Genomic DNA, 72,089 nt, shown 5'->3' on the forward strand with positions numbered 1-72,089 from the left:
AGAGTTTATAATTTTAAGAGTGGAACACAGTTAGCTTAGCAGAGATATGGACAGCCATCTTGACAGTTACTGCATGCAATCTACAGCTTGTATAGTGGAGCTGAGAAATCAAATTGCAATTTATATCTAATTCTATGCTTTTAATCAATCTCTTCTTCTTGTTTGAACATATATAAAATAATTGTGCCTTGATGAAGATTATCAAAAGGAGAATTTAAGAATGACATAATGCACTTAAATATTAAAGTAAAACAAATTTTATTTTATGAAAGTAGAAGTAAATTCAAAAACCTGTTCTTCATATTAGGCATCATTAATAAAATAAATAAATAATATTATGCTTGAGAATTATTTGCAACTCTAAACACAATCAAAGTTGTCATTGGAGTCAATATATCCATATTCAATATTCTTTCCTTTTTTTCCCCTCTTCAAATATGTTAGAAGTCCATGAATAAAATATACTTGCTGCAAATACTAGTTCAGTTAGGTTGAAAGAAGAGATTACTTTTATTTAAATCAACTGAACAGTTCTTGTGCTGACATTGAAATTACTCTTCGAACATTTTAAGGTAAGCTTACCCCGCCTAGCTTATGTGCAAACTAAAAGCTGGTTACTTGTACAGCTTAATTATCCAGATCATGGCTCAAAAGATCTGAAATGGTATCATCTTGTTGCACACTTTTCTTAATCTCATAATCTAGAGAAGATGGATTCTCATTATCTGAGAATGGAAAGCTAGAGAAGCACCCCGAAACATCCACTTTGTTAAAGGGCTTAATTTGTTATTTGTATTAATTTGAATCACATGATTACATCACTATATAAAGTTGTGATAGAGTTGAAGATGTGTACAATCACTTTTGGATAGAATCTAAAGTGTCCTGATGTTGTCACATGCATGTGATTGACTAAGAGTCCTAGTGTTATCACATGTGAGTACCAAAGAGTCCAAACGTTGTCGCATGTGATCGGTAGTTCTTGGTGTTAGAGTTTGAGTCACCTTGAACCACATCAGCTTGTTTGGATAGAGTCAGTCGATGGATGAGGAATTTTATTTGGACAGGTGATATGGAGACGACTAAAGCTATCACTGTTGACTGGGACAAGATGTGCAGGCCGAAGGAGGAAGGAGGTCTTGGGATCCCGAGACTTAGAGACGTCAATAAAGCAATGTTAAGTAAATTAACCTGGAAGGTTAGAAATGAGGGCTCGAGTTCCTGCAATTTTCTCAGACATCGGTTTGTCAGTAAATGGGGCAATATCCATCCGGGCTATAGAGCTTCTTCTATTTGGCCAGGAATTACAAGAATGTGGAGCTTTGTGGCATCTAATGAAAGATGGATCTTGGGGAATGGCAAGGACATTAAATTCCGGTCGGATAGATGGGTGGGACCGGTTTCTATTCAGGACACCACTCGCCTTGATGATGCTTTCTTCCACAACGATGGGACAAAAGTGGGGGATTTTATTGAGTTTGGAGAGTGGAGGCTGCCGTTAGTCACCTCGTCTGCTCTGGCCGATGTGTTTCAAGTATTTAAAAATATTCAAATTCCTAGCTACGAAGTGAAGGATAAAGTCTGTTGGAGCCTGTTGAAGTCTGGTGAGTTCTCTTCAACTTCTGCATGGGAAGGTATTAGAGCTAAATTTCCAAAAGTTTCCTGGGCTGACCTCGTTTGGTATAAAAACCTCCAACCTCGTCACTCTCTGTTTGGATGGAGGCTGGTCCATGAAAAACTGCCTACAGATGAAGAAATTCAAAAGTGTGGAATATGCTTGGTTTCCAGGTGCCATCTTTGTAAGAAGGATATTGATTCTTTGCATCATATTTTTCTCAACTATGATTTTAGCAATGCTATTTGGAGGGATTTTCTTCTTGGTTTGGTCATGTCTGGGCTCGGCCCTCCTCTATTGTTGAGCTTTTTGGTTGGTGGAAGAGGAAGTTGAGGAGTTCGAATGTCAAGGATCCTTGGGCCACAAGTGTAGTTGTCATTTGTGTTGTTTTATGGGAAGAGCGCAATAGAAGAATTCATAAAGGTTATTCTCGTAGCTTAAATCAGATCCTAGAGTGTATCAAAGGAGAAATAAGGGACTGCAACTTTGTGATTAAGGGGATTAAAACATATCTTGATCTGAGATGTGTTAGATCTCTGGGCCTGGTATCCTCTAGCACATCTGCCAGACGTATTGGATAGAGTCATAGTCAATCAAGTAATGTGGGAGATAAGATCCACACACTTATGATGTAATCAGATAGCTAAGAGAAGATGAGTTGATCATAGTCCTTTGCATTTTCATTTTTATGAACGCTTCGACCATGTATGTCAGGAACCTTCAGTCTTTTCTATTGAAATATCAAGAATTTTCTAGACAGAAAATTAATCTTGATAAAAGTAAGTTATTTTTTGGAAAAGTTGCCCATCATAGAAGGGCTTTTATTTCGGAAGAACTAGGAGTTCCTATGTCCTCTCTCCCAACGCGTTATTTTGGTGTGAAAATTTTTAAGGGAAGGGTTTGTAAAGAACACATGAATCCTTTGATGGATAAGATCAAGTTTAGGTTGCAAGGTTGGCGTGCAAGGCTCCTATCTATGGTGGGCAGAGTGGAGCTGATCCGTTCAATGGTTTCTAGCATGCCAATTCATAAATTTGCAATTTATTGGTGGCCAGAATCGTCAATTAAAATGGTGGAGCGATGGATGCGTAATTTCTTATGGACGGGAGATGTGGACATGGTGAAGAACATTACAGTTAAATGGGAAGAGGTATGTAAGCGTAAAGAGGAAGGAGGTCTTGGCATTCGTTGGTTGAGGGAGATGAACAAGGCTTGCTTTGGTAAGTTGGTTTGGCAGATTAAACATTGTCATTCAGCCATGAGTTGATTTTTGCGAGCTAGGTTTATGAATAAAGATGGTTCGATCAAGATGGAATATAAGTCTTCTTCGGTAGGGAAAGGCATCAGAAAAGTTTGGGATTTTGTCAAGTCCAATGAAAGGTGGTCGGTGGGAAATGGTGAGAAAATTCTTTTCTGGCACGACAAATGGTTCGGTCCTTCGTCTGTGGTGGATCTTGCTCCTATCAATCCTTCATTTCAGGCTGCACCTTGAAAGTTTCAGATTTTATTTTGGATGGAAAATGGAATTTCCTATTGTTTCTTCTCAGCTTTTGAAAAGTGTTTTCGAGAAGATTAGTCTCTTGCCCATTCCGGATGTTCAGGTGGAGGATGTCTACAGCTGGTCCCTTTCTTCTTTGGGTGGATTCACCTTGAATTCTGCCTGGGAAGCTCTGAGAAAATCTAACTCAAAAGTGGGTTGGGCCAAGTTTATTTGGGGTTCCCATCTCCTTCCTCGGCAATCCATGTTGGGGTGGAGGTTGTTTCATGGAAAATTGGCTTGTGATGATAAAATTAAGAGAAAAGGAGTTTGTCTGCCAAAAAGGTGCGATCTTTGCCATTGTCATGAAGAAGGTTTGCATCTTTATGGATTGTTGCTTTGCCCATCAATTGTGGTCCTCTTTTCTTCATTTCTTTGTTGTCACTGGGCCGGTTTATGGAGATAATATTTGGCAATTTGGCAAATGGTGGATGCAGAAGTCGAGATTATTGGGATTAAAGGGAGCATGGATTCCTGGCTTCATTGTAATTCCCTATTTTTCATGGCTGGAAAGGAATTCAAGAAGATTTGATGGTTCTTCAAGAAATCCAAATCAGGTTTTCTCTATGATTTTAAGGGAGTTAAGGTACATGGCTCTGAACTTTAGAGGGCGTGTAGTTTCAACTGTAGATCTGTTATGTGCCAGAAATTTAAATATATCTGTTCCTTAAGGAAAACCAAAATTGATGATGGAGGTCTTTTGGTGTCTTCCTCAACCGGACTGGTCTAAATTAAATGTCGATGGGTGTTCTCTTGGCAATACAGGTAAGGCGGGTGCAGGGGGAATAACTAGAGCTTCTAATGCTCAGATTGTTTCCTAGTTTCGTTAGTTTCTGGGGGTCACTACAAATTTTGTGGCTGAATTTAGTGCTTTAATTATTGGCTTGGAGCAGGCGAAAGACCTTCACCTCTCAAAGATCCAGATTGAGTGTGCTTCAACGACGGTGGTGTTCATGGTTTCTAAGCTTATGATTTTGTGGTTCATTCGGCAAAGGTGGACTTCTCTTCAAAGTTATCTTGACACCTTTGAATGGAAAATCACTCATTGTTATAGAGAGGCTCATCCGGTGGCTGATTTCCTCACTAAATCAGCGGCGAAATTTGAAGTTTCATCTATTTTGTCTTCTTGACCGATTTCAATTGAAGAGGACCTTAGAATGGATGCTCAGGGAGGACCAAGGTTTCAGTCTTTTTAAGTTTTCCTGTTGTGTCTACTTTTCTTTTCTTTGTCTGCTAGTGGTGCCCCTTCTCTTAGGTTGTCAATGGTGGGGATCGCTATAGTGGTTTTGTTTTTGTTTCTGGCTTCCTAGTTTTCTTGTAAATTCTTTTGTTCTTCTAAATATATACGACCTTTTAGCAAAAAAAAAGTAATCAGATTGTTTTTCCAAGAATCAGCCTAAGCCTTAGAGTAAAGAATATTTATTATTATTACTAATAGTATCATAATAGTAGTAGTGTTAGCATTAATGTTTAAAAAAAATTATTACAAATTATTACGATTCAATAAAATATATTAAATAGCGACATAACAAAACCACTATTGCAAGCTATATATAGCGACGATTTTTTATCACCGCTGTTATATATATATCTCGAAGCTGTAATAAAAAATTTCTGCCAAATACATACTAGTCAATTAGTAGTGGTAATATCTTACCTTACAAAATATAATATTATAGTAATTCTTTAACGCCGATTATTATATACCACATTTAATTTTTAAAAATTACCAGCGGTAATAAAAGAATTGTTTCTGAAAGTTGGTAAATAGCAGCGGAAATAGTTTATCACCACTGATTATAAACAAATAACAGTGGTAGAATATTACTACTGCTATATAGGGTACGCTAGTCTCTATAGCAATGACAATTTTTTACCAATGCTGAAAGTGTTTATATAGCAACAGTGGCAAAAAATACCGCCGCTATAGGCTCTGCCTTTGTTTCATCGAGTGTCGCCGAAACACCCTTTTCATGTGGTGAGTCAATAGCAACATATATAAATGCATTTCCTTTTCATCTTTCACAGCATAGGATCCCCATGACTTATAATGGAAATAGGAGAGGTTGACTCGAAAGAACAAAGTTCGTAAGTAAATTAATAAGTTGAAACTGCACTAACATGTTTTTTTTGTTAATAAGTTTAACAAGTGACAACTTACTGTCACTTGTTTTTTTTCCTTTACAATCCCCCTCCCAAAGGGAAGGAAAAGAAAACTGAATACAACAAGATCAACAAAGGAAACTTAGAGAGGCCTGATCCGAAAACCCCAAGAGGAAACAATATGGCGACTCTTACACTATCAACAAACGACAATAAAGGGAAAGAGAGCATCTTTTCTTGACTCAAAAGAACAAAGTACGTAAGTAAATTAATAAGTTGAAACTGCACTAACATGTTTTTTTGTTACTAAGTTTACAAGTGACAACTTACTGTCACTTGTTTTTTTCCCTTTACAATCCCCCTCCCAGAGGGAAGGAAAAGAAAACTGAATACAACAAGATCAACAAAGGAAACTTAGAGAAGCCTGATCCGAAAACCCCAAGAGGAAACAATATGGCGATCCCTTACACTATCAGCAAATGACAATAAAGGGAAAGAGGGCATCTTTTCTTGATGTCTATTGAGAGAAGGATCACTGGAGATGATTCACCTTCCTTTCTCAATCTATTATCTCATGTGATTTACATGTGATATGGACTATCCTATCTATGGCAATCCAATATTGATCGGTTGTGGTGGTTATAGCTTTGTATTCCCTTGTATCACCCAATATTGGGTTTCCTTGTTTAAGAGATCTAGAATCTCATTATGTACATTGTATATATATCCCTATGGGATTCATGAATGAACTAAGGGAATATTATTCACTCTAATAATGTCTCTTGAAAGAGCATAGAAGCCAACAGGAGAACCATTCACCAAGATAGACAACTGAACAGTAGAGATGCATAAGTGAACCCAATGAACAAAAGAGGGAGTAAAGTTCATTCTGTTCAGGATACTTAAAAGAAAATCCCAACTGACAGAATCAAAAGCCATCATGATGTCAATTTTCAAAATGGTGCAAGGGAGAGTGAAATCTACCAAATCCCTAAGCAATCTCATTACAAGGCAAGGTATTATCAGTGATGTCGCTTCCAAGAATAAAGGCAGATTGATTATAACTCACAAGATTTACAATGATTGACTTCAATCTATTGGCTAACACATTAGCAATGAATTTATACAAGAGATTACTCAAGGAGACGGATTGTACTCATAGACCTTTGAAGCTACCTCATGCTTGGGAATAAGACTAATAAAAGACTGATTGATGCTTTAAACTTGACTTGGCAGATAAGAAAAGATTTTAAATGCCATACATGACAGCCTATTTATGATCAGATATGTTATATTTCATATTGATATTATTAGCCGTGATATTTTATCTCATATTTTGTTTCACTATTGTCACATGTGATAATAGAATTCCCATCTATGTAAGGATTTCTATTATCACATGTGATTAGATGTAGCACCCTATCAGGACTCTAATTTCTATTTCTATTAGGACTCTAATTTCCTCCTTTGTATCTTCATAGTTGTGCTATTTAAACAGCACTCTCTCATTGTAATCTTTTAAGTTAATGCAATTAATTCATTCCAAATCTAACATGGTATCAGAACTTGATTGTCATCTCGTTCGTGAGTGCATCCAGTCCGGCTGTCTTCAGACCTTTCATGTCTCTTCTCGGCTACAGCTAGCCGATATCTTCACCAAGGCTCTTGTCGTGACCAGTTTCTATTTCTCCTTTCCAAGTTGGGCGTTCGCAATCTTCACGCTCCACCTTGAGGGGGAGTATTAGCTATGATATTTTATCTCATATTTTGTTTATCACTATTATCACATGTGATAATAGAATTCCCATCTATGTAAGGATTTCTATTATCACATGTGATTAGATGCAGCACCCTATTAGGACTCTAATTTCCTCCTTTGTATCGTCATAGTTGTGCTATTTAAACAACACTCTCTCATTGTAATCTTTTAAGTTAATGCAATCAATTCATTCCAAACCTAACAGATATATTCCTGAAATAAGCATCTTTTGTTTTGTGGTTTTGGAGTGATGTGTAATTGGGGAAATATTTGGGAAATGATGAAGAAGGAACATGTCTGTCTACCTTAGAGAAAGGCTTGAGTTGGAAGATTAGAGAAACTGGTATCTCAGTTGAGTACCATAATCACTTTGTTAAGATAAATAGTCTTAATGTTCTTTAGCTGAGAAGAAGAATTGGAGAGAATTTGTTGGCTTGTCAAAGTGATAGAGGCCTTTATTTATTGTTAGTGGGAATGAGGGGTACAATTATGGTATGCTAGCTAAGGTTGAGTCATAGTCCTTATCTAGTCATATACAGATACAACGAATCTAGACGGGTTACATAATAATCCTTATCTTCAACATCTTATAAAAAAAGAAAGGTTTTAGGTTTTTTTTTTCTTTTTAAGAATAATGTTTGAACCAGACTTTTTCTTATCTTTTCTTTCTCATAAAAGAAATTTGGGTGGTATTCTCTGTGGGGAAGCGTGCCCTCTACGCAGGAGCGCATGCGGAGCATTAGGCGGTCAGTCATTACTGCCTTCCATGGGACAGGGCAGTCATTTCGCCTCCTCTGTGTCTGAGCGTGGGCACTACACTTCCCCACAGGAAACTTTCTTCCAAGAAATATATTCCGGGAAAGATTACTAAGAAGCATATATCAATGCTCATTGTCGATCAAAGTGCATACTGAGAGAGATCCAAACTGTGGATTGTCATGATAAGTGGAAAAAAAAACAAGAAATTTCTTGTGTCCTAATTGAAAGATAAAGAAAGATGATCCTAATAATATTTTTTGGGTACATGCAACTTCATCAACAAAGAATGAATAAAAATTTTTCAAAAACAAAAAATAATCAAAATCTTGAATTGCAAATGATACCATGAGCCACTTTTTCACTAGATAAATGTGATCTTAGTATGTGGTGTTTAGATGATCATATATTTGGGTTTACAGGTACTATATCTGTAGCCTCTAAGTACATGCAAGCATTAGAAATTAACTGGAAAAAAAAATCATGATGAAAATTTTGTAGTCACTATTTTTGGACATAAGCATCTTTTTTCCTTTATGCTAGGATGATCCAAGTCCCTCTACAAACCTCTAGGAAATTTTATTAGTATGCTTATGTTAGAAAAGAAATACAAGCCATGAGAGGGAGCTTGGGTGACCCTGCCAAATACACAAATAAGAGGCCTATATAAAAGCTTAAGAATATCATATAGAAACCTGGATAACTGAATAACTTACCTCTTCTTCTCCTTGCGATAGTGTTGTTTCTTCCTGCTACTTTTCTTCTCCTCTTCTTTTCCCTTTCTGTGATGAAATTTGTGCTTAGGATATTTCAACAATAGAGTGCAATCAATGTCATCCTAAAATATCATCCTGCAAATTTTCATTTTTTTCTCTTCTTTCTTTTTCAAGTCAATGTGTTACATGTTAGAATCTGATAAAATCTCTCACTAGGTTGTAACTGAAAGTGCATTTACTTCTCCCTTTGGTCAATTTGAATTCTCCACCCTTTAATTTTTATTTTTGGTAAATCCATTTAATTACTTTCCTAGGTTGATATTCTCTAATTTAATGAGTCATGCCAGAATCTGATAAAATTTCTCACTAAGTTATAACAGAAAGTGCATTTACATCTCCCTCTAGTCATTTTGAATTCTCCACCCTTTAATTTTTATTTTTGGTAAATCTCATTAATTACTTTCCTAGGTTGATCTTCTCTCATTTAATAAGTGTAGACACTGAATTTTGTCGCCCCCTGGCGATGATGACAACAGGACAAGGACAGACATCGATATCTCTCTCAAAAAGGACTCTTGCCCCTACTTCTAAGCCAAATCATCCTGACATCCTTAAAAATGAGAGGGTCTAGGGGGGCAGCCCGCCCCCTGCCGGGGGGAGTAGGGGGACGGAGTCCCCCGACAGAAAATTTTATGGAGAGTCAAAAGGGAGGGAAAAAAACCATAAAAGAACCTAATAGGCCCAAGCTGGCCCAGAAAAGCCCAAAAATGTCTAGTGATGTCATGCCCAGAGCACGGAACCATGGTAACCCACCACGGCACCGTGAGAAGGCATTCCACGGGGCCGTCGTAACCCACCGTGGCGCCATGGAAAAGGACAGACGTCACTAAAGTGATGTCATCCACTGCGCTGTGGAGAATCCTTCTACGGCGCTGTGAAGGCCTTCCATGGTGCCGTGGAGGACCATCACGGCGCAGTGATCAGTGAGTCACCCCCTATAAATAGGAGGTCCCCCTCCCCCATTTTCATGGGGGAATAGGGTGAGGGAGACCTTCCTAGTTCGTTTTCTTAGCCTTTTTGCCTTCTTTTAGGCCACTTTGAGTGATTTCGAGTAGTTTTCTTAAGCTATGGGTAGATCCGTCGATTACCCCACTTGAGTGACCAGTGCTCCCATTCCAGTCAAGCCGTTATTCCGTCTGCATACAGATAATGAAAACCACCTCTCTCAACCGTTATTCTGTCTGCATTCAGATAACGAGAATCCCTTATACAGTCGTTACTTTGCCCGAAGTCTGACTAACGATACACATCTCATATAGTCCTTGCTCTGTCCGACAAGAGAGAGGCAAGACGATCATCCATCTCCACCTGAGCCGAGGAACATCGCATATTTTGTATTAGGTATTTTATTTCATTTCTTTTATTTCTTGACAGGTATTTATCTCTTTTCTTCTTATTATTCTTGGCACAATGTAGACTATTAAAGTAGTTCACTTTAGTGTACATAGTAAATGATTTCGTCATCTTTAATGCATCAAAATTCAGCATTGCATGTTGGTATAGGACATATTATTAAGGGAAAATTTTTGAAATCTTGCATCTAGTAGAAAGACCGGTTTAACCGGGCGAGATGGGGTGCTAATACCTTCCCACGCTCGTAACCTGACCACTAACCCATAATCTCTTACCAGACCATATGAAATCACGTAGCCCTTTCCACTAACCTCGGATGGGGCTACATCCAATGGGTCCTAGGCCCTAATCCTAGGTGGTGATTCCATTTCTATGAAGCATGATCCCAATCCCCTATAATGATGTATCGAAATGATATGCGATAATCCATGAAAGGCAAATCTTGTCGCCATAAGGCCGAGGAAACCCCTTCACGAGGACAGCGGTACTTACAATAAGCCATGTCAAAATCTGATAAAATCTCTCACTAGGTTGTAACTGAAAGTTGTAGACACCGTTTTTTGACACCTTGGAAGATTTTCTCAGCGATGATTGATCAAAGACCGGCTGGCATGCATGATGACCAAATGGAAAAATATTACCAATTTGCCCTTACCCCAATTTTTGTAACCAGACTGTCCCAAGTAGATTCAAAACCCCTAGGATAGTCTTATTTAACCATTTTAAGCCCACATGTGAAATTTTACTGCAATCTGGCACCTTTTGTGAAAATGACTGTCTAGCCCCTGACACGGTTCTCTATCCGGACTGCCCGATTTGGCCCGAAACAATTTAGATGACTTTGTTTGGTCATATTAAGCTCCCACGTAGAGTTTTGGCCAAATCCGATAACTTTTATAAAAGGACCATTTTGCCCTTGGCATGTTTCTCGATATTTGGACCATCTGATTTGGCCCAAAACACTTTAGATGAACCTTTTCTATTATATTGAGCTCCCACATAAAGTTTTGGCTAAATTTGACAGTTTAAAAAAATGACTGTTTTACCCTTGACACGGTTCTCGGTATCCAAGCCACCCGATGTGACCCAAAACCATTTGGATAACTAATTTGCTCACATTGTGCTTGACATGAAATTTTTTGTAATACTGGTGTAATTTGTACCTTGATCAACATGAAACTCCATTTCTATACTTTCCTCAGTTTTCATGCCACTTTTCAACAAAATTCGGACACATCAACCATACAGATGGTAAGTATGCGTCGATATGTGGCACGTAAAAATCATTTGCACGGATCAAAATAAATTGTCGTTTGAATATGAACCCTTAAAATGGAATACAAAAATATTTTTAAAAAATGACTGCCTCGTGTCAGACTTGGTTGTCCTGAACCAGTTCAACCATGCTTGTCCCAAGCTAAAGTGTCGGCAGGGCATGAGGCCCCCAAAATATACAGGGGCCTTGCCCCATGTAGTGCCCATCCGCCCACCCATCTGCTGCCCCCTTTACCATCAATGCCCAGTGCCAATTAGGCCTTTTCACAAGCACCTGGATGGCTATAAATAGCCCTATTTGTGCTCATTGTAGAGAGCGACCCACAGACCCAAAATTCGTGAAAAAATATGAAGACGAATCCCCTCACTCTCCTCTGTCCATTTCCTCTGGCCACATCCCATACCTCCGTCCCAGTAGAGAATTAAATTACCGAGATACCCTTGGTTGTTAAGATTTTGCCATTTGGGTTGCACATTTTTAGCGGCGTTTTGGGTGATTTTGGAGAACTTCCCTGACTATTGGGGGTTACCTACACTAAGTCAAACACTTCCACGCTTCAAGGGTAATTTTTCCTATTTTTATATATTTTTATGGATTTTCTTTAATTTTTTTCTTTAGCGAAAGATGTTTTCAGTCAAAATTTTGTTAAAAATAGTAAAAGAGCGCTAAAATTCTGAAATTATTAGAGAAGATATTTCCCACTGTGTTTGATGAGCGCGAATCATGTCCATGTACAAGTACCGTCCAAGGCCCTCTAGGGCCAATCACATGGAATCTACTGTGGGACCCACAAGAGTGGATTCCATGTGAGTGGACATGGAGGGCCTTGGACGGTACTTGTACAAGGACATGATCCGTGCTCGTGTTTGATGTTCATTGACCAACACGGGCTCTAAATCACTTTCCTTGGGGACACTTTTGCCCCTATGAAGTTTTTGGATTTTTGCAACAGTGGGTCCACGGGATTATATTTGGGCTTAGCCACTGACATGGGGTGTAAAGAGTATGTTCAGCTTAGTATGTCGCTGCTTTTTTGTTCTGATTCGCACTTGTGATATTTATTTTGTATTTGCTTCTTTTTAATCATTATTTTTTGTATTCTAGGAAGCATGAAAAATTAAAGAAATGCAAAAAAATATATATAAAAAATTTACAGAGTGTCCTTTATATTATGTTTAATTTTTAGAGTCAGTTGTCTTTGATGCTTAAATGATTTTTCAAGTTTAAGAGGAATGACAAAAGGAGCGACAGTTTCAGAGAGCTCACGGAGGGTGACTCTGGGAGCCGCTAGGGCACCGATGGTGATGGTGGGTGGCCACTAGATAAGGATGGAAAAGATGTGGTGGATCTAGGCGGCTTCCTGGGTTTCCCAGAGATTCAGAAGCAAACTTTGGAGACTGAGTTACCACCAAGGTCCTATGCAACAGTGGTTAAACCTAGGTTGTCGGCGGTAGAGAGCCTGCCATCTCCTGTGTGTGATGGCTCTCTGACCAGAATTAAAATACCATAGTCTATGCATATTGCTCAACTGGAAAAGCACAAGTACTCCCTTCTAGGGAGGGTGAATTTCAGATTTACCATGATGGACAAGCTACAAGAGGCTTCACAGAATTGGGCCATGTATGAAGAAGTTATCATGAAGTCTCTTGGTAAGGGATTTGTAGTGTTCCGTTTCAACAATGAGGAGGATATGACTAGTTTATGGAGGCGAAGTTCGATTCGAGTGGATGGTCAAATCCTACGTTTTCGACAATGCAGGAAGGACTTCAGGGTTGATGACCAAGCTTTAACCCACAGATTAACTTGGATTCGTTTCCCAAGGTTACCGCAAGAGTACTAGCATGAAGATATTCTGTTATTAATTGCAAAGTCAGTGGGGCGTCCTGTAGCTATTGTTAGAAGAACTAAAGACTCTTTTTTTGGACACTTTGTGAGGGTGTGCGTGGATATTGATGATTAGTTACCCCATGTAGAAGAAGTTTATGTTGAGCGTGAGCAAGAAGGCTCCTCAAAGATGTATGTTTTCAAATAGGAGGTGGTTTTCAAGGACCTGCCTTCCTGTTGTTCGAGTTGTCGCCGCTATGGTCATAGAATTGATGCTTGCCCTGATCGAGAGAAAGAGAGGACAACAGATGCTGCTATTCCAAAGGCCAATTACGTGGAGAACCTCCCTCATGCGTGACATCAGCGACAGGTAGTGGCGCCCAAGAGATGAACCATTGGGGGTGGCAGCCACCTGGGATGAAGAGAATACAGCTAAGGAAAGGGAAGCGGAGATTTTGGTAGAGGTTGCTAATTCCTTGGATTCCCCTATTTTGAGGGAGGATTTTCAGGGAGAAAATAGAAACGAATTTTCCACAATCCCCTCTAATACTCCCTCATGTATTTTGAATTCTCTTCCCAAAACAACACGGCAGTTGAGCATAATATTGGAGATTCTAAGAACGTTGAGCCTAATGTTGAAGTTGAGAATTTGGGTGACGTGGTTTTGGAGCAGTGCAAGTTGAACCTTGGGGATCAAAACCAGTCTAATGTAATGGGTCAGGCTCAATTTCTGAACCATTCTGACTCAATTGAGGGAGGACGTTTGGAGGTTGTTCTCTCTCCCATTCAGTCACAAGCTGTGATAATGGGAGAACTATTGTGGTGGTTCGCACAACAACTAATCAAGGAGAGATGGTGGTTGGTGAAGTTCCTTTCACAAAGGTGACTCGACGCCGACAGATTTGCGATAAGAATGTGGAGCAAGTGAACATCATCTTTGGCTCGCATTGTCGTCGTAGATGTGATGCGAAAGTTGGTCTGGTTGAAGACAGCTTACAGGGTTCTCAACTCGAGGGCGCTTCTGAAGGGCGCATTCTAAAACCCCCAACCCATTTACCATGAAATGTATTTTTTGGAATATTCAAGGGGTAGGAAACGAGAGGGCACGTACCCATTTGAAGAAGATCGTGGTTGAAAATAAGCCAGACTTTATATGCTTAGTAGAGCCGAAAATTGGTGTTAACAGATGTCCGTTGAGGTTTCTCACTTCTCTGGGTATGCATGTTGATCTCATTGCTAACCATCGAGATGAGGGCCCTTAGAAAATTTGGTTCCTTTGGAGGGCGGGTTTGTCGCGACCAGTGGTTATTCTTAACTCTGATCAACACATCTCTCTTCAGGTGGAGGTGGATGGTGCCAAAAGCTTCATCACTTGTGTTCACACCAATTGTTTTCGGGCAAATAGGCGTCATCTCTGGTGTGATCTGGTGTCGCTTGCCGGGGTGGCTTGCCCCTGGCTAGTGATTGGGGATTTTAATGCGTGCTTATTAGCTTCTGAAAAGAGGGGTCCAAGGCAATTTAATATCGGCTCAGCAGAGGACTTTGTAGCTATGGTCGACTCCGCATCTTTATCGCCGATTCCATCCACTGGTAACAAATTCACCTGGACCAATAACAGGCGAGTGGGGAACGTTAGAGCGGTCTTGGACTATAGTTTCTACAATGATTCATGGTGGCAGAGCTACACAGACAGTGTGCAGCGGGTTCTCGTTAGGGGCTCTTCAGATCACTCTCCTCTTATGGTCGTTAGTGAAGTGGTTCCCCATCCGTCAAATATTCCTTCGTTTGCAGCATTTCTGGATGGAGCACTCAGATTTTAAGAATTTTGTGCAAAATTCTTGGGCTGTCCCAATTAGTGGCTCTCCGATTTATGTAGTAAGCCAAAAATTGAGGCGTCTAAAAGGGCCTCTCCATTTATGGGTGAAGGAGGTTTTCCCCCACATCGACCATGAGGTTTCCTACTCTAGGGTTTGCCTAGAATCAGCCCAATATGCGATTGAAGCTGAAGGTTTTTCTGATGATTTATTTGATAGGGAGTTGCAAGCTCGAATGGACTACAACAGGGTTGTTGTGCTTCAAGAGAAGCTGTGGAGAGATAAGGCCAGAGATAAATTGATTAAATGTGACGACAAGTGCACAAAATTTTTCCATTTATCATCTAAGATCAAGAGTGCTCGTAATGTCATTCGTGAAATTAAAATGGAAGATGGTTCGGTTTTGACTAATGCCAGTGCAATTGGTGCTTGTATGGCCTCCCATTTCAAAAATTTCTTCAAAGGTGGGGATTCCATAAGAAACGATATGCTTTTATCTGTTATTCAATCTCTGATTTCGGATGTTGATAATGAAATGCTTGCGAAAATTCCTACTCTTGAGGAAATTAAAGATGTTGTCTTTGATTTAGATCCCTTCAGTGCCCCTGGTCCTGACGGCTACCCAAGCACCTTTTTTAGGACCTGCTGGGACATTATGGGTTTGGATGTCTGTCATGGTATTCAAAATTTCTTCATGGAAGGGGTGATAACCAAGGGAGTAAACTGTAATTTTCTAAGCCTTATTCCAAAGGTGGAGCATGCTAATAAGGTGGGGCAATTTCAGCCGATTTGTTTGGGAAATTTCTTTTTCAAATTAATTCCGAAAATCAAGGTGACTCGCTTGTCAACTGTCCTTCATAAGTTGATCTCCGTTGAGCAGGGCGCTTTCCAAAAAGGAAAGTAATCTTTGAGAAAATAGGTATGGCCTCAGAGTTAACTAATATGATGTTCACAAAATGTAGAGGCGGTGGAATGGGTATGAAACTGGACATCCAAAAGGCCTTTGACATACTTGACTGGAGTTCTTTTTGATGTTCTCCATGCCTTTGGATTCTCTCAAATATGGGTTTCTTAGGTGCACTAGATCCTTCTATCTACAAGGATTTCTATTTTGATTAATGGGGGTCCGGTTGGTTTCTTTGGCGTGGAAAGGGGCCTGAGACAAGGCAACCCGCTTTCTCCCCTCATGTTTATTCTTTCTGAAGAAGTGCTTTGCAGAGGTCTCAGTGCTCTGCGTGAGAAGGGATGGCTCAACGCTCTTCCTGGTCCTAGGCAGGTTATTACCCCCTCCCATCTTTTGTACGTTGATGATCTTTTCATTTTTATGAAGGCTGAGCTGAAAAGTGTGAAACGGGTCAAACGTTTCCTTGATGAGTATGGGGCTAACTTGGGCCAAGTGATCAACCTTGCTAAGAGTAAAGCTTTTATAGGTCGGATTCCTGTTGTTAGAAAGCAACGTCTTCTTTCAGAGTTGCAAATCCCAATCTGCGCCTTCCTTACTCAGTATTTGGGTGTTGAGCTAATGAAAGGTAGGGTGAAGCGTGATGCGATTCTTCTGCTTGTGGATCAGTTCAAAAACAGGCTTGCTGCTTGGAAGGGGCCCCTCTTGTCTATGGCAGGACGTGCGGAGCTGGTTAGATCTGTGATGGGAAGTATCATGATTCATAATTTTTCTGTCTACCTTTGGCCGGCTGCATCAATTGATATCATGGAGAGATGGATTCATAATTTCATCTGGTCAGGGGAAGCTGACAGTTCAAAAGCTATTACAGTGCACAGGGATTGTCTTTGTAAGCCCAAAAAAGGAGGCCTTTGGATCCGTCGTTTGCGAGAAGTAAATTTGGCTTTGCTTACCAAGTTTGCATGGTTAATTAAGACGGGTAAATCAATTTTTTCAGATTTTGTGAGGAAGATTTGTTAAATCTGATGGTTCCCTTAAAAAATTTGTTGCATCGTCAACGGTCCTACCAGGTCTTCGAAAGGTCTGGGATTTTGTGCAATCTGTTGAGCACTGGGTGGTGAGTGATGGAAAGTCAATCCACTTCTGGTTTGATAAATGGATTGGTGATCACAGTATTGAGGATCTTTTGCAACCTACTCTAGTTCCTCCCTCTCTCACTACCCTAGTTTCAGATTTTTTGGAAGAAGGAAATTGGGTTCTCCCGGTGGCTCGGGTTCCTGCTCTTCAAGAAGTTTTCTCTATTATCTAGAAAGTGGATATTGCCGCTACTGGTAGGATGGATTGCAGCTTTTGGGCTCATACAAAATCAGGTATATTCTCGGTGGTGTCAGCTTGGGATCAATTGAGAGCGCAAGCTTCTCCTACGGATTGGAATTGGGCTATTGGGCATCATAATTTACATACTCGTACCCCAATTTTTGGGTGACTTCTTGCGCATGGATCATTGCCTACGGATGACAAAGTTCGGCGCAGAGCTATTAGCCTGGTGTCAAGGTGTGAACTCTGTTTTGCTGCCTGTGAATCAAGTAACCATATTTTTATGGATTGCGCTTTCTCGACTCAAGTTTGTAAGGAAATTCTCTATTTCTTTATTTTTTTTAATTTAATATATACATTGCTGACTTTTAGCAAAAAAGAAATGATTTTTGTATGTGTTTCCCATGTATGCCTTTTTCATTATGGGTATAATGGTAATTTGTAAATGAAAAAATCAGAAAAAGTTTTTGTATGCATTACATGTTGTTTTAGGATTTTTCTAGAAAGTCCATGATGCTTCATGACCCTACATAAAAAGTCATTTTTGCCCTCCGAGGGCATTCTGTTTATTAACCAAGTGCGGGCACAAAGTGTCAGTCCAGCAAACATCATTTGGCACGTTAAGTCATTTTAGGAAGTTTAACATCACTTTTTATGCCTACAATGAGTCTAAGTGTCTATTTGAAACTTTTACCATTCTACCCTTAGGGGCATTTTGGTCATTTTGTGACCAAATTTTGTTTAGGACCTCTGGGAGGATCCTGCCACTTTCTTTGCATGTTTTAACATTCATAATCATGTCTTATGAGCCTTGCATGTTGATGTAGGACATGTTGTTTAAGTAGAGTGTTCAAAGCTTAGCATCTAGTAGAAAGACTGACTCATCCGGGCGAGGTGGGGTGCTAATAACTTCTCATCCTCGTAATTTGTCCTCTTACCCAGATTCTGACCAGATCATATGGAATCATTCGTAACCTTCTCCTCTAACTAGGATTTGGGCTCCCCACACAGGGTCCTAGGCCTACAACAACCTAGGAGGTGACTCCTTTTCTTTTTTTAAATCATGCCTCCTGCACCCTCTCTCCCAACTCGCTAATAGGTGTATAGGACCAAACGCCGAGGCAGCCCCCAACTCCCAGGTGATCGACAGAAACCCAGCCCTCCGATGCTGTAGAACCCTAGAAAAGTGCATTAACTTCTCTCTAGTTAATTTGAATTCTCCACCCTTTAATTTTTATTTTGGTAAATCCCTTTAATTACTTTCCTAGGTTGACCCTCTCTCTCTCTCTCTCTCTCTCTCTCTCTCTCTCTCTCTCTCTCTCTCTCTCTCTCTAGGATTTTATCTTAAACTAATACACTATGACACACTTCCATTCTTCCATCCATGAAATATGAGAAGTGTTTTCTGAAAGTTAGGGCTAAAATGAAAGTTCGAAATACTGCAAAGCTATTAGTTTATTGATATATTGCATGTCATTTGTGAATATTATGCATGGGAAAGTTGAAAATTTTAATCCTCTCACGAGTTTGTTCTCAACAAAATTCGTTTGAGACCCATATATGGAAAACCAGGTTTTGACTAGGCCTAGTCGTCCGAGTCCACTCAAAATTTTGGAAAACTTGGTCAAGAGTCATGTAGACTTAGTCAAGATGAAAAACGACGAGACCCGCTCATAAATAGTCCGAGTCAAATAAAACTCACTATTTTTAACCAAGACAGACTTGGCGAGTTCAATCGTTTTCTAAAAGCGATAAAGCCAATTCACTTAGAAACTGAGTTGAGTAAAATAGTAAATCCGTATTCTAAAACAGTAAGAAATCCTCTACTCCTTGTCCCCTTCTCTTGTTCAATGGTATAAACTCAAACTGCATTGATATATAGTTCCTTTTTTTTTTTTCTATTTTTTCTATAGTTTTTGTATTTTCTGATTTTTTACTAATTTATGCATATTTATTGCATTAAAAATAAAAACGTGACTCATCTTGAGTGGGTTTAACAAAGTCAAGTCACCAAGTTTTTCTGAAAGACGAATTGAGTCAAAAAAAAAACACCTGGTTTCCAACTATGTTTAGACCAACTTAATTACCTATTGGTTCATTTACCCAAAAAAATTCCTGTTGGTTATATATGGTAGTTTAGTTAACACAAAGCGTTATGAGGCGGTTCAATAACTTGCTAAGTCTTGGGCTGAACTCTTTAATCATATGGCTGAACTCTTTTTGCCGTGTGATAGAGGACCCAACGCTCATTTCAATGGCTAAACAAATTGGGAAAGTACCTTAAAAGTGAATGCAAAGTAACAATGGAATCGATTCAAGCCAGTGCGCCCCATACCAATAGGAGTGGGCCCATAATATGCTTGGAATCTGAGCCATCTATCACATTACGCATGACCTCTCTATTAGCAAAAACGTGTTTAAATAAGGGAAGCAGTTTTCTGTATGGGAGTGTGGCCTACACCAGCACTCCCATGTGTCTTTCTCTCTCATCCTTAATACAAAGGGGCAGAGATGTCTGTTCACATGGGGAGGAGAGAGATAGACTCATGGGAGTGCTGGCGTAGGCCGCACTCCAGGACAGAGAACTTTTTCCCTATATCCGTTTTAAACATGTTTTGCCGTATGTTTAGAAAACAAACGGAAAAAAATGGCAAATGGAAAGCATTCTTGTTTTAAACGCGTTTAAACATGTTCCCATTTTTTTAACTCTTTTTTTTTCTTTTTTTTTCTTTTTTTTAACAATGGCTTACTTAATTGGCCATATCTCTCTCCCGAACTCTAATCGACTTGATTCTTTCACCAAGATGATTCGAAGTGCTACATTTCTCATTATATCACCTTCAACTCAAGGTCAATGCATGTACCTTGAAATTGAGCTACAAATTGATACATCTACTGAAAAGGGTTTTCAAAGCGATGACTCCCAACTCCAACTAAACATGCATCACTCCATGAGTGTGTTGTTTGTGTTGACAACAATGAGCAACACCTAGGGATGTAAATGAATAGCCGAAATCCGTTTCCGTATCCGTGTCCGTATCTGTTAGGCACTATCTGAATCCGTCTGAAAGCTAAACGGATAAGGATACGGATACGGATAGGCTATAGCTATCCGAAAAGCTATATTTACATGTAAACGGATAAAATATCCGATCCGTATCCATTTCTGTATCCGTTTAGCACTATCCGAATCCTTCCGAAAGCTAATCGGATGCAGATGCGGATATAGCACTCTCCGAGCCGAATCCGATCCGTCTACATCCCTAGCAACACCATAGCAAAACCATATTGCTCAACTTTGGAAATAAGGGTGTATGAATTGGGAACTAATATTGGATGATATTAGATGACATGTCTTGGAGCTTACAATGGGTTGTAGAATATATATGGATTAATTTTGGATGTTACAGTTGTTTTGAGCATTAGAAGCATATATTTCAAGTAAAAATTCTTCAATTTATATGAGAATAGTGTCATTTTTTTTTTTTTGGTTTCATTTTTTTGAAATATAAACGTTTAAAACACTTATCATCCATTTTCCATTTTTTACAGTTCTCTGCTTTTTTATCATTCTATTTGATTGTCCATTTGTAATTTTTTACCGTTTAAAACCCGTACCGTTAGATTCCGATTTTTTTTTTGGCCGTTTCCGTTTTTGCTAACTATGCGCATGAACAGTTTTACTCTAAAGTGAAATGCTATTTTTGTAATTTAATCAAACTATAAATGTGGCTAAACCTTGGCCAATGGAATTTCATGGGTCTTTTGTAATGTTGGGGGTATGACGTCTTGTATTTTGTCACTTACATTTTTGGGCTGATTCTGAAGGAGTTCGGTTCCTCTAGACGTACCAACAGGTGAACGTACATGTGAGAGACACCCACTTATACTATGTTTACCATTTACAAGGGGAGGAGGGGTATTTATGGAAAAAAAATTAAAATGTGATTGGCTCTTACATGTACGTACACATGTTGGTATGTGTAGATGATCCATTCTCATTCTGAAGGGCCGTTAAGAGGCTGAGGACCTGAAGAGCCACTATGGCTGAATCCATTCCACTTTTTAAGGTTATTTGGGTATGTTGGTAAATTGTACTAATATAATGTTGTTATGAATTTGTAGCAAGAGTAACTCTCTGAATGTGAGTCAGGTGTGAGAACAAGTGGCTGTAAACTGATTCCAGTTGATAGTGAAAACATATCTTATCTCGTTGCGGACGTAGGCAATCTTGCTAAACCACATAAATCGTTGTGTTGCATTGTATGAGCATTTGTTGTGATTTCCATTCGTTTCCTGCATCGTTTTTGGTTTCAATTACTACATGAACATGAACTGACTAAAGCCTATCAAGTCTCTACCACGTGGCGACAGTGTGAAAATATGACTCACACGGTGACATTTAGTTTTTCCTTTATTTAAAATTTATTTGATTGGCAACAACCACAAGTAACGATGTTGAAAATTATCCTACCTACTAATTAAAAATAGAATGATTAAATCCAAATAATTGCTTAACTAATAAAGAACAAAAGAAAATTTATTATAAGGAAAGGTTTCCTAGCATTTAGGAACACTTTATTATACAACCATGAAATCTGCAAAGTGGCAAGTCTAGTGAGAACCAAGTTTTGTACATAAGGAGAAAAGTTTTGTGGGGGAGTGTACCGCCCACGCCCAAACAGAATAGGGGGGAAATAACTACCCCATCCCATATAAAAGACAGAAATCCCACCCCCATGATACTTCCGCATGCATTTTCATTTAGCCCCATGTGCACGTAGGGGTCATGCTCCCCACATGATGCTTCCGCGTGTATTTGCATTAGTCCCATGTGCGCATAGAGGCCATGCTCCCCCATAGAAAACACTCCTCTGCATAATTAGCTCTCTTTTTTTTTTGTACAAAGAACGCTATTCATTCATGCGCGCTCAACGCCAAGCACAAAAAATCAAGATACATCAAACAAATAGAGAACATGATAAACACAATGTGTGGATATATAATATCCAAAACCAAGGAATGGAAATTGATCCGGTCTCACATGCCATTGACTGGGTCATCCAGACTAGGGGATAGGTCACAACCACTTCCTTAGATAAAAGGTTGTCGACACAGCTAAAGTTAAACGCATGCACATGCATGCCAATAGAGGGGGGGGCCATACATGCTAAAAAGTCCAATGCCACACTACTCACACGTGCTGACACGCTGCCACAACCTACTTTTAAACAGACTTGCCGAATCGGCAAAAGTCTACTGGATCGATGAGTGGAACTTCGACCGACGGCATGAAAACCACAAGAATCGCTGCCGCAGCCTACTTTCGAACAGATCTACAAGGATCTGCTAGATCGACGAGTGGAGCTTCGTCCGGCGACAAGGGAGGGTTGGTGAAGATTGAAAGGCGACTGGAGCTTCGGAGCCGACGATAACCTCGGTGCCAGCAGCACCTATCGACATCACCGTCAAATACAGAAACAAAGAAAAAAGAAAGACCTCCCTTGTTTGAGAGCCCCTCGACGTTGTCCACAAAGAGCCCAAAAACTGAATCGGCGACAAAGATGACCTGAAAGATGCGGATCTTCTGGGCAAGCCATCTGAAGATGAAGCCAAAACCACGGATCAAAGAGACAATAGCCATAAGGGGGAGATAGAGGGTGGAATTGGACGGGATGAAGATTTGAGATGGTTTACGAGGAAGAAGGAAAGAAAGAGAAAGAGGAACAGAGGGAAGCACGCCATTGGGGCAGCATTCGACACGCAACTGTGGCGGAGAAATTCCACGCCACAGAGGCGGAAGGATTACATTTTGGATCGACAACCATGAAAGGTGAGGCAGCAGAGTTGAAGTTGAAGTTGAAGTTGAAGATGCAAAACGATGAACTAAGGTTTTCTTTCGAGAAACCCTAAGCGCCGCTCAAGCCCTCCTTTTAATGTCCATGATAGATACATAATTAGCTAGGGTCTAAGATTAGTTGCTCACATGTAACGTTTAATGAAGGATGGAGTTTTCCATGAGGTAAAAACTTTTTCTTAAATTTATGGAAACAAATAGAGATGATAAGAGAACAAAAAATGCCAATACGAGCATTGATAAATGATTAAATTCAGCTCCACATATATGACACATAAGAATCCAAACAATTCCCAATCTATCCAATGAGCAAAATTATCATCTCACCTTTCAATTGGTTTAGTTTGGTGGACTACTTAAACAAGCCCTAACAAAAACAAAAATAAAGAGAAAAATCAATTCGATTAACTTCCTCCTGTTGTGTGCAGTGTCGGAGAAAGGGTTTGGGCGAGAAAAGGAGGGCTTGGCTGTCCGGGAAGGAGGTGGAGGTGAAAGGGGGGTTGGGCCTGGGGCTGTAGGCATTGCTGGTCTACCGTATAAGCTGGCGACTACCATCTCTCTGGCTGTGAGGGAGAACCTCTCGGTTGGTGATGGTGCTACAGCTGATATTTTTTTTTTTTTTTTGGCAGAACATTGTTGTGGATAATTCATTAACCTTCTTGGGTTAAAAAAAATTGTGGGAGTATTTTGTATCATCTTACAGATGCCTCTTTTAACAATTAAAGCTAAGCCCATTCAGAATATGGTTTAAGAATCAGTAAAATTTGGAATCAGATAGGCCAAGCCAATCAAGATTCCGGCCATTCCTTATCCAAAATCTAGGGTTAAAGCAATTTGAAGCCAATTCCGATCTGATCCGGATCGTAGTCAGCTGGGACTGATCTGGATCCCAATTTCGAATTTTTGAATCCTGATATAGAATGATGCTGAATAACACTGAGCTTTAAGGACCAATGTCTAAACCTTTCATCATCAGATGTTATGACCAGCATACCTGTATCTTCTCATCTACTTGTCATCACTGATGGCAGCTTTCATTCAGCCTCTTAGGAAGCAGGATCGATATTAATTCAAAATGGTTCTTTGGTTTCATCTCATATGGAATGTGGTTTCACAGAAACAGACCAAGAAGCAGAGGCAAGAGCCATCCTACAAGGACTCAGTAGGAGCAGTGACACTGGGAGAGGACCCTGTAGAAGTATGATCAGATAAAGAGTCAATCATCCAGCTCGTTTATAAGGAGACAAAGCCTTGGCAATGGGAGATCTTTAGAATCCTACATGCCATATTCTCTGTTCTAATACAGTTTACTTCTGTGTGGTTGGTTTCTTAAGATAAATAGAATCGATGTCCTATTAGCACATACATGAGCACGCAGACAAGCACAATAACAGTTGGTTGGTGCCTTGCCAGTAGAGTGCAGGCTCCAAGAGGTCATGGTTCGAATTTCCTGTCTTCACCTTGTACCTTTAAGGCACCCAAAATCCATTCCAGATCAGCTCAGGCTAATATGGTTAAAGAGTTGGAGCTTCAGCTCAATCGAAACTCGGGTTCAACTAATTCCCTAGATATCCAATGATTGAAATTATCACATCCCCTTTGCAAGCGACTCAAATAAGTACACAAGACTAGAAGTTTCTCCTAGACCCCTTGGAACAGGAAACCTTTTGCCTAATCACAGAACAGAATAATGATTACCTAGATGTAATGTATCACTAATTCTTTTCTGAGAAGTATTTTCAATATTTAATTAAAACAAAGCCTAGAGTCTAATGCTGCTTAGGGTTCTAGAAAGAATCTAGAATTTGGAAGCAAGAACTACAATCATAATCAGGATCACTTTAGATATCGATAGAACTAAAACAGGACAACAATTAGTAGCAAACAAGAGAAGAAAAAAATACATTTCAAATCACTGATCAGATTTAGATAAAATTCTGGTGGAGTGAGAAGGGCGCTCTTATCTATCAATTGATATCAAAATCTTGAAAGTCAGCCAAGGATTTATAGATGCTTCCTAAGCTGCTTATATCTAGAGCTAACTTCAAGAACTAGATATATCGTAGTACTCACTACCCAATGATCAGATTTAAGATACAGATCTAGAATGAATCTAGTAAGTCTCAGATATACAGGTTTGCAACTCAGACTTAATACCCAGCATGAATAATTGAAGAAGAATGAAATCGGTTTGAAGAACAGGAGAAGAAGAATAAGAAGAAATCAGAGAAAAGTAGAAGAATTAAAAGAAATGACGGAAGACTTAGCACCTGATTGCAGTAGAATTAGAACTAGAAGAAGAATAAGTAAGAGAGGAAGAGCAATGGGCCAGATACTTGTCTCAAATGAATAGTTCAAAACTCTTAACAAAACTCAATTCTATCACTCAGACTGAATAGCTTAATGGACTCAAAAAAAAAAACAAAAAACAAAAAACAAAAAACTCTGACAACTATTAAACATCCTAATCTGACTCGAAACACTTGTAACACTATTCTCGTCTGCAAACTTAATCCCCCAAATATAGGCTCAAAGATTAGGCCCATGACAGTGAACTTATGAAAAGAAAAGGCTCAACCTATATTATAACTACGCACAGCAAATTTTCAGCCCATTGGACTGCCGCCAGCACCTTGTGGGCCTCCCAAGCTTGCACTTAGGCCTTTATACACGATCATATTTATCCAACCAGTCTAAAGCAACTGCATCAGTGTCTCTATATCAAATAATTAACAGAGTTTCTAGTGATATTACTAGATACTACATGAACCTTTCATTTTCATTAATTCATGTCATCAATATCCATGCTTTTATTTCAGTTTTCTACCACTCGTCTGACCATAATCTTCATCTATATTTTTGGCAGACACATTACACAGTTCATGATTTTTCACCTTGACTTTATATCCCCTATGACAGTTACCAATTTTGATTTTAGACTTGGAGATCAATGACAACATGTCTACCTTACCAACATCTAAACAGGTTTTGTCATCTTGCAGTTGTTGTGCCATTATGATCCCTTAAAACTTTTTCCGTTCCCTCATTGATGAAATATGCTACTCAGATCCAATATAAAAGATGTAGAGTTTTTCCCCTTATCTATTAAAACTGAATGCAATATTCACTTTTCCCAAGATTAGAAATCTTTGACTAAAGTAAGATCAAGTAAACTTATTCTCAAAGGCAACAAAACCTGATAACGAGGCATCTCTCCTAAAAATCTTCCATGTACACATCTTCTCAAGCAGAGGAAACAAGTCATTGAAGCTCCTTTAGATGTTATCGATGAAGAACAAGCCTGGAATGGCAATGATAATGTGCTTATGAAGCAGGCTGCCAATTTCTCACCCATTCTGTCAATATGGTAACATTTCTACTTATGTCATCAACACAGTCGTTCTGCATTGCCACCACAATGTCCTCTGGGTAGCATGCTTTTGCTTCCTCCAGCAACACTTGAAAAATTTCGCATTCAATATTGTTTGTGAGCTTTGTCCCCATGTAACCCCTGCAGTGCAAATAATATATCAACTATAAATGTGGGAAGAACAACAATTGAAAAAAAAAAAGGAATAAAGTCACCACCCACCTGCTACTCAATCGATCGTACAACACAGAATTGTCAGTCTGAAGGACGACAACATGATCGAACCAACGCTCGGGGAAAAATTCACAACCATGGTAATCTACAATGTTGCCCCCTTCTTCCATCATGTCCTCAAGTTCGTCACAAACCTGCAAAAAGCATTCATCGTAATCATGCAAGTTCAAATTATGCCATGACATAATATACGAAGATGCAGTTTAATACATCAATTCACTAGGTCATCTCAATGGGTTTTATTCAGTGATTAATCTGTTTGGTTTTGGTTTGAGTCCATACAGCTGAAACCGATTAGAAACCGAACCGAATTACACCCTTAATGCTGGTATTGGCTAATTAGCACACAATGAATCTAACCTACACCTACCACAGTCGTCAAATTTTAATTTTACTGAATTTTGCAAGGAAGTCATCTATAGAGGCAATAAGTAACTTAGGAAACAAAGGAACTCCCTCTCTCTCCCCCTCCCTTTCAGTGGCCTATTCCATTGGTGGAATAGACCTGCAGAATCTGACAGAATTCTGATAACAAAATAGGGATTGTAGCAGAATTAGAACAGCAATATTGATCAGAATTCTACAAGAAACAGATTCAGAACTTCAGAGAGTGAAATCAGAAACTATTATGTGAAATTTGAAGTGAAACCAATCAGCAACTAGAGAGATATTGAAGAGGAATGCAATCTAAGGTGGTTCCTGACAAGGTGTAGAGTTGGATGCTAAGTTGTCAAGGTGCCTAGACAACAAGACGCCCACTTAGGCATTTCCTAGGTGCTCTAGGCGTGTACTATATATTATATATATTTTTCAGTATTAACACACAAGCCATATCAATGCAATATGATATAATTATGGCCAATAAAGATCTAATAGGGGAACCAACATATAATAAAACATGCAATAGGATACAATATAAGCATATTCACACTAAAAAATACACAAAACAGAAATCAATGTGAAGTGTCAAAAACTCATATAATGTAAGCATACTCATTATATGTTCCTCTGTGAATTGGCATACACAATAACACCAGAAAATGGGCAGTTGAACAATAGTAGTGGTAATCATCTATATACTCAAGAATTTTATATTATGTATTTGAACAATATTGGCATACATGGACGAATAAGAGGGCTAAAAAAAGAATCTATTGCATACAATAGGGAAAAAAAATAAACTATACACTAAGGCACCTGCCCAAGCCACAAGGCCTCCAAGACGACACTGTTAGCCACTTAGGGTACGGTTAATAGAATCTTTCAAAAGTAAGGGAGGGCATTATCATTATTCAAAACCCAGGGGAGGGGTTTGATATTATTGATACTTAGAGGGGAGGGGGATGATATTTACTCAAATATTTATTTATAAAACAGGCAAGTGGTCACGGTTTCAAGTCTGGAAACAGCCTCTCTACAAAAGCAGGGGTAAGGCTGCGTACAATATGACCCTACCCAGACCCCGCAGTGGCGGGAGCATCATGCACTGGGTACACCCTTTAAAAGCAGGCAAAAAACCCTAGATTAACTCATCTATTGACTAATGATAAGACATAAAATACTTAACTGAAAAGGACTCTTTCAAGACTAAACTAATTTTTTACTACTTAACAACACATGGGACCCACACAATCTTATTCATATACTTAAGCCCGTATACCGAATTAAGACACCAAATATGGGCTTAATAAAGAGGCTCCTTATATCAATAAAACCAAAAATAAAAGGTCGAAGAGCTTTAAAACCAGTTATAGGCCAAAATAAAGTCTTCCTAGGCCGAACTAAACAATCTTAACTACATCAGAAAAATAACTTGAAGAATTTAACATTGCTATAACTAGGGCTGCAACAGGGTCGGGGTTGGGCCGGGCTTTATAGAACCCTAGCCCAACCCTAAGTCCCCTTAGCTAGGCCCAGGCCCAACCCGACCCTGACTCAGGGCCAGAAAAATCCAACCCTGACCCACCCTCAGGGTCGGGCCGGGCCGGCCTGGCCATGATTGGCCCTCATCATGGGGAGGGGAAGGAAATGCATGGGTTGGAATGGGTCGGGGGAAAAATTATCAATTTTAAGTAAAATAACACTGTAATAAAATGTATTATATCACTTATTCTCTACATATATAATAAATTATGTAACAAAATGTGGGTGACATTTAAAGTTTATAATATATATATTATATCAATATATATTTTATAGTATAACTTAAAACAAGGTTGGGCCAGGCCGGGCCAGGCTTAGCCCAAGGCCTCAACCCCAACCCAACCCGACCCTAACTCAGGGCCAGAAATTTTCAGCCCTGACCCGCCCTCAGGGCCAAATATCTCAGCCCAAGCCCTGTTCGGGCTCAGGGCGGGTTCGGGCCGACAGGGCCAAACTTGCACCCCTAGCTATAACTATAAAGGGAAAAAGGTGGGCACGCCGCCGGGGTGCCCACCCTGTGTCTGTCTCTCTCCCACCCCCCATGGAAAGGACCACCCTACCCCTCCCATCCCACCCAGTCCATTGGTCAAGGCCGTCCGCATACCTGGAGTAGGCAGTGTACCCAACCTCTGCTAAACTACAAAATACAAAAATTTAAGTGCATTCTTGCACATAAAGAGTTTTTTATCTCTTTGATAACTTCCACAAAAAACATAATATAACATTACATAGTTTTTATAAATACTGCATACACCCTGTGCTCCAGGATCTTATTCTTTGGGGTTTGCTGAGCTTCAACAGCTTTGTGCTAACACTGACACGCTTATCTACATACATAAAGCAGCCACTCTCTTTTAAAATGGTACAGATTTTAGTATAGCATCGCCTAAATATTTAACCCATTAGCAGATGGTACATTGATTTATTCCCTTTTTCTGTTTCCCCTATCTTCTCTCAGCAACAAAAGGCCTGTAGCATGGGAGTTTAAATTCTTTATCCCTCCTCATTCTTCTTCGTGGAACTTCAAGGTTATGATGAGATTCCAAGCTTGAATCTTCTTCTTTTCTTGTTCAGGTATTCAATGACCAAAGCCTTGTTACAACAATGTGGAGTTGGCTCACAAATCTTGCTTCGCCATTCAACTCTACCTAGGACATCTTTGACACCAAGTCATCAGCCTTTGGAGGAAGTATGTCGTGGTAGACCAGATACAATTCAACTCAACTCAAATCAGCCTTATCCCAACTAAATGGGGTCGGCAACATGGATCATTTTTCTTCAATCAGCTCTATTCAAAGCTATAATTGATACTAATCCTACGCTATGCATGTCTTTCCTCATAGACCTCACTACTTCTCTTAGAAGCATCTTATGTGATTATGCCTACCCATAGCTCTTTTAGCACTTTCAATCTTTAATCAAATCACCCCTCTATAGTAGAGCACTCAAAGGCCTCCATTGCACATGTCCATGCCACCTCAAACAACTTCCTCGCAACTTATCATGAATAAGAGCTACTCCTAAATTAGCTCTTATTTGTTCGTTCCTTTTTTTGTCTTTTTTAGGTTTACCAGTCATCCATCTCAACATCCTCATTTCAGCTAACAACAACAACAACAAACTCAGCCTTATCCAAACTTAATGGGATCGGCTACGTGGATCCAAACAAAACAATGTAAGGAAAACTAAGTTCTAACCAAAAAAGGGAAAAAGAAGAGAAATGAAAGATAGTGAGAGAAAACAGGCACAACCCAACTCGTCAGGAGAATCTCAGCTAAATGGGTTGCTCTCCAATACGCTCTATCCGAGGTTTGTACGAAACCTAGACTATGCATGTCCTTCCTCACCACTTCACCTATGGTCATTTTAGGCCTGCCACTAGCTCTTTTAGCTCCTTCGATCAGAATCATATCACTCCTCCTTTCAATACGTTTGTTTATATGTTGTTTCTTCACTGCCCAACATTCAACTCCATAATGCGTCCCAGTGCACGAAGCTCCCGCTACTGCAGGATCGAGGAGGGGCAAATGTAGTAGCCTTACCTGGTTGTATAACTGCCTATAAAATTTTCCTTTGAGTTCTAAAAGAATACATTGATCACATAACACTCCGGATGCATTCCTCCACTTCATCCAACTTATTTTAATTCTGTGTAATATCATCCTCTATTTCTCCTCCTTTAGGTACCTAAAATTTCCACTTTGCGGAATCTCCCTATCATTAATTTCACCACCCTACTATCAATTTTGTAGTTAAGTTACACATCATATACTCTGTTTTTGTTCTAAAGGGCATACCCAGTGCACAAGGCTCCCGCCACTACAGGGTCTGGGGAGGGTCATAATGTACACAGCCTTACCCCTGCTTTCGCAGAGAGGCCGAACCCGTGACCTCTTGGTCACAATGGAGCAACCTTAACCGTTGCACCAATGCTCGCCCTCTGTTTTTAACTCTATTTTTGTTCTACTTATCTTAAAACTTTTTTATTCCAAGCAGGGTCTGGAGAGGGTCATAATGTACATAGCCTTACCCCTGCTGTCGCAAAGAGGCCGAACCCGTGACCTCTTGGTCACAATAGAGCAACCTTAACCGTTGCACCAATGCTCGCCCTTTGTTTTTAACTCTGTTTTTGTTCTAGTTATCTTAAAACTTTTTATTCCAAGCTTGATCTCCATAATTCCAACTTTGCATTTTTAACTCTGCTTTTGGTTAATCCACCAAAACAACACCATCAACAAAAAAACATACACCAAGGGATCTGGTCTTGAATGTCTCGACTCAACTCAACTATGATTAGCACAAACAAATACAAGCTTGAAGCCGATCCTGGATGTAATTCAATTATAATTGGGAATTCACTACTATACCCCCCCCCCCACAATTTTACACTAGTCACTACACCATTACACATATCTTTAACTGAATCCCCATATTTACTCGAACCACCATTCTTCTTTAACACTTGCCAAATTAACTCTCTAGGGACTCTATCATAAGCTTTTTCTAAGTCAATAAAGATCATATGGAGGTCCTATTTACATTCTCTAAATCTTCCCATTAATCTCCAAAGCCAATAAATAGCTTTTGTGGTTGATCTTCCTGACATAAAACCAAATTGACTATCCGAAATATTAGTTTCTTGTCTCAGGCAAGTTTCATTTACTCTCTCCCATAATTTTGTAGTATGGCTCATAAATTTTATTCCTCTATAGTAATTACAACTTTGAATATCACTTTTATTTTTATAAATCGGAACCACAATGCTTCTCCTCCATTCATCTAGCATTTTTCTTATACTCATAATCTTATTAAACAACTTAGCTAGGCAAGATATTTCACAAATTCCTAAGCTCTTCCACACCTCTATCGGGATACCATTTCAACCTACTGCTTTACCGATATTCGTCTTCTTTAAAGCATTCTTTACTTTAGACCAGACAACCCCATCAGATATGCTCACCAAGGCATTCTAACAAAACTAACTGATATTTCTATATAGGACGCAAAAATATTGTCATCAAACACTAATTTATTCAACAACAACAACAACTCAGCCTTATCCATACAAACCAACTTATTATCTCAATCAAAATCATCCAAACCAGTGCCAATGAACCGTAGCCATCCTACCTTAACAGTTTCATGTACAATAGTCATTCCACCTCTTTCTCATCTGACTAACCACTTTTGTTAAGAAGAAGAGGACAGCAACCAATACAAAGCCCAAAAAAGAGAAGAACTATAATCATAAGGACAAGGACCTAATTCTTCATTTTCTTATGGGCTCCATTTTTTTTTTTGTCCATTTATGATGAAGACAGGATTTACAAGCCAATGACCTCACTACTTGGCAAGCAACTATACTATCAAAGGTTATCCATAAATCATGAACTCCCACCGAATGCACATCAGTTTGCAAGATTAGGGCCAAAAACATCTTCAAAGCATTTATACTGCATTTGGTTGCTTTACCTTACAACATGGTAAAGGAAAATCAAGAGAAAAGCAGGAAATAAGATCATTTGGTTGCATTAGTTGGAGAGAAGCTAAGGAAAAATAAAATTACTTTTTCATCCTTAATTTTGTCTCTCACTCATTACGTGGAAGAACACAAGGGAAAAAAATAAAAGGAAAGCTGCCTATACTAAACTTCTCCTCTTCCTCTCACAAGATGGGGAAAGCTAACAAAAACCCTTGGACAACTAAACAACGATGATGAATTGCAATATGTCATCTCCTGATTTGAATCTTATTCTTTTCCTTTCATTTCATCCGACAAAACAACCAAAGCAGCCACAAGTGACATCAACACCTAGGCCAGCCAAGGTACTGGCTGGCAGCTATCTGGGACTCTGAATACTCAATTATGTTAGCAATGGATGTTTAATTAAATATACTAATTTTCAAACATTCTTTATATTGAACAGGGCATAGGAAATGATGGATATTGTAGTTGTTTTTTCAAATCAAAAAATTACATGGAAATATTTTTCAAACATCGATCAAGCACAACCACAGTCAATTAACACAGGTGTAATACAACTGCTAGCGCCTAGCGCAGTTGGTAGGTACACCTGCCAGTAGAGTGCAGGAGTCCATGAGGGCAAAAGGGAAGTACGTGGAAGTAAAACAACTAGCAAAATGATGCACGCATCATTTGAGGGAGAGATGAAATAAGTACATAGAAGAAGCCAATGAGTTTAGTTTAATGTAAACCCATAGGAGCATAATCCTGTCCTTACCCCAAGTTAACCAACACCACCTCCCTAACCCATATTTCCCTCTTTGGAGTTTTCCATCATAGCGCCATCACTTCAAAAAATTTCAACATGTAAAGAATGCTCGTAAACGACAAATGTAATAACCAAGCAATTTCAGGAAGGCTCCAAAAGCCCATGTAACCAACGAATTCCTACAACTTGTAAAGGGTTCATGATTCATGATGAGCATTTGGGTGTAAGCAACGTAAAAATTAGCCAGAGCAAAGAATTTAACTCTCTTAGATCGATCTTTAGAGCTCAGCGATGGATGTTTTACATGATTTTCTAATCTGGAAATTTTGAGGGATGCATAGTTTAAATTCAAAACCAAGAGGAAACTAAGGAAAAGAAGAAAAAGAAGAAGGATAACAAGGGAGGATAAGAGTACCAAATCTTCGTTGATGATGTGACACTCGAATTCATCGTCCCAACCATCGTGTAAGTTCTTCTGCTTGACAAGGTCGCCGACGTTTGTATGGCGAAGCTGAGTGGCGTCGGCCAGCAGAGACGCTAAGGTCGTCTTGCCCGTCCCTGGGGTTCCCGTCACCAGTATGTTTGGCTTCTTCCTGCTACTTTGCGCCATCCTCTCTCTCTCTCTCTCTCTCTCTCTCTCTCTCTCTCTCTCCACTTAATTCTCTTTCTCAGAATTATTTTTTGGTCTTCTGGGACTCTAGGGTTGGGGCTTTTTCAGTCAAACGCGCCTTCGGGAAGGTGGGAGAGAGAAGAGGAGACAAAAGCGAAGTACTACTACCAGCGCCCAGACGCCACTAGATCTTTTCTTTTCTTTTAGGGATAAAGAACGCTATCAGGTCTTGCGGCAACCTGCGCCTACACACATCTATGTGCGAAATGACCGGCACAAAACCTTAACAGGTAGAAAGAACCAGGCACACGGCAAGACGTGGGTGCGTTGATCATTTTGCGTGTAGCTGTATCTGGGTGCAGGTACACGCGCCGCGCGACCGGTTAAACGTTCTTTATTCCTTTAGGGAAAAGGAACGCTAGGACTCCTCTTATTCCAATTCAGTCCGATAAGTGAGGGTGTCCATCGTTTCGGTTTTTCAATTTCGGTTTGGTTAGCATGACCAAATAAGCGCCTATTTTCTAATCAGAAACGAATTTATTTGGTTTCTTATTTGGTTCACTGGTCGGTTTATGGTTGGGCCTATATTTTACATCTTCAACAATCCCATTTTTTTCTTTTCTATTTTTTTTAAAAAAACTCATTTGTTAAGGTCCAAATTCACAATTTTTTTCAAACATTAAAGGAGATGTCATTCAACTATTCCACATTGATTAAAACGTTTAACAAAAATAAGATTTATTCACCGCTTTCAATAATGAAATTAAAATCAAACAAAAGAAATTCACTTAAACCCAAACCGAACCAATTTATTCTGATTCAGTTCGATAAACATCTAGTTTCGATTTCAATTTAAATTCTAAATCAACACCCTTAATAAGATGAAGGTTATAAAGTACCAGGATCAGCTCTGATTTATTCCAATCCGATTTTGATTCAAACCTGTTGAAATCAACTGATTCTGATAATCAATTCTTAAACATTGAATCGGATTAAAAAATAAGATAAAAAAAAACGTTGTCCGATCATGTAACTCCTGCACCCAAACACATGAACATGCAAAATTATCACCCTACCTCTTTTGAAACCTAAAATCCCATTCATGCATGTGCAATAAGACAAAGGTTGAAGTACCTAGATCAACTCTGATTGATTCCAATCCAATTTTGATTCAAATCTGTTGAAATCGATCGATTCTGATAATCAATTTCTAAATATTGAATCAGATTAAAAAATGAGGTAAAAAGAATATTGTCCGATCATATAGACGACTCATGAGCATGCAAAATTATCACCCTACCCCTTTTGAAACTGAAAATCCCATTCATGCATGTGCTCAGATTGCAAAACACGACCTATTGGCTATTAATTCACCCATTCGGTGGAGTTCTGGAGTCGCCGTAGTTCTAGACTAATAATATTGACAAAGTTAAGTAGCAACAACTGGGTATATTTAGTGATAGTTGAGACGAAGAAGTTTGAAAAATCCCAGTACTGTACGTTAAGATTTAGTCACCATTCCATTATTGTTTCCATCCTAACTCGTACAGAAATAAAAGTATATTCCCGCTGAAATGCTGCCTTCATCGCCAAAGCACTTTAGTTTGAAGTTTGAACCACCACATGTGGCAGCAGTGAACACCCTCATGGCCTCATTCTATCTGTATGGATCACAAAGCCAGCCTCACAGCACTCGTCTACAAAAGTTTCCTCACCTTACACGGCAAGACCTTGAGGAGGTGCAGACGCAGGTGTCTTTGGCTTAGGCTTCTCCACTACAATTGCCTGAGTAGTGAGGACCATTCCTGCCACAGAAGCTGCATTCTGTAATGCACACCTAGCCACCTTAGCAGGGTCAATCACACCAGTTTTAATCAAGTTCTCGAACTTGTCTGTCATGGCATTGTACCCAACTTCCCACTCACTTGCCTTGATCTTCTCTACAACAACCTCACCTTCCACACCAGCATTCTGAGCAATCAAGGCTGCCGGTGCTACCAAAGCCTGCAAGATGAACAGAAAATGATGATTCATTCAATATAGGTCGTTGTTTGTTTCATTATAAAATTTTCCGTGCAAATGATATTATACCTGAATTTTTCTCCATGTAAAATTTCCTAAGTCAATGCCTAACTTTTTGTATATTACATAAGAACATTCAGAAGATTTTATTTTTCCACCTTTTTACATGGAAACAAACGAGCTATAATAACACATCATTACTGGGGAAAAAAAATATATGTTTTGCAAGTGGGTATAGTAGAACATAATAGAGCTTCGCCAATGAAATGAGAAAAATACTACCAAAGGAGGGGAATAAAAGGAGATTAGGTAAAGGGGTTTCTTAACAGACACCCCTCTCCCAAGTCTCGGAAAACCAACCCTTTTCACAGCAAAGAAAAGGTATCCCACAATCACCCAAGGTTCATCAATTCAGAAAGGCCAAACAGGACCGAGATTGGGCAAAGGGGTTTCTTAACAGACACAACCCGTGCAAGCCTTATCCCTTGCCCAAATAGACTCCTTGGTTGACCCATCATGGGTCATGGCTAGAGGAAATTCTGAAGAGTGCATTCGCAGTCCTCCCATGACCCATTCTGTACCACTGCTTAGTTTGTTTCTGAACCAATTATACAGTCATTTAATATTCTTCTTATATTCATTCTATACTTCTTTTTTTTCCAAGACAATTTGACCTTCCACTCAGTTTTACAATGGGTGTTAAGTCTTCTTACCTTCTGCACAATGTCAGCCCCAAGCCTTTCATCCGCATCTTCAAGCTTGTCCTTAATCGCAGGGACATAACTGGCTAGGTGAACCAGAGCTGTCCCACCACCGGGTACAATCCCTTCCTCAATGGCAGCAAAAGTGGCATTCTTGGCATCCTCAATTCGAAGTTTACGATCCTCAAGCTCAGTCTCTGTTGCAGCTCCTACTTTTATAACAGCAACTCCACCCGAAAGCTTGGCAATTCTCTCAGCCAGCTTCTCAGAATCGTAGACGGAATCTGTCTCAGCCAACTCCTTTTTTATCTGTGCAATTCTAGCTTGGATCTCATCCTTAGTTGCAGCATCAGCAATAATTGTGGTTGAGTCCTTAGTAATTGTCACCTTTCTTGCCACACCAAGTTGCTCAACTGAGGTGTTCTCTATCAGCAACCCCAGATCACTAGCTTGATACTCAGCTCCTGTACGAAGAAGATATTAAGAATTAAAAAACATAAACCAACGAAACTGCACGAGTTCCTTCATCAAAACCTTAAAAAAAACTAGCAAGAGATTTGAAGCTTAACGATGGAAGTAAATTTTAGGATGAAGTGAATGACATGGGCAGAATCTAGATTATACATTTATGCAGCACTTAAAGCCAGCCAAAAAAATTTTGGGGCGGGGGAGGGTTTGGGGGGAGGGGGAGAGAAAAAAAAGATGTGAAAACCCAAGAAAAAAAAACTATATTCCAGGAGGAGGGAGAATGAACAGAGTACCAGTCAAAATTGCAATGTCTTGAAGCAAAGCCTTTCGCCTTTCACCAAAACCAGGTGCTTTGATAGCAGCAACATTGACAATACCACGTAACTTGTTCACAACTAGAGTAGCCAAAGCCTCCCCAGCAACATCTTCAGCAATAATAAGCAAAGGAGACCTCAGTTGTGTGGTCTTCTCTAACAGCGGGATTATATCCTTTATCACTGAAATTTTTTGATCAGTCACCAGGACCCTGGCATTTTCAAATTCAGCTACCATTTTCTCTGGGTTAGTTACAAATTGTGGGGAGATATAACCACGGTCAATCTGCAAACCAAGCACAAAGAGGTACATCATCAGACATCAAATAAGAAACAGGTAGGACATAAAGAGAGTAAGACTAAACTGCTACCAGAGATATGATGAGAAACACTGACCTCCATTCCTTCTTCAACATCAACAGTTGTCTCAAAAGATGATGAAGACTCAATGGACAAAACCCCATCAGGGCCAACCTTGTCGATTGCATCAGCAATCATGGTCCCAATAACCTCATCATTGCCGGCAGAAATTGTGGCAACAGCTGAAATATGTTCAATGAAAATTAGAGAAATAATGAAGGAAAAAAAATTCATTTTCCATGTAATCATAAGAAGTCACTTTGGTACCACACCAGGCATTACATTTATATAAAATTTAGATCTAAGACATTAACCAAGCTCAATACCTTTAACATCATCACGGCCTTTAACAGGCATAGCTTTCTTCTCCAACTCTTCCACTAGCCCCTGTACAGTTTTATCAATCCCTTTCTTAATTGAGACCGGATTTGCACCAGAAGTAACACTCAATAAGCCTAATTTGATGATTTCACGTGCAAGAACTGATGCCGTCGTTGTCCCATCACCAGCAGAATCATTCGTTTTACTCGCGACCTTCATCCACAATGCAGATCATTAAAGTTCAAAATTTATGAGCATCAGCCATCAGGCTGGGTTCCTTCCATTTCCATGTTTCACTCTAATAAGGACACAACCAGATAAAATGAGTGATGCAATTAAGCGTAGGGATAACTAGAGATATTTATGTAATTTGTTTTCTGTTTATCTTTAGTTTGTTAGATTCGTTAATAGCAAGTAGGACATAGAGTTTTAGTTTCATTCAAATTTGTTTTCAGTTTGAGTCCAGTGAGGAGAATTTGATTTCTTTATAAACTGGCAAGTAACCTACGATTGAAGATGGAATTTAATGGAATTTAAATTGAAGGAACTAAAAGAGCCATGGGCAGACCTAAAATGACCCTAGGAGAAGTGGTGAAGAAGACAATCATAGCTTAGGACTTGTATTAAGTGTGACCTCGAATAGAGCTAATTGGAGGGCAAGGATCGATGTAGCCAACCCCATTTTGTTGTAGTTGTTATTGTTTGAGCAGACAGAATCCTTCATGAACAAGGATCTGAATCAGACCCCCCAAAAAAATAATATTGCTGCAATATGATGTACTTGGGTAAAGATTTTGGAGAATGTCTGCTTATTCAAGATATCTAAAGCTCAGTGTAGGATGGCTTTTCACTGGATTTCATTACAGTGGTCAGCAGAATTGGAATTGTTTACAGACAGACTGACTGGTTTTCAGGGTTGTGCTCTTTGTAGGGTCTCTCCAGTTCAGATTCGCACCTTACCTCTCAGCTCTACTCTGTGGCTTTGTTAAGCCTACTATTGATGATAACCGAGTAGGTTCCATTATGCAAACGGATGGCAATGTAATGTAGAACTGAAATGAAAGTTCAACCAGTCCCAACACAGGATCTGAATCAGGGGAAAAGAGGTTCAATTCGATGGGGTTAAGACTGGAATGGTCTAATAGGATGTGGTATAGTTCAAGGGTAAGGGTAATGTAATTAGAGGGAAATAAATATAAGGACAATAGGGAAGTCAAGGGGTGATGCAACAGATCTACAACAAGTAGTAATAATGAGTTTCGACTGAAAAGGTGATGTCTCTAATGGCTAGAATGCTTGAAAAGAATGAGAACAATGATTGAAGAGTAACCTCCTGGGTTTCCCACCGCAAGGAGTCAGCTTGGATCACACTCCAGCTCCATCACCAAGGATCAACCACCATGGATTTACTTCAAAAGAAAGCAACTGCTTACAACAATATTCAATTATCTAAGTTCTCCCTTTTGGCTGAAAAACAACCTTACATATAAATAGAAGCAAAGGCTTCCAAGAAAAGACATCAAAATCCAACTTTCATAATACTTGACTTTAGGAAACCTCCTACCAAACATTGATTTATTACCACCAACCCCTACCTAACTTTGACATTGGAGCCTCCTTTGACAATGGAGCCTTCCTTTGACAATAAGTCCCCCTTTATAAACAATACCTACCACCCACACATAACACATGTTAAAAAACATAGATTGACCAAACCCAACTTGCATGGGTTGGGCCTAGGCCAAAGCCCATTAGGACTAATAAAAGTTGGGCCTATGATGTTGGATTTGATCCACATCAATAGTCCTAGCTCATTATGGGTCAATATGCCTAGTGCATTAAGGTTGGGCTGATCTTCATCACACAAGCAACAAACTTCTTCTTTTTCTTCCTTGAGTACACCATTGGTTCTGCATCAACTATCCCTGGCTTGAAAACATTAGTCTCCGACGAATGGGTGAAGGCCATATAACGTTCGTACAAGTCCGGATCAAGCTTCTTGAAGTCATTGGCGTGTATCCAAGTGCTATCATGTCGTGGGCGACCCTTCCATTTGACGAGAAAGGCATGGTAACCGGTGCCACGACGAGTGGTTTTGTACATGTCGTCCAAAACTTCTTTAATGATAGTTGTGGGTGGGGACTGAAGTTGGGGCAATCTTAGCATCTGCTCCGTATCACCATCGTCAGAATGATGTCCCAATTACACATGGAGATCAACAACGTTGAAAATGTTGCTAATGTTCATATCTTCAGGCAGCTCTAACATGTAGGCGTTAGGTCCAATGCGTTTCAGCACCTTGTATGGACCCATTTTCTTAGGATGAAGCTTGGTATTGAAGCCTGGCTGGAACCTCTCTGGCTGAATACGCACCATCACCATATCTCCTAACTGGAACTCGACAAAACGGCGATGGTGATCAGCTATGGCTTTGTATACTTCATTGTTGAGGGCGATGCGTCGCCTAACATCAGCATGCACCTCAATGATGTGCCTAATGAACTCATCAGCTTCAAGACTGAGGCATGCTTGATCTCCATGTGTACGTGGGGCATCATTCTAACGATGGTGATACGGAGCAGATGCTAAGACTGCCCCAACTTCAATCCCCACCTACAGATATCATTGAAGAGGTTTTGGACATGTACAAAACCACTCGTCGTGGCACTGGTTACCATGCCTTTCTCGTCAAATGGAAGGGTCGCCCACGACATGAAAGCACTTGGATACACGCCGATGACTTCAAGAAGCTTGATCCGGACTTGTACGAACGTTATATGGCCTTCACCCATTCGTCGAAGACGAATGTTTTCAAGCCAGGGAGAGTTGATGCAGAACCAAGGGTGTACTCAAGGAAGAAAAAGAAGACGGTTGTTGCTTGTGTGATGAAGATCAGCCCAACCTTAATGGGCTAGGCCTATTGACCCATAATGGGCTAGGACTATTGCTGTGGACCAAATCCAACATCATAGACCCAACTTTTATTAGTCCAAATGGGCTTTGGCCTAGGCCCAAGACTAAGGCCCAACCCATGCAAGTTGGGTTTGGTCAATCTATGTTTTTTAACATGTGTTATGTGTGGGTGGTAGGTATTGTCAATAAAGTAGGCCTTATTGTCAATAAAGTAGGCCTTATTGTCAAAAGAAGGCTCCATTGTCAAAGGAGGCTCCAATGTCAAAGTTAAATAGGGGTTGGTGGTAATAAGTCAATAGTTAGTGGTAATAAGTCAATGTTTGGTAGGAGGTTTCCTAAAGTCAAGTATTAGGAAAGTTGGATTTTTATGTCCTTTCTTGGAAGCCTTTGCTTCTATTTATATGTAAGGTTGTTTTCAACCAAAAGGGAAAACTTGGATAATTGAATATTATTGATAGCAATTGTTTTCTTTTAAAATAAATCCATGGTGTTTGATCCTTGGTAATGGAGCTGGTGTGTGATCCAAGCTGACTCCTTGCGGTGGGAAACCCAGGAGGTTACTCTTCAATCATTGTTTTCATTCTTCTCAAGCATTCCAGCCATTAGAGACATCACCTTTTCAGTCGAAACTCATTATTACTACTTGTTGTAGATCTGTTACATCACCCCTTAACTTCCCTATTGTCCTTATACTTATTTCCCTCTAATTACATTACCCTTCCCCTTGAACTATACCACATCCTATTAGACCATCCCAGTCTTAACCCCATCGAAAAGTTAATGCAGAACCAAGGATGTACTCAAGGAAGAAAAAGAAGAAAGGTGTTGCTTGTGTGATGAAGATCAGCCCAACCTTAATGGGCTAGGCCTATTGACCCATAATGGGCTAGGACTATTAATGTGGATCAAATCCAACATCATAGGCCCAACTTTTATTAGTCCTAATGGGCTTTGGCCTAGGCCCAAGACTAAGGCCCAACCCATGCAAGTTGGGTTTGGTCAATCTATGTTTTTTAACATGTGTTGTGTGGGTGGTAGGTATTGTCAATAAAAGGGGCCTTATTGTCAAAGGAAGGCTCCATTGTCAAAGGAGGCTCCAATGTCAAAGTTAGGTAGGGGTTGGTGGTAATAAGTCGATGTTTGGTAGGAGGTTTCCTAAAGTCAAGTATTAGAAAAGTTGGATTTTGATGTCCTTTCTCGGAAGCCTTTGCTTCTATTTATATGTAAGGTTGTTTTCAGCCAAAAGGGGGAACTTGGATAATTGACTATTGTTGTAAACAGTTGCTTTCTTTTGAAGTAAATCCATGGTATTTGATCATTGGTGATGGAGCTGGTGGGTGATCCAAGCTGACTCCTTGCGGTGGGAAACCCAGGAGGTTACTATTCAATCATTGTTCTCATTCTTCTCAAGCATTCCAGCAATTAGAGACATCACCTTTTCAATCGAAACTCATTTTTACTACTTGTTGTAGATTTGTTGCATCACCCCTTGACTTCCTTATTGTCCTTATATTTATTTCCCTCTAATTACATTACCCTTACCCTTGAACTATACCACATCCTATTAGACCATCCCAGTCTTAACCCCATCAAATTGAACCTCTTTTCCCCTGATTCAGATCCTGTGTTGGGACTGGTTGATCTTTCATTCCAGTTCTACATTATTTGGTGTCAGAGCCATGACTCTAAAAGACAACAATCAAACCCTTCCACCTGCTCCAGATCCTATGGCAACAGTGATCGCCATGTTTCAGCAACTCAGAGAACAATAGAAGACTATAAGTGATTGACTGCTGGCCTTGGAAGAACGGCAACGCACTTCTCCTCCTCAGGATTATTCAACCAATCACCCTTTTGAGGAAGAGAGATATCAGATGAGGTCCGAAGTTCATCGCAATAATCGACGGACACCTGAAGGCAACCAACAAAGAGGATCCCCTCAATGACCTACTTTTGAAGAATATATGAGGTCTTACTTTGATGGAGAAACTGAAGCACCCCGTCGACGAGACGACTCCCATAAAGTCAGCTTGGATCACACACCAACTCCATCACCAAGGATCAAACACCATGCATTTACTTCAAAAGAAAGCAACTACTTACAACAATATTCAATTATCCAAGTTCCCCCTTTTGGCTGAAAACAACCTTACATATAAATAGAAGCAAAGGCTTCCAAGAAAGGACATCAAAATCCAACTTTCTTAATACTTGACTTTAGGAAACCTCCTACCAAACATTGACTTATTACCACCAACTATTGACTTATTACCACCAACTATTGACTTATTACCACCAACCCCTACCTAACTTTGACATTGGAGCCTCCTTTGACAATGGAGCCTTCCTTTGACAATAAGGCCCCCTTTATTGACAATACCTACCACCCACACATAACACATGTTAAAAAACATAGATTGACCAAACCCAACTTGCATGTGTTGGGCCTTAGTCTTAGGCCTAAGCCAAAGCCCATTAGGACTAATAAAAGTTGGGCCTATAATGTTGGATTTGATCCACATCAATAGTCCTAGCCCATTTTAGGTCAATAGGCCTAACCCATTAAGGTTGGGCTGATCTTCATCACACAAGCAACAACCTTCTTCTTTTTCTTCTTTGAGTACACCCTTGGTTCTGCATCACAATGTCATTGAGGCCTATTCTGAACCCATAGAATGGAGATTCTACTATAACTAATATCTCATCTCCAACTTTAAGTTGGATGTTGGATTCTGTAAGATTGCACGATATAGTCATGTTGCAGTCAAATGAGACTCTAAAGAGATCAACAGACAGAAGCAGAAGCTAGAAGGAGAACCCTGGAGATCTTCCCAGTTCATTAGGCACATACACTCCATAGCCTAATAGAAACCCATTTTCTGGGAGGCAAACGAGTTGCCAATGAACTTGGTAGCAATAAGTTGTTAACTTGTCAATACTAGAGTGTGTTGTTCACCATCTGTTCTTACCAATACTCCTCACTATTTAAGGTCCTTAATTTTTATTAATTCCTTTATTTTTCCCTTCACTAAATGGACCTTCAAAATCTAATCTCCTGTCCAAATCTACCAAACTTTTATTACTGATTGATGATTAAAAATTTGAGATTGATAATGGTTTTCGCAAGTGGCTTGGGGGGCCAGATGTCCCAAGGGCTATAGCAATGATGTTGATGTACATAAGAAGACATTTTTTGTTCTTTTGAAGAATGGGGAAATCAAGTGTCACTATGAGCAGACTAACTTCTTACCTCTCTTATAAGGGCTGCACCAGCATTCTCCATAGCATCTGCAAGTTCAATAGCTCGAGCAATTGTTACCCCATCATTAACCACTTTGGGGTTCCCAAATTCATCCAAGACTACATTCCTCCCTGCAAAAGACAAGTCAGGCTGCTCAATTCAATCAACAGAAGCTATATTAATAAGCTGGATACAGCATTACAAAGAGTGACACATCATCATCCCTTCGTACCAAAAGCCCAACATATTCAGAACAAGAAGCAGCAGACCAACCCTTTACAAACACTATCATTTCCCAGAAATGTAAAAATTACTAAATTAACAAGTCTTTTCCAGTGAGAATCATCAAGGAAATAACATAAACACGGCAGGGAAAACGATAAAATGACTCGAGGAGAAAATAAATATCAACAATACAGAATGTTGAACAGATAGTACACATCACTAGTTGTTTTAAGACAACGAAATTATGGCAAATAAATAACCACCAAATGGGTCTGCTTGCCTCCTGGGTCTTTAGAGTCTAGAGAGCATGTCACGATTAAGACAATTCAAATAACACTACTATAAGAGAAAGAATACCTCTAGGACCCAGAGTAACTCCTACAGCATCAGCCAGCTTATCAATGCCAGCCTGTAGTGCCGACCTAGAACTCTGATCAAAGGCAATGTCCTTTGCCCTTGCTTGCACAACAAACCTCCTGCTTGAAGGCCTGTAATTCAGCTTTTGCCCCTGATTCACCCTCCGTCTCAAGCTCTCCTGCATCAACAAATCATGAACTCATTGACAAGTTCTAATTATTCAAACAGAAGTGTACAAAAACTTCAAACCAAAAATACAAAATTAAAGCCCGAGTGGTTTTGGAGAACCAAGACAATGCTTTCCAGCAGGACAAATAACAAACTGGAAAAGCTACAGATGAAAGGGGAAAAGTTGTAATGGATACTTAGAAGAAAAAGATAGCAAAATGACCCTACAGAAAAGGGAATAAGAAGCTGAAAACATAGATTCGTAAAAACGGACAAAATCCAACTATGACTTTGGGTAGATAAATAAGTAGTTGAACAAAAAGGCAACAAATAATGATAATTCACTTCAAACAGAAAAAAAACAAAACAAAACAAAACAAAAAACCACAATCTGAACTGTACGAATTCCAAATAGAATGCAAAAGCATATAATGAAAGCATACAATCCATTCTAGAAACACTTCTAAAACCCTCAAATGAAACCCATACACATCGTATACACCATATCTAATCACCAACAGATGAAATGCCACAAACAGTACATGTTATAGCTTGAAAAACATGAAGATGCCAACATCTACCTCCAGTAGTAAGTAAAGGAACACAATCTAACGGAAAATCGAATTGCTTTCAGAAACTGTGAATTTCAAGTTTCCACTATAGAAATAAACACGAAACACAAAATTAAAGCTACTTCGGAAATGACGTAAAATGAAATGAGAGGAAGAGAAGAGATAGAGAATACCTGTCTGGGAGAACGAATGATAGATGCAGTCGATATGGCATTTGCTGACGCCATTTCCACCGAGAAATGAAAGGAATTAGGGTTTTGAAGGTCGTCTCAAACTCTCAGCTCAGCTACTCTGCGAGCAATACTACGATGCACACGGTGGATAAGGAGTCAGGCTTTGTAAAATGGACTTTGTAATGGGCTTTTGCATTCGGGGCGGAGTTTCCAGAAGATTCCTCCCCCGCGACTTCGAGAACCGTTCGGGGCTTAATTACGTTCACTGGAGCGATCATTATCTACTCTATTTCCCCACGTCCCTCTAAGGGTGAAAATTACCACCTTACCCCTGCCCGAACATACTGCCTAGGTGGGGTCCACCCCCTACTAGGGGATTATGATCTTCTCCAATTCCTAAAGTGTGGCAGTGCGGCAGTGCTAGGTGGAGATGTTGACACCGGGCAGCCACCGCATCCAACGGTCCGAGCTCATTAATATAGACGGTTGGATGCAGCAACTGTCAGGTGTCGACATCTCCACCTAGCACTGTCGCACTGCCACACTTTAAGGAATTGGAGAGGATAATTTTCCTATACTAGAGGGACTTGGGGAATTGGACTGCTCAGGAAATAGAGCAAATAATTTTCCTCACTGGAGGCAGATGTGCCCTAGCATGTCACATAAGATTTTTGTTTCATAGTTAAGTTATAGTGCGCATATATCAAGGATGGCCAATATGTGGAAAAATAGACTTCTTATTTCCTCCCAAAAAGAAGGGGACAGTTTTCATACACACTGAGTAAACCATGCATGTGAGAGGGTGGGAGTTTCGAGGCATTACTAGGGGTGGAGGGTTTATGACTTTTCCAACTCCATGTGAGAGGGGACACAATCGTGCATGCTTGTACGAAATCTTTGGCTAAAAAAGAAACAAGAAGGATATGTGTATTTCTAATTTTTGGGAAATAGTTTTTCTTACGGGAGTATGGCCTACGCCAGCACTCCCATGTGTCTACCTTTCTCCTCAAAACAAGAAGGCAAAGGTGTCTTTTCATACGGGGAGGAGAGAGATAGAATCGTGGGAGTGCTGGCGTAAGCCACACTCTGGGACAAAGTTCTTTTTCCCTTATATTTTTAAGTATATAGGTCTAGGACTGAATGATGTGTGATAAACCCAAAATCACACTGGCCAATCGTGAGCCACCACGTGTCCCAGCCTAAGGGGGAAGGCCATCCCAAGCCCGGCTACCTTACGTTTCACTTGATTGGTCTGGATGGGAAACTACCATCAAGGTCCAAGTCCAGGTACTACGGGCTACAACCACCACCAAGGAAGTCCAAGTACTATAGGCTACTACCACCGCCAACAACGAGATATACATCATCTCATGGGCACTAGGCACCGCCTACCAGCCACATAGTCCCAAATGGACTCAAGCACCAAGGATCTTATCCAACATGTATAGATGTCTATCTACTAGGGACATCCACCCTACCGGGACTCTACCTCCCGTAGGGAGACAACCAACCAAGGAAGAACCCTACTACCTAGGAACTCTATCAACTACGAGGATTACTCGTCATCAACTGGGACTCTCCACACTGTCACACTCCACTATAAATGCGAAGGTACTCTACCCCATCAACCCATCTTGAATTTTAACTATTCATCTGTTTGCTCAGAGAGATCTAACTTAGGCATCGGAGAGTCTTAGGACGGAACCACACCGGTTCTCCTTTGTCACCCAGGTCCATTTGCAGGTTACGGCACTCGAAGGGACCACCAGACGATTTCTTGACGCAACAATGTGTATTTCTATTTTTAAGGTAAAATCCACTTTAAACATACAATGGATCAGGTAGTTCTTGCGTGGTAAGAAGCTTAACTCAGCTGTCATTCTTAAAAAATGTTTCAAGGTTGATTCCCTAATCTCCATTTGACCCCTTCGATTTTACCTTCTATAGACTGTGATTGTCCAATTGAATTTTTAAACACCATTGACATACCATCAATGGAATCTCTAATGCTTATTTCAGCTCACAACTTTATAGGGTGGCCCAATCTTATTGTGTACAAGAGCAAATTTATTGGTTGGATCTTAACTTTAGTATGGTAGGAGTTGAGGGTGAGGCAAATGCAAGAGGGGATGTACAAGGGTTTGATAATTGTTGGAAAATAGGCTTCAGATCAGTAGAGTTTGGACTTCATCAAAACAGTTAATCGAGTACCTCCCGAAGAAGGATTAGGTGATGTTAGCATGGAAGTATTTTCCTCTTCTTTCAGACTTTTATAATGTGTGTATTTTATTTTTATTTTTTTTGATGAAAGTGTAATCACACAAATCACACACCAATTCCAAAAGGTTAACCGACTTTTAGGATCGTGGAATGGCGGATATACACAACACACATCGGATGTGTGAGTATGGCTTGTGTTATAATGTGTGTATTGAAATTAACAATTTCTCCTTAAGAATATTGCGACAAGGCTATAATGGGGATTATGGGATAACTAGCCAAGAAGGGAAGGCTCAAGAGGTGGAGGGTGAACGTGCAAACGGATGTACAAGATCAATTGTTATCTCTTTTAGTTTAATTGTCCTTTTGTTTCTTTCATTTTAAAAAAAGAAAGTTCCCCCTTCTCCTCTCCAACAATTGTTAAAAAACTAGGTTTTTCGACTCTATTCGTCCTTCTCAAAATGTAGTGATTCGGGTGGATCAAGATGTTGTAAGGGCCAATCGTGGTTAGTTATTTTTTACTGACCTCCTTTGTTGTAGACATCTTCTTGAAATAGTGAATGGAGAGGAGAGAAACGGAGAGTTGAACTTAGTCCTCTCTCTTTCTCTCTCTCTCCAATCAATTTTTTTTTTAATTAAGAATTCCTTTTTCCTTCATTTCTTAATTTGTTTTCAACACTATGCTTTATTTCCTCTCTTTTTTCCTTCTAATTTCCAACTCTATTCTTTTATCGCCTCTAGCTGTCTGGCCAAGAGGTAAGGGAGTCAGAGATCTATGGGCAAACAAAAAATGGAAAAGTTCAAAACCTATGGCCCAAAGGCCTAAATCCCATGAATGAAAATCGGTTCCAAACTGTGCCCGAACTATTTCAAGCCTTGCTATAGGGGTAGCCCGACACGAGGAAGACTATTTAAGAACCAAAGATCAACAATCCAATCAATTATTGGGCTTGGTTTTGATTTTAGAGACTGATTAGTTAATCAACTGTTTTTGTTCTGAGGGTGTGTGACATTGCCAAACCCGATCGAAACTGACCGAACCAAATTGACATGTAGAAATGTTGCGTTACTTTTTGAAGCTTAGAAAAACCATTTGAACTCTTCTTAACCATAAAAGAAACGAAAGTACTTTTTTTGGATGAATACAAAATTCATTACCAAAGAAGAGAAAAAAAAGAACAGATACAACAAGAATGAAGCCCAATCTTTACATAAGAAGGGAGGAGGAGGAATGGTCTTGTAAGATAGAACAAGGGAGACCCCAACAATTTAAAATAAGCTTATTTCTAGGGGAATCAATATATTGACTACGAGACCCTGAAATCTTGGCTTTGACATCAAAGAGAATAAAATACCAGTTACCCTACTAAGTGAAATCAGAGTTCATATCCAATCTGCTGAAACTAGAGCTGTAAATAGCTATATCTCCTACTGAGTGACGGAGAACTCCATTGGGGTGCCAGAAGTCGAGTCAGAATTTAGTAGAAGATCAATTATCAATATGAGATATAATGGTTCCATAAGCAAGAGGTCTGAGCTTAAAGATTTTCCTCTAAACCCACGAAGCATTAGATGAAGGAGAATCGTCCAGATTGAGTCCTTGCACAAGAGGCGCAAATAGACTTAATCAACCCAAACACTCTTCTTCTTAGTTGCAATCTTCCAAATCAATTTGAGAATACTGGAATGGTTGATATCTTTGATTCTTCTCAAGCCAAGACACCATTTTTCTTTGGGGAGACAAACAGAAGCCCAACTGATGGGGTTAAGGAATTCGGCCGAATCACAACTCTTCCAAAGAAATATACACATGAGAGATTATGGCTTTGAAATAGTAGGCTGAGGGAGACCAAATATAGTAGACCAATAAATTTATGAAGTCTGAAGGATAGATCTTATCAACTCAAGGTAGCCTATATTGGATAAGAGTTTGCCTTTCCAAAACCGAAGCTTCTTGTAAACGCGGTCCAAGATGGGGGAACAATGGTGAATTGATAGTGAGGGGATCAAAAGTAAATCCAAGTACTTAACTGGAAGTCGTCCCAAGGAGAACTCAATCTCACTAAGCACAACAAAGAACATGAAGCTTTTAGAGCGATTGATGTAGAGGTCTGGCAAGCAATAGAACTAGGGTAGCAGTAACGATGCAGGGGGAGAGAGCAGCCCTAGAGGATGCCTCTTTGTAGTCTGTTGATAGAAGAAGCCATCATCTTCGGATATACAATGACCAAGGTTCCAAAGGTTGACTTGCTTTTATCACAACTTTTGTTCCCTTTTGGGTCCGTGGATGGACTCTTCGAACTTTCGTTTTTAAGCTTAGAAAGATGCCCTTAAAGACCACTTGTCAAGCTATCTCAATTTGACATGCTTGTTTCTGTCTCCATCAATAGGGTCCTCCCTGGTTACTTTACTAGTTATGGAGGCTTGAGGCAAGGATTTTTTTTTCATACCTCTTTATGTTAATTATGCAAGCTCTAAATGGTAGGTAGCAATGGTTCAAAGAAAGACTTGGATGTAAGGTAGCGGTAGCCTTAGTCTCGGATAGATGATCGTCCCCTGATAAAGTTTCTATGGATGGTTTCATCTCGTGTGTTAAAAACTTAGGAGTTGTAGATGTTGCTTTCTCTGGTTCCAATTTTACATGGTGTAATAACCAAGCTAGCCTAAGTTGTATTTGGAAGAGAATGGATAGAGTCTTCATTAATTATAAATTCTCATTTGGCAAACTAGATACTTTTCACTTGAGTGGAATGTTTTTGGACCACTACTCTTTCGAGTAATTTTAGATCTTTGGTCAGGCAAGCATGTTTTTCTTAGATTTCATTACATGGGTGGACAGTCACTTCAGTCTCAGCCTTTAAGATCGTCTTATCGGTGCCTTTCCATTCTTCTTTCTCTTATTCGCGATCTCTACCCAAAGACATGTTACGTTTACAGGCCGAAATAGCTCGATTGCCAAGTAAAAGTCAAAAGTTGTAGGACCATAGGGATTTAGCTGAGCAGCTATAGTGGCTAAGGTGAGTCTTCCTACACGGTTGGACACCAATTCTAGATGAGGATGTGGGGGTTACCACCACAGCCTCTCCCGATTCGAACGGGCACTTGCAAATGCAGTCCTAGCCTTGGAGCCCATTCCCTTGATAATACTCATCCACGTGTCTACCAAAATTCATCTTGGTGCAAAACTTGGTGCATTTGATATCAGTGCACTTATAATATTAAAACACCCAAAAAGCAACCTTGTTGGCCCTATCCAATTATGTTCCTTGTAACATATAAAGACAAGATTCAATATCTACTAAAAAGAAGACTTTAAGAGGAAAAAGAAAGAAAATCAATATTTAAAAATCAGAATCGGATTGGTCAAATCTGTCATGATTGATCCAATCGATTCAACCTTTTTTTTTATCAGATTTCAGTTGATTTTGATTGATTCTGACCAATTCAGGTCTGAATCAAAATTGATCGATTCAATCCCCGATTCTATTTTTCATAACCATGTTGAAGATCATTAAGAAGAAAAGTTAAAAGGAAAGAATGAAAGATTGTTTACCTTCAAAGAAGAGAAGGAGAAGAACAAAGATACAAAGAAGGGATAGAGAGAACCTCATGCTTATAGTCTTTAGGTATTTCTTACATACTATAACGTGAATAAGATTTGCTTGTTATTTATAATAAAATTGCACCATTCTATATGAAAATTCATTTATTCTTCTTTCCAAAATGGTTTGGAGGATCAAATTTGTTATATTTGATTGGATCAGCCGAGTACTAATATATGGTAACTTGGTTTGGATAACTTGGACACTTTTAGTTATGAGTTGTACCCAACACAAATCCTACTTAAAATAAGGAAATTCATTTATTCTTCTTTCCAAAATGATTTGGAAAATTAGATTTGTCATATTTGTTTGAATTGACCTAGTCTTAATATATGATAATTTGGGTTGGAAATGACACATACAATTATAATAAATATATGTGACTGTCAAGTTACTCACTGTACAACTTGGACACATTTTGTTATGAGCTACTAGGGCTGCATATGGGCCTGGATGGGCTTTTAAAAGCCCTACTCCAATCCTATGTGCTCTTAGCTCAAATCAGGTCTACCCCTTACCAGGCTCAACCCAACCAAGCCGGCTATGATCGACTCCAATTGGGCTGAACTGAGTTGGATTAGCCATGATTGACCCTGGAAATCCCAATTTTTTTTGTCATTTTAGGGCTACCTACGGTTGGGCTAGCCCTATTTTTTTTTTTTTATCATATATATGATGTTATTATTATGTGTATATGGCGGGTGGGGAAAAGAAACCAGCATGGCTACTTACCATTGACCAAAACTGAAAAACGGAGGGAAGTAAATATATTGGAAGATCCAGTTGATGAGATGGGGATGGGATTTTCTGGTGAAGCCTTTGGAAAGTTAAGAACAAAGAAGGATGTTGAATGAGATGGATCTGCCATGGATGAAAGTTGATTAGTTGGCACTGATAAGAAAGTTAACCATCAGTTTGAGGTGATTAGCAAGAATTTTGGCGATGAACTTGTACAAAAGATTGCAGAGGGCATTAGGGTGGAGTCAAACTGAGAGGAAGCACATTCTTTCTTAGGGATAAGACAGAAGAAGGTTTGATTGATAACTTTAATTTGGTTGGGGTTATAAAAGAAGCTCCGAAGGCTAAGATGAGGTCAGATTTAATGATATCCCAAGAAGAAGAGAAGAAGCCCATATTAAACCCATCCAGGCTAGAAGATTTGCTTTGTGAGAGAGGATAACATAAATGATTTCCTCTTAAAGAGGGTAGATTGCAGGGAGGAAAGGAGGGAGAGATTTGACGAGAAGGCCACCGGAGATGGCAGAGGAGGGATTGAGGATAAAGCTGAAAAAGTTAATCGATACAAACTTAATGTCCTGAATAGTGGAGAGAGGAGAGACATCGCTTGAAAGAAAGGAGGTGGAGTTACGATTTATTTTGGACTTGTGAATATAAGCAGAGTTGAAATCACAAAGCTCTAACCACTTAACCCTGGATTTTTGACAGAATAATCTCTCCTCTTGAGCCATTAGGCAAAGGAGCTCGAAGGAGGCAGTGTAGTCCTCAGAGACCACAGAGGCGTTGATGATGTCCAATTGAAGATGCCTGTGGATGTCAGAGAGTCTCGACAGATGAAAATAAGATAGGAGATATTTACATAAGAGGAGAAATTATAAGCTTTAAGAGCACATTTGGCATTACGGAGCTTCCTAGGGAAGGAGATGGAGGGGGGAGTAAGCTTGAAGTAGCATGTTCCAAGCATCTTGAACAATAGAGAGAAAACCAAGGTAGGAAGACCATGTGTTGAAGCATTTGAAGGGTTTAAGACCAATGGAGATGTAAGGCTAAATAAGGATAGAGATGGGCTATAATCGAATATACCATGAACATCAATGATGGCATTGGAAGAGGGGAAGGAGGTCAATCAAGCTTAATTAACAATACACCTGTTGAACTTACAAATGATTTTGAACTCTCCACTACGCTTATTATGCTAAGTAAACTTAAGACTAGACCATCTTAGGTTGTCCATGCCAATGTCTTTTTGTACAGTCATTGAATGCATCCACAAAAAGATCATCCAAATGTCTGCCAACTTATTTTTTGTGAACAAATCTTATAACATTGAAATCATCTCCCACACCGAGGACTGAGAATCCACTTAGAGAGCAATATTACAAATGTCTACCTAAAGACCTTTTGGAGGGACTATTTGCTACATAGATGACTGAAAAGAGAAACCTAAAATTGCTAGATTGGTTATAAACTTTAAAAGGCATGAATTGAGAGGAGGACTGCAAAATTACCACTTGAATGACATTGGAGTTTCAGAAACACCAAATACGATCATTTGGCTGATGAGAGTAGTTCTAACAAAATCCCTAAAAGGGAAAACTAGGGATACAATGTTGGAGACATTATGATCTTTAATGTAGGTTTCAATGAGGCAAACCATAGATGTATAAGAGGATTTGATCCGTTTTAGCGTGCTTCCCCAGAGAATTGAGGCCCCAAGGGTTCTGGATGAAGTAGCGAGTCATTTGGAAGGAGGGGATAAGTGTAACAAAGACACTTCATAACGGGTCCTAACAAAGGTAACTTGGTGGGTAGAGTCTGAACCTGAGAGAGGATATGAGACATTTTGCTCCATGCTAGCATGACATTTCTTGTGATATTCACAAATGAGGGACTACAAGAAGATAACTGCCCATGGTGAGAGGTAGAAGTCTAGGAGAGTAGTCTGGTTGTCAGGTGAAGAAGATGGGAGAAGAGGGTTGGTGGGTAAAGGAGGGATCCATGTTCAATTGGCTAGGCATCATGGGGGTGTGGGCGAAAGTTTTGGGATGGGCTTCTTTCGGATGAGAGGGGTCGTGGTGATGGACTTCAGGATAGGACCCAATAGTAGAGGGGATGGGTAGGTGGCCCATGAAGATGGACCCAAAATGAAGCTGGTGGGTGGTAATAAGGATGGAGGGTGGCCCAAATGAAGAAGTCCCATGGCACCGAAGAAAGGTGCTATCATTGATGATAGCTAACCGGGGGGCCATAAGAGGGCTTATTTGGGAGAGGAAGGAGTGGGGTAAGGGAAGGGTTGGAGACATGCACAAGGCAAATGGTCCAGGGATGAGAATGTTGGGGGCATAAGCGATCCACAACAAGGTGGAAAGCAACACCATAGAAGAGGGCTTCGCAGAAAGGACAGTCGGGTGAGAGGGATGCGATGGCGAGGAAGACAATTGGACAGTAAGGGAAAAGTCGATAGCTTGAGCAAGGAAAGCAAAAAGGCTATCAAAGTTAGAGGCAAGGCAGGTGATAGGGTTTTGTTCCCTGAGTAATGGGGAGAGAGGGACCAGCACCAAGGAGGATTCCTAATGGTCATGGTCTCAAGTGGATCCGATAGGAGCATCACGAGGTAGCTAAAGATGCAAGTGAGGGTGCTCTTCTTACCATGCCTCGGGGGGGCGATGATATTCAAGAGGTTAAGGTTAGGGTGGACAGAGGGGGGCAGAGAGGGATAGAGGGAGGTGATATGGTGATAAGGGCATAAGGTAGTAGCACCTGTATGAGACGAAAGGGGCTCATGGACGACTTCAAGAACTAAAATAGAATGAGAATCAACAGAGGAAGTAGCAAAGGTAGCAAGAACAGGTTTGGAGGGGTTGAAGGTGATACAAAACGTCAGGAAAGACAGGAGGATGATGAATGCCCAAATACCTTGTAAGATTCACTGATTGGGGTATCTATCGATTCGTAGTCTATGGGTTGATAAAACGAGAAGCCCTCATCATCAACCACCTTAATGGACTTCAGAGGAGGATCGAGAAAGAGTATAACGTACACTAACCTATTCATTTGCTTAGTTCTCCCATCTGTATACAAGGGCTTGCCCATCATTGACCCAATGATACCCTCTTTGAACCAGAAGTGGAGTGGTGAGCTGCGAAGAGTGACCAGATGGGGATAGTGCTAAGTTTGATGTGGTCAAGGTGTAAGTGGCGAAGGAGGATGGGCCTGCAAACAACATGCCAAGGGCTACCCTCAAGGACAAGATTCTTATCTTCTTCTGTAGAGAATTTGAAGATGAAAAAGCCATTGTCAAGCAGGGAAGAATCTATAGACCGTTTCAATTTCCTTTGCTTTGATAGTGATTGCTTTGACAATAGTGAAGGGAGGGGGGAGGGGGGCGACTTCCAATGAACTGGCTTAACAAGGAAGTGAGGCATTTCAGAGCTTCACTCTCCAGTAAGCTCACATGGCAAAGAGCTAACTTTGAGGTTCCAACCATAGAAGATGCGACAAAGCAAAGGGACAACAAACCTTCTATGATAGAGGTTTGGACCTGATCGACGAGGGAGTTCAGTGCAACACTTTGTTTGAGAGAGGGCTAGATGGTGGCAGCACCACACCAAAGCTTGCAGCCATGGCGGCTGGCAGGGGTACTCACAGAAAGTGCCCTTCATAGTCCAACATTGTGCATATCTTACTTACTTTCGATGATGCGGGAACTATAAAGTGTGTTAAATCAATGGATGTTCATGTTGGCATTATTTGTGAGGGTAGTACTGTTCATTTTTCCAGGTGATTGTTCCAATCATTTGTTGAATATTCATAATGGCAGTTCATAAAATTGCCAGTTTTATCTGCAATTTCATTTTAAAAAATTGACCATGGTATTTGAAAACCTTTGAAATGTGTCACAGACTATCCATGGAGTTCTAAGGATTTACGTGCCCATTTACCAAAAAGAGGGAAAGAAAAAAAGAGAGAACTGACTTACCTCCAAATTCCATCTACGCTAGGCAGTTGTTCTCCATCACATGGGTTAGTGCATGTGATAGAAGACCAAACACACATCTCATTAGGAAAACTTCAGCTCATAATGAGTGGAGGAAGCAGCTAAAATTAAAAAAGATGTCATTGTGAATTTTATGATATTTTGGTAATTTTACTAAAACTTTGAGTTTGAGCAACTTCCCTTGCTTGGGTCTAAAATTTGGCCATTTATATCACAGACTAACCCATGCATTGCCAAGTGACAAATAATGAATCGTTATACTTCACTAGGCATAGTGACTACTAGAAGGATCCTTCCTAAGAAGGGAAAAAATCTAGAGCACTAAATGAGTAACTAGTGAGATCAGATTTTTTACATATAAAAAAATATATAAAAGAAAATCTAGTACTGCAAAAAAGAAGGCATGTACAAGGCCAAAGAGCTATTCTGCAGCTGCAGCGGCAGAGAAAGTAAGAGAAATGCAGGCCCTCATCACATCCATCACATTACCAAACAATGCGAAATCTGCTTCAGAAAATTCACCAACAGAAGCCCCAAGCAGTAGATTGCCAACTCAAAGCTGAAGCTTCTTCCAAAGGTGAAACAAATATACACAAAAAGCAGGAGGAAGAGGAACCATATATAACCTACCATTAGTATTCACCATTAACATCCATCCATTCCGCTCTAATGCTTATTTCCAAAGATCCACCACCTTTTCTTTTTTCTAGCTTCGAATGCAGGCATATCTGGATTCCAACCAAAACAATGAAACAAGTACTGAATCAAAAACTGAGCAAATCAATGTGCTAATTGAATTAACCTCCACACAGCAATGGACTTTACCTCCTTCTGGATAAATTGAGTTATAATGAACCTCTGCCCAAAAGCTCAAGAAAATAACTGCAGAAGCAAAAAAAAAAAAATTCGTCACAGTCCATTCTTGAAAAATGAAGAAATGGGAGGGGTGGGGATGTGAAAATTGGTCTTCCACATTGAACCAGTATTAGCATTTTACAGACACTTGACAAGGACAACGATATGTGTTGGCCCCCAACACAGTAGACTTCGAGACATGAACTAGTCTCGGATATGTATATTATATTATGCTCTTGTAAGCAACCACTTACATGGAGAGGAAATATTATTAAGTACATGAACTGTTGGTTATTTGGACACACAAATCGGTGTCCTGTCACACGGGAGTATGGCAAGGAAATGAGAAATTACCGTGTTCTCATTGAATAATGGAAGAGTATTTTGTATTGCAACAGAAGCAGTCGTTAATTGCAACAGCAAAGCAAACAGACACATTCAATCTCAAAACTAATAATCAAACAAGAAATCACACTAGGCAAGTCGAGTTAATTTAGATTCACAACTTTTTCCCATCATCAACGGATACGGTAAAAACCACATCTTGCCCAACACAAGTTCAACTCAACTTACAAGGATTATGAGTGGAGACACATGGTAATAAGGTTATTCTTCTAAAAGATTCGGGAAGTTCTGGGCATCGTTTGGATACTCTTTTTTCCCTGAGAAAAGAATAAAACTTCTGGCAGCCTTTGTTTCTGTTTTTAATTACGTGTTCCAAAAACTATTTTTGTACAAATACATTTTTGTGTTTTCCTTTTTTTATAAACAAAAACAAGTGGAAAATGTATCCAAATAACGCCCTAATTAAATTTTATTTGTAAGAAGTGGCATTACCCAAAAAACAGAGTAGTTTAAGAAATTTCTTAGAATCCCACTTCGGCTTTAAAATTATGCTATGCATCTAAAATATTGAAGAGTTGAGTGGGTTGAATTTTAGAAATACTGAATCAAATCTTTAAATCATGACAAAGAAATGGTTGGGATATATATCAATTATTTATATATTTCAGAAAGTAAGATGAAATCAAGTCTTTAAATGAACAAAACATTCACAATCGAAATGCACATTTTTGACATTGGTCATAACAAATCTGTTAGTTGGTTCAATGCATTACAAAACTATGAAATTCTCATTATGAACCCATAGGTTCTAGAGAATAAAGTAGAAGGTGGATCCTTGTTGTGATAACATTATTGCACAATCTTCATTCTGGATTTTTCACAGAAAACATTACTTTATTTTTCTCTTCTTGTAGATATGATGGAAGAACAATATCTGAGGTAGTTCCCTCCTGTTTGATCAATATGACATGGTTCAAAATTTCGGTTGAAATGACCGAAATTTTGCGAAATATTTCAAGTTTCAAGAAGCCTCGAAATGAAATAGGGGTCAATTCGTTTCGGCAAGATTTCGATGAATTTTGACTCATTCCAGCGAATTTTTGATTTATTTCGGCAAATCCCGAGCTTTCGCCTAAGAACTCCAGAACTATTAGAGAACCTCAATTTTTTTGACATAGTACTTCATTTTAAGTCTTTCTTCCATAGCGTAACCAATCATTAGACAGTGCGAGCTTGGCCAAGAGCTGTTGAATACAGTATTATTCAATCATTTGAGAACCAAATGAGCAGTAGATGAGTTCATAACAAAACAAAGAAGCCTAACCAGATCCTTTTTTTATCATAAGCACGCGATTTAATTTTTGATGCAGAAAGTAGGGGAAACAATTAAGGGCTTGGCCAAATTTTCTCAAATTTCAAAATTTCCACCTATAGGACTGTTGTGATGGGCTTTGAGAGATTTCTTCTGGCAAAGGATGACATCGCCATATGTCCTGGGGTCCAAAGCCAAATTACTACTTTGGATGTTCTTTTTTCCAATCTAATGCTTCAAACATATGTAAACCTGCTTAAATAGGCAATCCCTATTAATTGTCTATGATGACTATTTTACATTAGTGTACTAAGTGGTTTTTCTTTATTCATAATACATATTTCAATTACTTCTATTTAAAGTTGTATTTTCTACTATTAAATTATGTGTAGAGTAGGTTATATAAGAGAAGGGATACTGAAACATACAACACACAGTACCACCCTAGGGTTAGAAGCCAAAATATCATTTTGGGTGTGTTTCTTTTTTTACAATTTAAAGGATTAAATGAGTTAAAAGCTTAACTAGGGTTTTCCTGAAGTTTCGAGCCAGCCATTTGACCACCAAAATAGCCAACTGAAATGTACCAGATTTCGACAGAAATCCAAAGTATTTTGGTTCAAAATTGAAATCTCAAACAATGAATAATGTGAAACAGACACATAATCATAGAGGCTGCATCTTTAATACGAGCTAAAGCAAAGATATCAGAATTAGCTCCAGATTAGTTTATAACTGACTACCAAGGAAGATAGGAAAGCTAAACAATGTTTTCAAATCTAGAAGCAGAGCCCTTCATCAACCAACCACGGGAATTGCTTGGTCTATGAGCTGGGTCGTGAAGGGGATTCGGACAAGTGATCTCAAGAAACCAGCATGAGAGTGGGCCTTGGTGCAACGGTAAAGGTTGCTCAATTGTGACCAAGTGGTCACGGGTTCGAGTATGGAAACAGCCTCATTGTGAAAGCAGAGGTAAGGCTGCGTACATAATGACCCTCCCCAAACCTTGCAATGGCGGGAGCCTCGTGCACTGGGTACGCCCTTTTTTATCTCAAGACATCAGCATGCATGCAATACCTTATTCTTACTGAAGTTCTAAATCTAGGCTTGCTTAATTCCCCTTTCATCCCACATCCACTTTGGTCTCAATTTAAGCAACATGCCTCAATAAATGCAAACGCTTCCATTTCAACATTCCCCTATTATCACAAGTGATGAGCCATATAAATAGCCTCCAATCAGAGGTTGACACCTGTCCAGTTTGGCAGCGAGTAAAAGAGCCCGGTCCCAGAAAGAACCGGAAAGGCCAACCTCTCTGGGTCATCCACGCTTGATCGACCCCACAGGGTAATCCACGCCTGGCCGACCCCTTAAGGTCATCCACATCGGGCCAACCCCTCAGGGTCATCCGCGCCAGGCCAACCCCTCAGGGTCGTCCGCTCGTCTCAACCAGCAACCGAGCCAACCACTCCAGTATCAGCCATCGGTCACCAAGGCCTCTCACGAGCAAAGTTCGAAAACTCGGGTCTCGGTGCCAACTTGGACCCTTGAAAAACCGAGTCGAGTCAAGATCTCGCCGAGTTGGTGCACTTTTTTTTTTCTCGACTCGAAGCCTCATCTCGGTGGGTTTTAGACCTAGTTTGGGTCTGAAACTTGGTATTCAACCTATTTTCGGCCATTTAAACACAATGGCACTATCAGATTTTGCAAAAACAAAGTCCAAATAGGAGTTTCACTTAGTGGGAAAGCAGGACAGACACTTACTTATGCTACAAACCAGGACAGACACACTTATTTATGTCTAATATCATTTAAGTAAACGATTTTGTATTTCATTTACTTAAGATATTATTCATAAATAAGCAAATACCCCCTATTAGAATCCAATAAAAATAGTTAAAAAATCAAATTCCAAAAGGAAAAAAAGTCAACCCCCCAGTTCAAGAACAAAAACTGGATTTTCGACGGTAGGTGCAATTTTCAACTTTCTAATGCTGCGGTTTTTTCTCAAATCTAAAAATTCCATAAATCTTAATATGGTAAAACATTGCTAAAAACCAAAAGTGCAGTAAAATATTCATTTGTTTTGATGTCCAAAAATATATTTTCATTGAGCGATTTTGACAACATTCAAGACATCGAATTAAGTTTGACCGGTACATAACTCCTTCAATATAGATCAGATTTAAGCAATCTTGGACTTGTTGGAAAGCTTTCAAAACAAAGCTTTTCAACAAGTCCAAGATTGCTAAAATCTGATTTATATTGAAAGAGTTATGTATCGGTCAAACTTAATTTGGTGTGCGCAAATGCTGTCAAAATCGCTCTGAATGAAAATAGTTTTTTGGACATCAAAACAAATGAAAATTTTACCGCACTTTTGGTTTTTAGCAATGTTTTACCATAATAAGATTTATGGAATTTTTAGAATTGAGAAAACCCCAAAGATTAGAAAGTTGAAAATTGCACCTACAAATGAAAATCCAGCTTTTGTTCTTGAACCTGGGGTCAATTTTTTTCCTTTTGGAATTTGATTTTTAACTATTTTTATTGGATTCAAATAAGGGTATTTGCTTATTTATGAATAATATCTTAAGTAAATGAAATACAAAAACATTTACTTAAATGATATTAGGCATAAATAAGTGTCTGTCTTGTTTGTCTTGGTTCCTGGCATAGATAGGTGTCTGTATACCAAGATTTTCCAGCAAGATCTCGAGATCTGGTACTCATATAAAGGACCTAGATGGGCATTTTCCTATGTCAAACCGAGATCTCGACCGAGATCCGAGATCATGGCGAGATATTGACATTTTGAGACTTGTAGGTAGTCTCGTCTCGGGATTTCGAAAAACCGAGAAACTCGCCGAGATCTCGCGAGTTCTCGAACTATGCTCACGAGGCAATGTCCATAACCCGCCCAAATCATGAGGCCACGTCGGCACATCCAGACGATCACGTGATATGCTGAGTCAGCCGAATCGGGGCATTATCCAACGACGAAATCGTATCACACTCAAACAAGGACTCTTACCAAGTGAAGAGTCCCCTCGCGAATATGACTCCGCCTGATAAATTCATACTAAAAATAAGATTCTTGCCATACGAGGACTCTTCTCCGCCACACTATTCTCATTTTATAAATACCCAGGTATGGAGCTCATACGCTCATCTCACTTTTTACTAAGTTGAAATGCTGTTGCTTTGGAGACCTAACTTAGGCATCGGAGAGTCCTTGGCTGGAATCACACCGGCTCTCTTGTGCTAACTCGGATTTTGCAGGCTCATCCATGGGCGGACCAAGGGGCAAAGGTTTTCAGACGCAACAACAAGTATCCATAGTTTTAAAACTCGCCGAGATCTTGGAAAACTCGAGAATCTCTAGCTACTCGAGACAGATCTCAAATTGACATTGTTTTGAGAAACTCGACCAAAATTTCAGTGAGATTTTGGTAAAGTATCGAAATCTCACCGAAATAGTACAAACCACCTTATAAATAGGCAACAACTCGACCCATTTTGAAGAAAACTCAACAATTTTGTGGTTTTGGACCTTGAGGAGGAGGAAAAAGCTTGGACCTTGATTTTTTTTGCCACATCATCACTCAATACTACTGGGGGTTGCCACATCACTACGAAGAGATCAATTGTTGCCTACTGTGGAAGATTTGGCTACATACAACTATTTCATGTAAAGTTACTATTCGCAAAAACTATTTTTTGAAAAAAAAAATATGAGAAATACTTGTTGTATGGGGGTATATTATTTATATGTCAGACACCGGAGGTCAATCTATGATCTCATGGTGTCGAAATTAAGGGTTCGACATTTACTGCCAATTATGTCTCATAGCACTCAAACAATGTGTAGAATAGACAATATACATTAAGGGTTTGACATTTACTGCCAACCAAGGGTGCAAATCCAAAACACCAAATTGGATGTTTTTTTTTTTTACAATTTAAAGATTTAAATATGTTTATAAAGCCTAAAACAAGCTTTCCTTAAAGTTTCAGAGCCAACTATGGCTATTTCCCACCAAAACATCATACTGAAAAAAAAAATTTACACTAACTCGCCGAGATCTAGATCATCTCGACCTGGTCGAGACACCAAGTCAATACGAGTTTTTGAACCTTGCAACTATCTAGAGGGGGTCAGGGTTGTCAAATCCAAGGTCTCTGCAGAAAACTTGAATCGGTGACATAATTTGGTTAGGAAAGTCTTTCTTTTAGTTTGTTTGAAAAGTTTTTGAACCCCAATTAAAGGTTCTATTTTCTACTTCTTCCACTCCCCCCCCCTCTCCCTCTCCCTCTCCCTCTCCCTCTCCCTATCACCTTCTGTTGGCCATCCCACCCACACCATCATGCTACACAATCAATGTCAAACAATTATCTGGTTGAATCATCAAAGGGTGCAGATGCATAAGTTTGACAACAGCTAGAGTCTGAACCAGCTATCTGAGGTTTCAGTACCATGTCATTTGGTCCCACTACTGTCCAGCCCAAACCAGGTTCTGGAACATTGCAACCAATAAGGATGAAGCAACCGAATTTGTCTTACATTCTCTAATGGAAAACTAAGATGCATAAAGAAAATTAGAGCTTTTGAAACCTTACCTCGTTTAGACTTCTGAATATTAGGAAGAATCTCAATGTAACAGGTGTCCTTAAAGGAAGTTATGACAAATATCTTAATGCCATACTGCAACAGAATTGCAACAGATATTAGTAATCAAGGGACATACAAAATCCATGCAGCATAAAAAACAAGATGTGTAGCTTGTAGAGGTTAAAGATTAAAGAATCAAATATGAACATTCTAAGGAAGCAGGTAAAGGTTTTCATTCAACAATGCAGAAATGTATAACTAATCACTGGTAATTTCGGAGAAATTATTGTTCTCACGCTTTCACTCTTCAAACAACAAGCTATTGTTGGAGCAACTCTATTATATAATTGCTTTCTTCAATCATCAATCTTAAGACTGATTTCCAGTCATGGTTTAAATTACAACAGAAAGTTACAGATTCGAATACTAACATTAAATACATATATATTTAAAAAATGCATATACACTTTTGTAGTGTTCATGTTGCCCAAGACATGTTGAACATATTGTTTAAACAGTTGATAAGGTGAAATCAATTTTTGTTTCCTCAGCTAAAAATCCCTTTTTTCCCCTGAAATTCTCTTGATGCTGTAGCCTTGGACTGTAAACGATGGTATGACAGGCTTTGGAAGCCAAAGCCTAAATGTTCCAGTCCATTTTTTCCAAGCCCAAGACCCATTGGGGATAAATTGCAAAGTAATTTTTCAGTTTGGGCTTTGTGTAATTATATTGGGGCTAATAAAATAAGGAGGTGCAACTTTTTGGTCTTGCTTTCTTTTGTTAGCTGTTATTGAAAGTGGGGCCCAGACTGACCACAAGTCCAGCTAGGGAGTATTTTATTGTTTTTAGAAGTCTTACTGTATTATTTCTGGAAATTACTTTTGGAAGTCAACATTGATTATAATTCTAGCTTATTTTTTTAACGAAACGATTGTAAACTCCTCCCATTGATTATTAAATGGACAATATAGATAAAACACAGAATTGGAATTATTTTAGAGGACATAAGCCTTGGGTTGGGCCTTTGGTCCAATGGGTATCTACTGTACAACAACAAACTCAACCTTTTCCCAACTGAATGGGGTCGGCTACCTAGATCCTTGCAAAACAAACTAGGGAAAGCAGACTGAAAGTAAGCTAAATGAAGACATAAGAGATGATAAGTGTGGAAAGAGAAATGAAGGTGAAATGAAAGTGAAATGAAAGTAAGAGGAAAGAGGCAAAGCCCAGGAAGTCAGGAATAACTCAGTTAGATGGGGTCGGCAACATGGATCTTTGCCCTCCAATAGGCTCCATCCGAGGTCATACTTGTTACAAGACCCAAACTACGCATGTCATTCCTCAAAACCTCTCCTAGGGTCATTTTTGGCCTGCCCCTACCTCTTTTAGCTCTTTCAACCGGAATCAAATCACTCCTTCGTACTAGGGCATCCATAGGCCGTCGTTGAACATGACCATTCCACCTCAAACGACATTCTCGGAGCTTGTCATTGATCGGGGCAACTACCAAATCAGCTCTCATACGTTCATTCCTTACTTTATCCTTCCTAGTTTTTCCACACATCCATCTTAACATCCTCATATTTGCTACACATAGCTTCTCTACATAACACTTCTTAACTGCCAAACATTCTGCCACATACATCATAGCCAGTCGAACAACAGTCCTATAAAACATTCCTTTAGGCTTTAAAGGAATATGTCGATCACACAGAACTCCAGTCACGCTTCTCCACTTCATCCATCCCACTTCAATTCTCTATGAAACATCATCTATGTCACCTTCTTTATTTATGGTTGACCCCAGATATCTAAAATAGTCATTTGAAAGGATCCAGGTATTTACTGTAATGGGCCTAAAATATGGGTAGGACTTACCAACTTCGGAGATAGGAATATGGGATTTACTTTATTAGGATAGTTTGAGATATTTTATTTCGCTAAGTAATTGTTATTACTTGGTTGTTAAGGATAGGATAGAGTCTCACATGAATAGACCTCCTATTCCTACGTTGTATAAAGTTTAATCATGTGGGACACCTATTCTAACTAGTTAAGGTAGAGTTTTAGTTATAAGTAGCATCTATTCCTATAATGGATAGAATTTCATATTTCAAGTGCACTTTCCTTTCCTATCGTAAATATAATTTTAGTTTCTATATAAACAATGTAAGTCTTAAGCCTCCACATGGTTTTCAATATTAAATAAGGCTTGTAATGTAGAAGGGGTTCAACTAAGAACCACTCTACAGTAGGATCGATAATAGTGCAGCAGAAAAATAACAGAAGCAAATCAGAATTAGAAGGTAAGTGAATAAGATCAATCCAGCTAGCAACAGGGTCCAAGACTGGGATCGAGTGGCCCTCTTAGAGGTCTGAACAGCGCTCCAAATATCACCCTCGATGGAAGGAAGGGTGCTGAGATCAAGGCCTTTGAATCAGCAGAAGGGGAAAGAAAGGGTTGCAGCCGGCAGGTATGGAGATGGGATTTCTAGCCTCTGTTCAGCAACAGTAACTCCAGCACTTAGTTGGATTGTCGTCCCTCAGATGCAGCAGCAGCACACAGTTGATGTCACAAAGCAACAGCAAGCAGAACTTGATTGGGAGAAGAGATAGAAAATAGAAGATAAGGGGGATTGGAGTTTCGGCTCTCTCAGCCAGGTCTCACCAGCCCTTCATCCTCACACTAGGATAAATCATCTTGCCAAAGCAATATCAATTCAACTTCATTAATCGTTGGGTGTCTCTATGGACAGATACAAATATATAGACTCAAAGGCTGAGTCAAAAATAGAAAGAAAAAAAAAATAGCAGTCTTCTATAAGGATGAAACTTGCTTTACAAGTAATAAACTGAAATAGAAAGTCTAACTTGGCTAAGTTGCTAAAAACCAAAATAGAAACTCATTAAGATCTTCAAGCCTTCTAGGAGTCTTCAAGATGCTGCAGCCGATTCTAATTCCTTGTGGTTCCCACTTTTAAAATAACTTTAAGTGTTGCTGCCAGGTCTAGTGTCTTGTGCTCCCCACCTTTAAAACAACTCCATCGGCCCAGCTGAGAACATAAAATAACTTAAAAAAAAATTGACAAAACTGCTCCCACGCATAAGAAAATTTGAATCTTCTAATAAAGCCTTCATGTAATTGGGTCTTGAGCCCCACAGGATCTCCTAGTAATATTCCCACCAAGGCAAATATTAGGATGTGACACTGTTCACGTGAACAGTATTTTGGTCTTTTCTTCTTTTTTTTATCTACACCAGCTTGCTTTGCTCTTATGTTCTGTGTGATTTAAGAATAGCTTCTTTGAGATGCAGTGGTCCTTGGTGAGATGCTAAGGTAGGGCTGATGGGACTTCAATCTAGTTCCAGTTGAGATACTTTGCTCATATCCATCCATCTTTTTTCCATTCTTCTTCATCTTATTAATGCAGGAACATGATCATCACCATTGGATGTGGTTTGATCTTTTGTTTTGGGAGTGTTTTGATAGCATATGGTTAAGGGCTTTTGTTTTAAGCGTTTTTATTTGTAATGGACTTAATTATAAAGCCCAAATTTTAGGTCCAAAGGGGTACACCTCAATCTGTTTCTAATTATGATGATGTTTCTGGTAGCAAAAAGCCTTGGGTCGGGTTAGTTAAATCGTCTAAATAGGCTTATTTTTTCTGTTTAATTTCCAACAAGTCTAAGATTGCTCAAATCCAATTTATATCGAAGGAATTATGTTCCGGTCAAATTTTATTTGTTGTGCGTGAATCATGGTTTAAAGTATCAGTCCATATCGACCGACAAATACGTATCGTTATCGGTCGGTACCGATACGTATCCTTTTTTTAGAAAACAATATATCGTGATTGGTATCGTATTGTATCGGCCGATACGTACATGAAAGAGTTTTGTGAGAGAACCGATACGTATTGATATGTGTCGGCTGATATGGCTTGATACAGACCGATACAGCTCGATACATACCAATACAATCGATACCAACCGATACATGTCGATACGGCCATTAAAGGTTGAAGGAGATTGCATAGAAAAAATGTAGGTTTCAGAAAAACTTGATCTTTGTGTTTAAATCATGGTTTTAATCCTATTTTGTACTATAAATCAATAGATTTAGGTAAACTAAGTTAGATGATGCATAAAACTTGATCATTAGCAAGGATTTGTACTCAAATCTATGAAAGTCTCTTATCTTGTTATACGTTGTTCTCCATTTTAGTGTTTATGCATGATACATGTTACAATTACTTATTTATATTGTTTTTTGCCCCAACAGTGTATTTCCATGTGTTGTATCTTGACTATTTCCATACATATCTATAGAGTACGATACGTTTCTTAAAATCACCCTTCTGATACGATACCCCCGATATTTTAAACCTTGGCGTGCATGCTGTCAAAATCGTTTTGGAAGATATTTTTTAGGTATCAAAACAAATGATTATTTTACCGTTCTTTAGGGGTCTCTTATATTTCTTTTTCTTTTTTTCTTCTGGTAATGAATTTATTTATTCACCCAAAAAAAAATATTTATGAAAATCCCAGCATTAGAAAGTTGAAAATTTCACCTACCGCCAAAAATCTAGTTTTTGTTCTTGAATTGGGAGGTTGATTTTTTATCCTTTTGGAATTTGATTTTCTAACTATTGTTCTTGGATTCAAATTGGGTGTATTTGCTTATTTATGAATAATATCTTACATAAATGAAATAACAAATATAAAAACATTTCCAAGAAAAATATACACTATCAAACTTGGGTCAAAACCACAAGTATCATTTTGAGCGTATTTTATGCGAACCTAATGTATGGATTAGGGTTCAAAATGTAAAAAATAGGCCACAGCAAAAATCAGGGCAAGAAAACAACTTTTGTGCCTCAAAACCAAGGTTTCTAGTGGGGCTGAACCTAGACATATCTCGGTTTCGGGGCTGGCCAGCCTGGCCTCGAAACCGAGATTTAGAACCTGAAACATGCATAGTTTGACCAAAAAGAAAACATGCATATAGTAAGAACTGGACAAGACACATTTGTAGTAGGTCAAAGGTCATCCACAGGATTCCCAGGTCATTCAGTTTATGTATGCCTACACTTTACTCCCACTCTCAAACTTGAATTCACAAAAACAATAACCTGTATAGAAAGTACATCAAAATTTTGAGCAAGTTGAGAAGATAGATATGAGCGCAAGTCTAGAAGGCTATACTAATAATACTTATATTCTAAAGCTACTCAAGGAAGATCATAAATTTTTTTTTGTTCTCATAAAAACAACAGCCAGGAACTTCGTAGTTTCTAGAACTAGAACCTGATTCCGAGACATCCTTTTCCAGTGTAGAACATAAATATTCACAGAAAGAAAAACTAGAAGCACAAAGCTATTTCCAAAAGGCACAGCTAAATAGCAAGCATGGAAGAACTAAAGGTGCATATGGAAATATTTAAACTCTCAACAAATTCACACAATCAAAGAAGCACAGAATTCAAAAAAAAAAAAAGGTGATCACCAACACATACTGAATCTGCAGCAGCTTGTAATGTGACATGATCACCCCATTCGCCGGTCCTGTTATTGTCCACATTAAAAAGCATAGACATGGTCAAGTCTCTACCAGAAACATCATAATTAGAAACAGATTGAGGTGAAAAGGAATAGAGTATTACCTGGACATCTTTTTCAAGTAGTCACTATAAGCCATAGGAACATATCCCTCATAGATCTCTGGATGGGACTTTAGCTGATCATATAAAAAAGCAGCACCAAAAGAAAAAAAAATACAGATAGATCATTCCAATTCTGAACTAAAATATGCAAACAATGATAATATCACCCATATTCAATATGAATGCAACTGAATATTCTACATAACAACAAAAAGAAGCCAACCTGATCAACAATTTGTTGTCTCACAAACTTGTGGTGCTCAGGAGTCCTATAGAACTGATCTGATAAGGCACGAAACTAAGAAAAATATAAAACTGATGAGACAAGATTTAAGTTTATATAGGGACAAGAGCTAAAGAATAAGAAATAAGGTTCTATGACCACATCGAGCAGTAATGACAATACAAAATTGAAATGGACCAAGCTAGAACTACCTCACAAGATGAAATTGGATGATTTTCATGACAAGATTCAGAAGAATTAGAATTGAAAGTGATACAGATGTTTTCAAGTGCAATGATAACCATAAGAACCAATGCCAAGGAAAATTAAATAAGGAAAAGAACATGAGTAGATTTTTTTTTAGACAGATATGCACAAAGGAACGATTTCATTCCGAATGGAAAATAGCTGTTTCTACCCAAGCTACAATTGAGACAACCCCTGGTCAAATCTGGACCAAATTAATAATTCAAAATCCATCAAACAAGAGGGGAAAAATGAAATTATGTAGTCTATTTTATAATTTAAAAGCATCAAGTGATACTTTAAGCTAGCCACAACAACAAAAACTGGAACACATGAAATCAATCTCATATGCACCATATATAACAGGTTACAGCTGTGAAATTCATGGAAAGGAAAAGCATAGAGGTCCTGGATTTCCCAAACAGAATTTCATATTGAGGGTTAAGCATTTTATTTCAAATACATGGAACATGCAGAGATGTACATGGCTTCACAAGGGGGCAAACATAAAGAGAGAAAAAAAATGAACACAATCACAAAAATAAGCACACAAGCAACGTACTTAGCATAGAGGGTGTAGCACAGAACCATTGCAAGGTTTCAGGGTTTTGGTTTTTCCTAAAGATCTCATTAAGTGGGTCAAAACTTAAAAAATAATTATACAGGATGCAGAAACTTGTCTTTGCAGGAAAAGAAGTTTCAGACATGTATCACAGAACTTCCAAGGGGTATAAATAATCATATGCTGGTTTTGATGTTCATGCAGATGGATAATGTTCGCATGCTATCAGTAAAACATTGATTTGCGGCATAGTTGTCATGGCGTCGCCATATCGTCGCCATGGCGTCCTTGCGCTGGAGGTCTGTGCATATCGACCTACGCCATGGCGTCCTGTCTCTCTTTCCCTCTTCGATTTCTTCTTCTTTAATTTTTTGTTTCTTCCCCAACCTTAGACCCACTCCCTGCTTCCCAAAATCTCCTATTTTAGCCTTGGTTTAGTAACCTGCAACTAAGACATCCGCCAGATCTGATTTCAGATCTCACCATTCGGTTGCCAGTAGAATTTTGGGGCTATTTCTCATTGGGAACGGCAGACCTTGGTGCTGCGATTTTGTTCCAGAAATTGCAGGAAGAATCGTCTTCATAAGGAGTTTCCTCTGCTGGAACTACTCCAGTTCACCGCCTCTCTGCCTCTCTTTCTATCGTGTTATTGCAAGGTTAAAGAAGACATTAAGTCTTTAAAATTGCAAGTAAGGACAACTTATATTATTTATATAAAACTCCTTATATTCTCTATTGCTATTCTGTTTAACCCATTCAGTTTTCTCTTTAACTCCATTAAATTACAGTTTTGCCACTCCTTTACAACTTCAGATTAATTACAATTCTGCCATTGCTCTTATAAATCTTGATTTATCTACTAGTTTGCCATTCAACTTTGCCATTCAACTTTGGATTTAATTACAATTCTGCCATGGTCGACATGACCACCATAGCGGGCGACGTGTCGATATATCGATCAGACACCCCTCCACCGACTTGGATCGCCATGACGCCGTGACAATTATGATTTGCAGTGATATGGTAAGTTCTCCAACCATAAATCATGTACCACGTATTACAATATTAATACTCATCATGGGCCGACACAAAAATCGCTAAAATATCTCTTTAATTATAAGGCTTTCCTTCATCCTTTCTTTGATCATAAACTTTTAAGGCATATGGAAGCTTTATCCCCTGGAGAAAGCCTAACATGAAGGTTACGGATTCTGCTGATTCATCTTTTTTGAGTTATTAATTTGAAGGACAGCATAAAGAACTTTTCCAATTTCTACTAGCTCATGGCTTACAAGGTATATGATAAATAGTACCAGACACCTATGGCATCCTAACATCTAGAATTGTGAACTGATAACTAACCATAATTATGGTATATACCTTATCTATCAATTCAATTCATTGAAGTATTCATCATATGTTATCTAGAAGTTCTGTTTTTGGGGCCACAATAGCTAAACCCTGCACACTTCAGCAGCAAATTAAGATGCAAATATGGAGGTAGATATCATTTAGTAAGAACAAGACATATTCCAACTTAATGACCTTAAAGAAAATGGGATTAGGTCAATAGTTAAAATCCAATGAAAAGGTTTACCAGTAACAATGTTGGGGCATGCCACATGCAAACCTAGATTTAAAAAGAAAGTTCTGATAACAATAATACTAAATCTAGGGGATGAGAGGCCAAGTTACCTGACAGTTACCATCTCCCTGAACCTTGAGCTCAACCAAGTCATATAATTTCAATCTAAAAAAGAAAGAATATCAAATGAATCAAATAGATCACATCTAGAACCACAAAACATTGAGAGAGAGAAATGGGGCACCCCCATTAAAAAACAAAAAAGGTGGGCATGCAAAGGCTTTGAGAATCATCAAGAAAATAATCCCCATAGCATCCCCATAAAGTACAAAACATGAATTTTACTTGAGCTTCACATACTTATAATAATATTAAACATGGATAGTCCTTTTAGTTCCTTCTACATGTAACACTTATTCCCAATTCCCATATTATATCTCAAAATGACTTAGTTTGGAAAGCTGTGTAGCCTTTCATGTCCCATTTAAATTCCAAACGTTCTCCTGTTTCAAATATAGGTCTGGTTACTA

At 39.2% G+C, this 72,089-nt stretch overlaps 3 protein-coding genes across 3 annotated transcripts in view; all 3 read right to left on the reverse strand.

The window, feature by feature from the left end:
- Positions 1-25,954: 25,954 nt before the first annotated feature.
- LOC122653044 (adenylate kinase isoenzyme 6 homolog) lies at positions 25,955-33,790 on the reverse strand. Its single transcript, XM_043846971.1, has 3 exons — positions 33,564-33,790; positions 26,481-26,626; positions 25,955-26,399 (listed from the first exon to the last, which is right to left on the reverse strand). The coding sequence occupies exons 1-3, from the start codon at positions 33,756-33,758 to the stop codon at positions 26,213-26,215; spliced, it is 528 nt and encodes a 175-aa protein (XP_043702906.1). The 5' UTR covers positions 33,759-33,790; the 3' UTR covers positions 25,955-26,212.
- Positions 33,791-35,250: 1,460 nt separating this feature from the next.
- Positions 35,251-45,752, reverse strand: LOC122650297 (ruBisCO large subunit-binding protein subunit alpha). Its single transcript, XM_043843683.1, has 8 exons — positions 45,594-45,752; positions 44,681-44,858; positions 44,108-44,229; positions 37,950-38,157; positions 37,660-37,805; positions 37,243-37,549; positions 36,494-36,945; positions 35,251-35,762 (listed from the first exon to the last, which is right to left on the reverse strand). The coding sequence occupies exons 1-8, from the start codon at positions 45,645-45,647 to the stop codon at positions 35,475-35,477; spliced, it is 1,755 nt and encodes a 584-aa protein (XP_043699618.1). The 5' UTR covers positions 45,648-45,752; the 3' UTR covers positions 35,251-35,474.
- Positions 45,753-56,468: 10,716 nt separating this feature from the next.
- Positions 56,469-72,089, reverse strand: part of LOC122653133 (OVARIAN TUMOR DOMAIN-containing deubiquitinating enzyme 12-like) — a 19,682-nt gene continuing 4,061 nt past the window's right edge. The window contains exons 4-10 of the mRNA XM_043847074.1: positions 71,670-71,724; positions 69,167-69,241; positions 68,944-69,017; positions 68,797-68,845; positions 63,283-63,367; positions 56,976-57,032; positions 56,469-56,878 (exon numbers count right to left, since the gene is read on the reverse strand). Coding sequence (XP_043703009.1) covers positions 56,817-56,878; positions 56,976-57,032; positions 63,283-63,367; positions 68,797-68,845; positions 68,944-69,017; positions 69,167-69,241; positions 71,670-71,724 — 457 coding nt within the window. The 3' untranslated portion in view covers positions 56,469-56,816. The remainder of the gene's footprint in view (positions 56,879-56,975; positions 57,033-63,282; positions 63,368-68,796; positions 68,846-68,943; positions 69,018-69,166; positions 69,242-71,669; positions 71,725-72,089) is intronic.

This window comes from Telopea speciosissima, chromosome 2, assembly GCF_018873765.1.
Source record: "Telopea speciosissima isolate NSW1024214 ecotype Mountain lineage chromosome 2, Tspe_v1, whole genome shotgun sequence".
NCBI classification, from domain to species: domain Eukaryota; kingdom Viridiplantae; phylum Streptophyta; class Magnoliopsida; order Proteales; family Proteaceae; genus Telopea; species Telopea speciosissima.

Coding starts and splice junctions, on each gene's coding strand:
- LOC122650297 (XM_043843683.1), bottom strand. CDS start 45,647: ATGGCGTCAGCAAATGCCATATCGACTGCATCTATCATTCGTTCTCCC. Junction 44,859..45,593: donor TCATTCGTTCTCCCAGACAG/GTATTCTCTATC, acceptor TTGTTGATGCAG/GAGAGCTTGAGACGGAGGGT. Junction 36,946..37,242: donor AGACATTGCAATTTTGACTG/GTACTCTGTTCA, acceptor TTCTTCGTACAG/GAGCTGAGTATCAAGCTAGT.
- LOC122653044 (XM_043846971.1), bottom strand. CDS start 33,758: ATGGCGCAAAGTAGCAGGAAGAAGCCAAACATACTGGTGACGGGAACC. Junction 26,627..33,563: donor ACATCATCAACGAAGATTTG/GTACTCTTATCC, acceptor TGCTTTTTGCAG/GTTTGTGACGAACTTGAGGA. Junction 26,400..26,480: donor TACGATCGATTGAGTAGCAG/GTGGGTGGTGAC, acceptor TTTGCACTGCAG/GGGTTACATGGGGACAAAGC.